At 46.1% G+C, this 72089-nt stretch overlaps 1 protein-coding gene across 1 annotated transcript; it reads left to right on the top strand.

Moving 5' to 3' along the window:
• The first annotated feature begins 40356 nt into the window (after nt 1-40356).
• On the top strand, nt 40357-57249 carry DIRAS1 (DIRAS family GTPase 1). Its single transcript, XM_069646628.1, has 2 exons — nt 40357-40424; nt 50759-57249. Exon 2 carries the CDS (start codon nt 50781-50783, stop codon nt 51375-51377), a length of 597 nt encoding a protein of 198 aa, XP_069502729.1. The 5' UTR covers nt 40357-40424; nt 50759-50780; the 3' UTR covers nt 51378-57249.
• Nucleotides 57250-72089: the final 14840 nt, after the last annotated feature.

The following is a 72089-nucleotide window of genomic DNA, read 5'->3' as shown; positions in this document are numbered from 1 at the left end:
TAAAGTCAGACTTCAGTACTGGTTTGTAAATTTTTTCCTGCACTGGAATTTGACTTGAGGGAATCGAAGGTACCGTCGAGGACGTCGACGATTTCTTTGATACAGGAGTAACTGTCCCCTTTGACTTCCGCGTCGAAGAAATCATTGAGTGTTTCGAAGTCTTATGCTTCTTTGCCGGAATTGGGGACCGACTCGAATCTCGGGTCAAAACCTTCAACGCCTTAGAGTCAAGTCGCGAATGCCGATTCTCCGATTTATTACTTGCCGAAGTAGTTTTCGACCTTCCTGCGTCGTCCAGGGGAGTGACTGGGGTCTGACTCTTGAGAGGCTCTTTTGAGGGGGTTGAGGCCGCGTTCTCAATGATTCGCATAATTTCCACCCTAAAAGCATTCCACTTGCTTGGGGAATCCGACCTATTCGGGCATCGTAACCTCTGTGGAGGTGTCCGAGGATGAAGAGGGAGACCTGTGGCGTCTCTTCTTTGCCTTCTTAGTAGAAGACTGTCAGAAATTAAGACAATTGAGACTTGGAAACCAGTTCCCAGCATCCTTAGTGCTTTCCTGTAGTTCTGCACGTGCGCCCACTGCCAGCTGTCTTGAATTAAGAACAGATTAGCAGCAGGAAACGGCAGCGTGCAGGTGTGGCTTATTTTGATGCAGTGTTGGAGGCAGGCGGCCGCGTGCGGATAGGATCAATGTAAATCCAGGAACTCTGAACTTTCCGCGGTTCGGAAGGAGCAGGAAGGCTCGAGGTGACAGATTACTATCACGGCGGCATGTTCATCGTCTGGGAAGTCGCGTGGGGCTCCCCAGACCAAAGAGAAAACACAGTGTTGAATGGCATTTATGTGATGTTGTCGGGAGTGATTTACAGCGGGCCATATTTCGTCTGGGAAGTCCCGAGGGGCTCCCAGACCTAAGATAAGTAGCAGAGCACGTTCAGTTAATGCAGTGCTGTGTGTCAAGTTAAAAGCTACGTTACATGCCGTTATAAGAATGAACATGCTAATGTAGTATCTGGCTGGACATTCTGGTATTTGTATCCAAGTGTAAAGAAATATCCATGGACAAAAACTCTACATGACATGGGAATGACGTTAACCTTCACTAGTGCAGTGAACTAGTGGGGGGTACCATTTATGTCTGTTTGTTGCTTACGCTGCCCAAAGGGGCATGTGTCTTGTTTGATCATTATGGGAATGTCTTCCTTCTGTGTGTTTCCATCATGTTGCTTGCTTATGTGTTTGCTGTGCACCATTAGGGTGTAGTACATTTATCAAGGTGTGCTATTGAGGACTCAGCAGGGTTTAGTACATGTATCAAGGTGTGCTGCTTAGGAATTGGGCAATATCAGTAGCGCATATGGTATTGATGTTGGTTGTATGTTAGGCAGAGTAGGGTTCTTCCCTGGTGCTTCCCCTGTCCCATCCAAATTAGGAGTTCCTTACCCTCTCTCTGGTGTTCCTAATTCCCCCATCCTATCCACAACCTCTCCCTAACCCCTCTTCCCCCATTGGCTGCCACGTGGCGACCTGTTTTCTATATCAGGCGCCTGTGCCAACCACGGTGGGAGGGTCGAGTTCATTCGGCTTCCGCGGTTCAGGGGAGTGTCGATCTCTCTTCCTTTCCAGTCAAGTGTGATTGTGACAAAGACGACGAAGATTGTCCCAATCGACTCCTCGATCGAGACCTCTTTGAGTGTTTATGGCAAGTAGAGTCTTTGGACTCCCCAGATTTTTTATATATCTTCGAAGAGCCCTTCGAAGTTCCCGCCCCACCGCCAATTTACCTTTGTATTCCCGAAGAGCTTTTTCAGTCATAGATTGACAGGAGCCGCAGTCGTCGGTCTGATGGTCGGGGCCCAAACACCAAAGGCAGTCGTGGTGAGCGTCTGTGAATGACATTTTCACCCCACAGTTGTGGCATTTCTTAAACTCTGATTTAGGGGTAGAATGGGTCGAAGATGAAGACATTTTTTCTTGAGGAAAAAATGAAGCGCGCCGTTATCTCAAAGCAATCGGAAAAACAGAACTGAAGCCAACGGATGCGGCACAAGCTATTTGTACTACTGGTGATGTCGACACACCCCTGCGGCCCTTGAGGGACATCTATGCCACAACCTCGTGCACAGCGCCCTCTGCCATGAATTTTCTTTTTTTTTTACGAAGCAGCATAGCTGGCGAGATACGAATATCATAGATGAGGAATATGTGGGAGGAAACAATCCATTCGATGTTGGGGTTTCTGATCAAGTAGCAACTATGTTTAAATTACTTAAGTTGGTACAATAGGCATTTCTAGATTGCACTGATCAAATCAATTTTTTAATATGGGCATCAAGTAAGACAAATCAAAATTCACAATACATAGTATTAATAACAAAAGTAATTAGGAATAGTGAGCTCAACGCGTTTCGGGATGACAATCCCTTCATCAGGAGCAGTATTTGTTTATTGGTGTGATAGTGGTGCTTTAAGCATGTCTTTCTATAACTATAAATTTAGTAAATAACTCGAGGTAAGACACTCGTTCGACAAAACTACTACTGTATATCTAGACCATTTGTTTAACTCATGTAAAGCGCTGTATGGGAGGGAGATACATCACCTACTTCCATTTCGCTGGAATGTAGACTTCTAATGTTCCTTTTGCGGAAGAGGCATAGAAGGTTGCGGTCCCCTGTCACTTGATGGAAATATCCACCTATATTAGAAAATATATGATGGTCTTTAATCTATGAAACTGGTCAGTACGGATAAATGAAAGGTCACGAGATTAAGGTTTGCCTACCTAAAGTTGGTGGCCTTGCCTTGTCACAATGTAGTTGCTAATTAAAATTACGAAGTGTTGACTGAGAGAAATTTCTCATCATTAATGGTGTGCATCGGACTGGAGTGTCCTCCTATTTTGGACACTACTTTTTCATTTCCATTGTGTAATGGAGACTTTCTGTGCCAGAGTTGCTATCTTTCTCCCGTACACCCTGAATTTATACATTGACTGAAGCTTTTTGACCTAAGCCCATACTCTTTAATCAATACAAGAAGGTGTACATCGTAGCTTAGTACTATTTGAGTTTCTCATGAGTTGGCAGTAATATGAGACCACAGCAGCGAATGGAGTTCCTGTGGTTTATCATAGACTCAAAGCTGGGAACACTGAGTCTGCCGCTGAAGAAAGTGAACGATATAAAGGAGGAGATCAGATCAGTCTTGTCCAAAGATCAGGTCCCCTCAGAGTTAGCAAGAATAGTGGTGCGCTTGGTCTCCGCCATCCAAACTATCTTTCCTGAGCCCCTCGGTTACGTGCCCTCCAGAGCCTCAGGAATCAATACCTCTGACAGGGAATATATTACGAGCACACTGTCGACGTCGCACGAGGCGAGAATCTAGCCTGCCTGGTGGCTTTGACACATGGAAGTGTGGAAAGGAAGGTCCATTTTTGGCTCTGCTCTAGACCTGGCGATTAAGTAGGACGCCAGCTGCACCGTTTTGGGAGCCCGCTGCCGAGAGCTCACGACCAGAGGGCGATGGTCCTTAGAGGAATCCAGGCTTCACATCAACTGCCTAGAGCTGTTAGCAGGCTCCTTCGCAATCAAATGTTTAACCTGGGAAAGGCTGCAATGCTGCATATTACTGAAAATGGAGAATGTCTCAGCGGTATGATACATCAACTGTCTAGGAGGGACGAAATCCAAGTGATTAGCGTACTTAGTCAAGGATTTATGGCATTTATGTCTGGGGAAAGGCCTCAGTGTCACGGCAGAGTACATCAGCAACTAAGCGGTGCTCTGGAACTCCAGACACCTCAGGGATTCCAGCGACTGAAAGTTGAATAGCTCCGTTTTTCATGAGCTGATGAAGAGGACACGTCCTTGCAAGATGGACCTCTTCGTGACCAGGTTGAACAACCAACTGGAACGGTTCTTCAACTCGTGGCCGGATCTGGAGATGGCGGCCAGGGACACCTTCTTACAGCAATTACATCTGTGCAGGAACTATGCCTTTATCCCCTGGGCAATGATTGTGATGACACTGGTGTATGTAGGTCAACACCAAGTGAGATTACTTCTGATGATGCTAGCTTGGAGGAGTCAGGCTTGGTTCCCGGATCTGATGGAGCTCACCTGCGACACCAAGATCCTTCTACCGGACGAGACAGGCATTCTGGCAGAACAGCTAGGTCTCCAGTCTCTGTGGTTGTGCTGGGAAATCTACAGCTGGTAGCTTGGGTGATTTCAGGAATGCCTGGAGAAAGCCAGAACTATCAGGAGAGGCTGAGCGTGTCATTGGAGAATCCTGGGCACCCAAGACGGCCAAATCCTACAGGACAGCTTGGAATAAAATGCTCTGCTGGTATATAGCTAGAGACACGCATCCCGCTACAGTGGATGAGATCCACGTAGTAAACTTCCTGGCAAGCCTAGCTGCCCATGGTAAGGTCTTACACGTTCAGGTGTGCCATCTCAATGGGTTACAAGCACGTTGACAGACCTCCAATCGGCAAACACACCCTAGTTGTCACACTGCTCAAGGGTGTGAGAACGATCCAGCCACTGATTCCCAAATATTCAGGCCTGTGGGATGTAAACGATGTGCTCCCGCTTTTCCTGAGTTGGCTGGACAACAAAGATTTGATCAGGAAAGCTCTATCGGCTAAACTAGCAATGCTGCTGTGTTCAGTGGCCTGCAAAAGAGTATCGGAGGGGGAGCGCTGAAGATAGATAGCAAATCTTTTTCTCAAGAAGGTGCTATGTTCCACATGAAAAGGAGGACAGAAATCTGCATTAGAACGGCTATCTTCCCTGCTTTTCCAGAGCAACTAGTTATGTTTGGTCAAGTGTATGAAAGCATACTAAGACCGCGCATCCCAAACGCACAGGAGAAAGTAGTTTTCATCATGCTACGTGAGCCTTTCAAGGCAGTGTCAAATGCCACCCTAGCCAGGTGGGTGAAATGGGTCATGCAAAAAGCAGGTATAGACATGTGTTGCTTCAGAGTGCATTCTGCGCGAGAGGCTATGGCTTACTAAGACTTTTCCAGTGGAGCTCGGCTGCAGGACATCCACAAGGCCACAGACTGGTCCAGCGAGTCTAATAAGACCATTTCTTTTAAGCCAGTCGACCATGCTGCCTCATTTGTGGTAAGTAAGCTTTAAACAAGCATAATACGAGCCTCCGGTCTTGACATAGAATACAGATTTACTGACTTTCTGGAAGTGCATGATTCTATTAAAGACACAGAGGTGAAGTATTTTCCCACCCGTCGGGTGCAGTGAGGTATCCCACCAGTAGGGTGCACTGAGGTGTGGTGCAAGATTATTGCAAGAGCAAGAAGTGCGGCCAAGCAGTAGCACGGCACAGCAATAGGGGCGATTGGATGGGAAATCGCCAATACCTCTGTGCTGCGCTGCTGCCCGTTAATGCAGTTTATGTTAACATGGATGTTTTTTTCCCCTTTTTTCTTCTATCCGGGCAGGTGCAGACACTAAACCGTCTCTTAAAAGTCTCGAGGATGAACGCGGTCGACACGGATGGCGCCCTGCCGGATCTGGAGGCGGTAGTTCATTACGAGTTTTCTTCTTAGTTATGCCCTGTTCGAGGTGGAGTCGTTCATCAGGAAGCTGCAGCAAGACAGCGAAATAAAAAGGCAGTGGGTAAGAGGATTTGTGAGATGATGGGACCGTAACGCCATGATTCGTGATCTAGGACACGTCTTGCCTGAGGGCAATAGAGTTTCAAACTGCAATGACTACATTGTCACAGAAAATTGTCGTTTTTTTTTAGCTGTGTTGAATGTTTTTTTCTTCGTTAATGTTGCTGCTTGAGTTTTAATAAAGAAGAGTAAGCATAATATGAGCTTCCGTGTCTTTAATAGAAACATTACTTTCCTGAATGTTAGTATGGACCATCTGGACTCTACCACAGTACTAATTGCCCCAATGGAGTTTACCATCAGACAGCATTTCTTGCTAGTCCATTTTTTCTGTCAATGTATTCCATAACGTGTCATGGGGTGCCCAGTACATTTCTCTGTCAACAGAGCTGCCAAGTCTCCCTCAACTTCCAGAGACAGACACATGCACTCTTGTATCCGACTAGGATTTTCTTTCTACATCTTCAAGAGCTTCATCTGCGCCTCACACAGTCCCTTTGTTTGTGGCAACGCTGGTCAGAACGAAGTAACACGCTGCTGAAAAGAACCCCGGACAACACATGCTGGTCGGACAGGGGCTAAGCTGCGTCCTGCACGCCTCGGCTGCTGAATCTCGAGCTGGTCCCAGTGGCAACTTTGGATAAACTGGGATAAATGGGGGAGATAAGACAATCATGTGTGTTATTTCAACACAGGTGGTTTGCGAGAGGCTCCATTTGAAATCGCAGTCAGTGTGATGGTCTGACATGCATATTCTGGCACACAAATATGACTGTAGTGTCTTACGGACATACTTTTTTTCTTTTCTTCTAAATTTGATTAGAAACCACATCCTGCAGTCTCAGCCTAAGCACAGTTAGGGGTTTCTAAGATAGATTTTTCGCTTTTTAATGTTACATCAGGAAAGGAGAGGACCTTCCAGTTCTCTTAGTGATTTTGTGTACCAGTTCACCCCTACCAGGTCAGTGCTGTGGACTAGGTCAACATCTAAGGCTAGGCTTTACAGAGGGACTACTTCACCTCAATGCCTACTTCCCCCAAGCCTCAGCCTGGGGAAAATCCAGAGTTTTCCCAACAGACTGGTTCGTCTGAATGCTGGTGTGTCTCACACTCTACCCAACCTCTATTGTCCTTCAAGGGCATGCATGACATGGCCAACTGCCCTCAGGCCCACTGCTTTATGGAAGCAATGGCAGCAATTATATGGCTTTTCCCCAGTCCATGTTGGCAAAAGTGTAAAAATATTCTTATACTGCTGACCCATGTTATATATAGCTCTTAGCTCGGTCTTAAGACCTATGTATCGTATGTTTGTCCTTCTGTAGGCAGATTTCTTGGAGTCATAGATGTGTAGAATTTTGGTAAGCCTTTCATTTTGGGAGGCCTATTGCTTCTGAGTCACATTTTACATGTTACTGTGAGGGATCTTAGGAGTGGGTCAGAGAATAGAAGAAAATAATGACAGGGTTTAGTTAAAAAGAATATGTCCAGGAATACATAGGCTAGATGGAGACTGGGGTCCCCGGTACATTGAATGGGCCAGGCTTTCCAGGAGCTATAGAAAGAAATCCCTTTACCCTGGAATAGGGACTGCAGAGTGGAGGCTCGGAGCAAGGGAACCGAGTCCCAGAATACATTAGACAAGGGGCACAGGGTTGCAGGAGTCACCTTCACTATGATGGGAAGTACAGAGCGAGTGGCCTGCCGCAAGGGGCAATTGCACCCAAAGGGCAACAGGAAACTGAGGTGCCATAACTGGCAACACAAATACCTTTAAGGTTATGATTATTTCATGGTGGGTGGTTGTGGGATGCAAAACCTTCAGTAAAACCCAGTCTCGCCCTTGGCATCTCTGCATATCACCTTTAAATCAGCCTTCTGTTTGCTTCAACTAAATCTGCACACATCTCTCCTCTTGTCTTATATTACATAACTGCTTGTTTTTAATCACTTAAAACACATTCTCATAGAAAACCTGGACTCAGTTTTGATGGGATTTGCAAAGGTTATTTTCACTTCAAGGCTTGCAAAAAATACAAGTAAACTTGACATTCATTCTTGAATAGGATGCTTTTAAAGTCCATTTATATTAAACATTTTAAAAAGCTGCGTTAGCACCCTGCACGACAATAGTTCAATACTCTATAGCACTGTGCTATCAGTGCTAACAAGGCTCTCATGATTCTTCTCTCATGTTTTTTTCAACTAGTGTGTATTTTTGAATTTGTTGCTAGTCGGTTGCTATTATGCAAGTGTGTTTTTACTACCCTATCAGCAAGTGTTCCAGCGCTGCTTTATACAGGGCTGTCAGTCAATATGATACTCTCGGTCTAAATCCAGAGGCGAAAGCCGATACTAAAACTAGCAACACCCAGAATACGACTCTACACATATGTAGTCAAACAACCCCTACCACTGGAAGGAGGGTTCCAAATGCATGTCTACAACTACAGAGCCTCTATTTCCACCTTATTTTATACTACTAGTGCATAAAAAGACACCGTGTCCAGTTGAAACATGGCTAAGGATCTGTGACTGATCCACTTGGCATTTAATGAATATGAAACTGAGATTTATTTCAATTTTTAGAGGTTAGTTTCAAAACGTATTTTAAAGGGTAGCGTATCTGCAAGATCAATCATTGTGGCTGCACATGGCATTGCAGCATTGCCGTATTTCATTTAATCTTAGACAAAAGGTGAACAATTAACCTCAGACATTGGAAAGGGCTAGATATTATTGAAAGAGTTGAATGTCCCACACGTTGGCTTTCACTGCTATGGATTACGACAAACCCTAAACAACACAGTGAGGAATGGATCGCTGTGGACATGTGGTTACCAAGCCAGAACTGGATGGTATCATGGCTGATCTAAAAGATACGAAAACATATTCTACAATCGATTTGCTGCCTGCCTATTATAATTTGCCTTTACACAAAGACGCATGCCCGATTGTGAGTTTTTATTCCCATGTAAGTTTGTTTAGATACAAGCCACTCATTTTCTGGGTATCATTGGCTACTGAGGTTTTTCAACATACGTTGAAAGGATTGCTATCTTGCCTAAACACTGTCATTAAAGGATAGTTCCGGGACTTTTTTTTTATTGTCCCTACGGTTCGGCCATGTGTTTTTAAGCATAACTCGGTAGATCGTAGAAAACTTTCCTATGGACCTTACCCGACTTTTCGTCCATTAAGGCACTCGAAATCAGCCGCCATTTTCTGATAATCCTATCATTTCCCCCCATCGCCCTGGCGCACCTGCTTTTGCGGCACTAAATCAAATCCCCCGCCCCTGAAACAGACTTGATCAAAACATTCATATTCCCCGCCTCTATCCGTGACGTGACTGAGCTGCGTAGGCAAACGCGCCCAGGCGTCTTCTACGCGGCTCCACACAGAACCAGGAAATCAACACAGATGAGCTCACACAACACAGTGCGCCACAATTGGGAATATGAAACTGTACTTTTAAATTAAACCGCAAGATTGTAAATTTGGTAAAGTACATTTATTTGACATCAAATGTTTTGAGAATATTCAGCGATTTGCATTTTTATTTGCTCACGTTCCAAAAAGTTCGTTTTTGAGGCACACGATGTTCCTTTGCTGTACACAGGGTCTTAGATCATCTCACAATACAGCGCCACAATTCGGAATATGAAACTGTGGTTTAAAAGCAAACGGCAAGATTGTACATTTGGCAAAGTACATTTATTTGACATCAAATGTTTTGAGAATATTCAGCGATTTGAATATTCAGCGGTCGCACTGATAATCGCATGGCTGTTCCAACAACGAGGCACTAGGCCACCACAACGGTCTGTATGTTGCATCTAGCCGTTAGTACCGCGTAAGGGCATACTTGTACTTGGCGATCGTCCCATAAAATGGTCAGGGTGGTAACGTTGTTCACGCGGAGAAGCAACTGGCGGTTGAATAACCCATCCGCCGGTGTCTGGTACTCGTGACACAGACAATAATGGATGATGTACCAGTTTGACAAACATAAAAAATGAAATTAGTCTCACCATCAGATCTTTATTAAAATTATTCATTTTATATATTAGGTCGGGAAATTATTTCATAGCTAGGACAGTGCAACTGGGTATTATACGTCAAGGGGGGGCTGTAGGATACTGAGACAGTCCCCCAGTGCAGGGGTTGACAGGGAGGCAGTGCAGGTGGAGAGTGGAAGGGCCCAGGACCGAGGTCGCAGACAGTGGACCAGTTGTAGCAGGGGAGAGGGAGAGAGAAAGCAGAAGCAAAGAGGAAGGTTTTGAGGTGCTTCCGTAAAAGGAGATGGTTCTCCTCAAGATAGTGCGCGGTACAAAACAATGTGCCACATAGAACGAACAAGTACAACTTAACCCGTCTTTAAAGCTACTGTATAGTAATTAAATTGCGGTATAAAGTCATCTAAAGAGTTACTTACATTATATTTGCATTTTCCATTGTGTCTGTGCGTAGGGCAGCCCCGAAATACCACTCCTTCTATGCCGACGTTATTTCTTCTAATGAACGAACATTAAATGGCTTTCGTTTCTGAAATTATATTCATTATCGTTTCTTACGTTATTGCCCCACACCCCCAAAAAGAAGTCTTTCGGGATGGTCCCGGCCTGTCAAGGTCAAATAACAATAGAACCTTATACTGAGTCGTGGGCCATTCCGGCACCCGAGCAAAAAATCAAAGCAGCTGACCTTCACTTTGAAAGAGCACACATTCCTAGTTAGCTACATTCAGTGTAAGGCCATCTCACAGTACTTGAAATTTACACTCCATCTTTGCATTTTGTCTGCGTGCATTTGCAGCCCCAGAGAACCATAAATACGGAGACATTCTATATTTTTTGAAAAATGATTTATATTACTGTTTGGTTTAATTTAATGCGCAAATGAACAAGGTTGGATAGACACATTGCATGTACATTGAGCAATCACTTTTATTTACACATTACATAGCTACACATATTCAATGGGCCTGCGACATGAGGAGACTCGAGAGAACAGACAATCAAATTACAATCATTTAAACCGTGATGTGTATTTCTCAATGAGCTCTTCTTTAGGTGGACATGGAACAGAGGCAATGTTGGGTGGCAATGCAGTTGTCCCCTGCACAGGTTCGTTCACAACTCCATTTATGTGCCTATCTAGGACGTCAACAATAAGTCTCTTAATAAACTCATATTGCATATCCTCAAACACTGGTTTGATCACCCATTGTTTACTTCTTTTAGTGAAGGCCTTATTGTAGCGAAGCGTCCCTAAAGTTCCGGTCGTCCTACTTTGTTGACGGCCAACATTATGGTTATGTCCCAAGACCGCTAGAAGAGTCCGATTTATCATGCCCTCCATGCCAAAATGCAATCGTTTTGGCCTGTACTTTAGGCACATATTGTGGAACACCTCCAAATCTCCTGTGTGGCAGAATTCCGTGAGTCCCCTCAAATCTCTTGTTATAGTTTTATCAAATACAATCTTTTCAATGGCTTTGTGAGTGGGTGATGAAGGAATCAACCACTTCTTCTTCCGTGCCTCCTCTGTGGACAAATGGCCATGTTCACAATTGTGGAAATGTTGGTTTGTGTTCCAACGGTGAACGTTGGTACAGTGTAGCATTACTGACCGCCATTTTTCCAGTAGAATTTCCAACGACCCTCCACATGTTTGAGCTCCACCAAAGATGGTTGCTGATTGACTTGGACCACTGTGAAATACCTTGCATTTCTTTTTTTTTACCTGCAGCCGACATTTTTTTATTGATTGTTTTTGCAAGATGCCAAACGTCAAATTGGTGATTTATATTTTTGTACTCTTCTCTCATTGTCTTGGCAATTGAAACGTGTCTGTCCGTGGCTATCAGGTCGATCACCATTCCCCGCGATTGTAGTTCTTGCAATGATGCTACAAAGCCAACTTTCTCCATGGCCACTGAGGATGTACTTTGTGACACCTGCACGACCACCGAACTCACAATTTTCTTACTTTCCATGTCCTGAAAGTGGTAGGTGCAGTACTTGGCTGAAAATCCTGGGCTGTCGCACTGTCCATCACCGGGTAGCCTGAACCGTTTGCCCGCGAATGTACTATCAATAGACATTTGTTCCATTCTCCAAGCTTCGCTAATGGCTGGAAATAGATAATCGGTTTGGTATTTGTAGAACTGAGTTTTCACAATGAAATGGATTCCCACAAACTGAAAGAAAGACTCTAACTTTTTAAAACTTGAACCACTAAAAAGTGCAGCCGCTGCACAAAGTAGATTGCCTGCTGGCAGTTGCCCCAGCATGGGTTGTGCAGACCATGAGAAAGGATGATATTTTGTACAGGTGGCATGTATTTTAAGGTTAGTGCCTCGAATTGCACGAGTCACATTAATCAATGGCTCCCCACATACTTCCCCACCTACCGAATGCCCACATTTCAACCGAATAATAATATCAATCAAACAACTATCGAATACAATGAATTTGGCCTCTTTCCTTATACTGTCACTCTGCATCCCAGCTGGTTCGGCCTGTAACGTTGAGGACATGTCACTCACATGAAAGGTAGAATCTCTGATATCGTCTTCCGCTATGTTCAGTGATATTGATGGTGTTTCATTGTAGTCCACTTCATTCTCTTCCATTGCAACATCTGTTCCTTCTCCGGCGATGGGTGAATAAGACAATTTCTTCAACTTTCTAGCGGTCTTAGTTTTTGCGGGTGTGGATTCTGTGAATTGATCTCCGACTGCATCCGAACTACCAGGAGGACATTCACTATCAATGGCTGGATGTGGTATAGCTCCGTTGTCAATCACTTCATATTCTTCCCATTGGCACGATGCATCTCCAGTCTCAAGTCCCTGCCAAAAGGTTTGACAAGCAACATCTCTCGTTCGCTTCACTGTCTGTGTAGATCTAGTTTGTACACCCACTCGCAACTAGAGGACAGATTGGAAAAGGGATGTTCAGTTTAAACACAACTTACAGTATTGAACTATTAACAGTGAAAAACAACATAATATAGTGACCAGGACACTAACCTTCTTTTGCTTTCTTTTCTTTGAAACTTTCTTGCCTCGAACTTCAACATCAGGACGCTGTTGCTCCGACTCGTGTGTGCATGTCTCCACTTCCTCTTGCGCTGCAACGACTATATTTTCATGATAAGCACATCCATCACGCACTGACGCTCCATCGACTCCCTGAAACATAGAACTTTCATTAGTATGTATAATAATATCGAAAACACAAAATGTACTTGGGGACCAATACCCACGTACATCTCAATAGCAAAACACGAATGAACGCTTTGTGTAGAACATTCAAACGACAATTATTCACGCATTGTTGATCTAGTTAGATGGAACTGTCAAGATCCATACCTCGGGCTCCTCATAGACTTCCATTGATGATATTATTGAAGATGATGCTTCAGTAACTCCCTGAAACACAGTAATTACATTAGTATGGTTTTCTATTTTGTTAAAAAGAACATAAACTTTGTGCAGGCGTCAACGGCTCATCTAAATAGACCTGCACAAATGATCAGTTGTCTAAAATAAATAATGGATATGTAAATATGATTCGATTTGCTCGATCGTTGGAAGTGTCACCACCCAGAGATCTGCATCAACTACTAGGGGTGATGTTCTTGTAGAAGAAGCTCCGTCATCTCCCTGAAACATAGTACTTGCGTTAATAAAGAAGGAAGTATAGCGGATGTAATCAGGTCATATGATTTCGCTTGATCGAACTGTCAGTATCCATACCTCGAAATGCAAAAGAACATCAAGGGACGATGTAACTGCGGTGCACACTTCTGCAAGCTGTTGCACCGACCCGTAACTGCATGCTCCCCCTTCTTCTTGGACTAATGCTCCATCGACTCCCTGAAACATAGGACTTTCATTAGTAATGAACACAATATTGAAAAAAGAAGACACATAGGAGGGCGACGACAGAAGGACATATCAATGGCTAAAAACGAAAGAAACATTGTGTGTAACAATCACGCTACAAGAATGCAAGATCTGATGATCTCCATCGATGGAACTGTCCGGAAACGTACCTCGAGCATCTGAGTGACATCAACGGTTGTCGTCAATACGTTGGACTCCTCAGCATCTCCCTGAAAGACAGTACTTGCATTATTCTGGATAACAATAATTATAACTGAAAACAAAGACTAGAGGACGAGTACAAGGGTGTACCATTAGGTAAAATAATTACACGATCAATTAAAACTATTGATTTACATGCCTAAAAGAAGTCAGTGGCAGAATAGCCAAGTAAGATTACCCGATAGGCGCTTGAAGTGGCTGAAAACTGCAATAACGACACGGATGGAGAATCTTCCGCCTTCATATTGAGTGGATACATAAATGGGGAAATTATTGTTAGCTAATGCTACACACTACCGCAAGGCCGAGAGATAAATACGTAAACTTGACTCACCAGTGGAGGGATGTGGACGAATAGAGTGGGAATAGCGGTTGAGAGCAATTTTCGCCTCGCTCGCGGTGTGTTCTTCTTTATTAGCATTGATGTGGAGTACTGAGCTAAAGTGCCTGCTGCAGATGCGGTATCGATCACCCCTCTTGTCCGCAAAGACTTCTAGGACTCTACTTTCAAGCTCAGACGGTGGATATCCGCAATATCGGACCCATTCTCTTATCTGATCTATTGTCTTAGGGAAAACATGCATTATAGTACCTTCAGATTTATTATGGGTCTTCGAAGGGCAACCGCCAATGGAACAGGCAGGCATTGTGGAAAGTTCTGAAAAGTAAAGATCAACAATTCTCTATGAATACCAATGTGTTAAAAAATTAAATGACACATAAAAGGTTCAATGCAAGGTTCGTTTTGGTTCTTGTAACTATACACGTTATTCACATGCGGATAAGTATTTGAATAACTTTAAAAAAATAGAAAAATAATTTGACTAAACTCAGAACATGTGACTAGTTCCTTGCATGTACTGTCTTGAACGAAAAGAAATTGGACGCAAAATGATTATGGTACATGGCCTTACCTTGACGAACAAACAGTTAGATGCAGGGATCAGAGTAGTTTCTTGTCGTAGAACAGGGAGCAGTTCACAGGTTGCAAACTGACGAGTTTCCTCGAAGTGGTCACGGAAGTTCACAGAGACGAAGAGCAGATAACCAGCACCTTCACGGGTTGACTAGCAAAGCGCAAAGAAGTGCTCATTAGAAATATGAAGTGGGTTATAAAGGATTCGAAACAGGGGTGTGTTTGTGAATGAATGACGTGTATATGTCGTGGCATTATGCGGTTTGCAGGGGGGCGTCCAGCGTGAGGGGGATGCTTGGCAGGAGACACGGGGTCTGGAGGTAGACATGGGAAAAACAACCCATGCTCTATAGACCACTTTGAAGTGTACATGGTCTTTGGCACCTCTTGGCCTTTATCGCTCCCCGACAGCTCCACTTGCCAGCACAAGTACCCCGGTGCGAACTGCCTTTGATAGGGCGGGGGGGGTGTGGATTGGGGCGGTGGTCGTGCAGACAAGACTCGTTTGCCGCAGGGCCTCACCAAGGAGAGGCCATCTAACTGCATGTAAGAGGCAGGCTGCAGGATCTAGTACATGGAAGGCAGGGGGTGAGTTTATAAATACCTCACCCTCCCAGGAGAATATATGGGTGCAGTTCACCCTGGAGACCCTGGATGCCTAGGCAGTTAGTCAACGAGACATGTGGTGTGACAAGACAAGGCACAGGAAGACTATTCAATGGAGACACACTAGATTCATTTAAAAAATCAAAACAACCATTGTTAAAATATATGTTGGGTTTTATTTTAGATCTTAATTTCAATTGAACATAAATAATAAACATTACACATTGTAAAGTTCCGGTTGCAGCACATCCAGGGAAAATCCGCGGTATTGTCCACTGTCGCTGGGGAAATATTGTCTAATGGCAAGTACCGCACAGGCAGGTATTACTCTCCGAACGCGGTGTCCGAGCCTCCCGTGAAGCCACCAAGTGAAGCAACGATAGGCCACCAGCCTGTACCACCTGTGAAAATGAAAGATGCAAACTGTATTAAAATGACAAAACTTTCTTATCACTGTCGATTCAGGTAAAAAATGTCATTCTATTTTGAAAAAAATTCTATCTAGAAAATGCACAATATGGAACCAATTTACATGCATTCGAATGATATGTAGATGTAATTTTATATGTGGGAGACGACCATGACATAGTAGTGGCATCACTGACATCACAACCAGAGTATACTTACTCGTTACTCGGATTACGCGGACGAACAGTGCCGCGAAGTTCGTGCATAAGCACCATCATCATCCTCAACACGGTCCGTGAGAGGCAGGCTTCGCTGAACTCTGGCAGCTCGGTGATGCATTGCGGACTTGGCTAGCCTTCCGAAATGTAGGCCAAGCACCCGGAATTTTCACGGCAGCAGCAGTTCTCCTCCTCAGTTGGCATTAGCTTGCACCGATTGCACGTGCACCAGGTGGAGACGCCGTCCATGCGACATGGTCCAGGCTCTTCATCCGTTGACTGGTCCTCCCAACTGCCGTCCGAATCCCCATCGTTTCCGCGTGCTTGCCTTTCCAGTAGTTCCTCCTCGGTGTACTCGGGCTCGTACATATACGGCATTATTGTAGCCATTGTGTGGTAAAGAAAGTAAAATAATTTACAGAGATGGTACAGGCAAAGGTAGCTGACCAGAGCACAGAAACGAGTCACAGAATACTCAAAGTAACACAGAGAGAGGAATGGAATCGAAAATCTGCTGCTGTGTGTTGTGAAACGGTGTGTTTATACTTATTGAGGAAAGAGGCGTCCTGCCATTTCCATGGCGACACTTCATTAGCTGAGGCGCAGCGATTGTTGACACGAAACGTGCTTTGGCGTTGGGAAATGGGCGGTACGCGTCTGCTGATGTCAGGCTCAGGGGCGGGGGATTTGATTTAGTGCCGCAAAAGCAGGTGAGCCAGGGCGATGGGGGGAAATGATAGGATTATCAGAAAATGGCGGCTGATTTCGAGTGCGTTAATGGACGAAAAGTCGGGTAAGGTCCATAGGAAAGTTTTCTACGATCTACCGAGTTATGCTTAAAAACACATGGCCGAACCGTAGGGACAATAAAAAAAAAGTCCCGGAACTATCCTTTAATGTGAGTGATGATATCCATATATATTGAACAACTGAAAAAGAACATTGCAAGACACTTCTAATTATGTTCAGTCTGTTTCCCTGAACTGGAGAAGAAAGTGTATGCCCTGTTGACCAGCTGCCAGTGATGCAAGGAAGACTGACTGCTGAAATTCAGAGCCCCCACTCCAATTGAATCGCCTGTGCGCCTATCTGTGCCCTGCCAAGCCATAAGCATGGACTTCCGAACAAGCAGTTGTGGTAGCCATAGTTCTCCTGGTACCCTTCTGATGATAGGACATTTTTGTAGTTCAAAGGCTCCTATAGGCAGTGAGAACATATGATGGGCCCCCATTTCAAGGGGCAGATGTTGCAAGATTCCTGTCTTTCTATGACCTTCTGCGTCACCACATTATGCTGTGCTGGCTAAGAGCTAATGTTGACGTGGAGTGGTTCCTGAATTCGCAAGCAAACGGCTCACCAATGGAGATAGCACTGACCATGTTCTTGATGGCTGACAGGACAACTCCGCGCACAGCCACAAGCTCGTCGCCGGCCAAGGTGTTTTTGAAGAAGAAAGTCCGCTCGGTGGTGCCTTAGCAGGAGTACACAGTCACAGGAAATTGATCCGATGTTAGTTCACCATAAACAGGTTTTCAACAATCACAGGCAATCATCCTGGAGGAAAATGTTATTATCCCAGACACAATCTGGGTATGCTGCTCTTTCTTTTACAAAACAGTAAGCCCATTCAGAAATTGTTTATGCCACTTAAGTATTCCCCATGGGTAGTTATTAGCCGAAAAGGTTCCATGGTCATGGCAGCCAGACCCTGTGAAGGGTCGACACGGAATTGCAGTTGGTTCAAGCAATTCTCACCATGGAACAATGGCAACCCACTGGTAGATATAGATGCCAGATCAATGGCTGAGAGCTACCTTCCCTGGACCAACTATGGCATGGAGGTCAGGGGTCAGCCACAGTCCCTGATGGCATTGCCCATCCAAAATAAAGAAGGCCTGGGTTTGGAGCAGGGATACCCATCAAGGCCTGCTAGGTGATTGCCTGTGAAAATGAAAGACTACGTGACAGAAGAGGGAGATTGAAGCTATCAGAACAATGGGGTGTTTCAATATCATTTTACATTGATGGCTTGTGGGGGTGCTACTCGGACCGTGTTGATGTTTGTATTTGTTGCATAAAGTTTATGATGGAGGAATGGTTTAACGTTAGTGCCCACTCTCACATGACGTGACGGAGTATGCGATATGAACTGAGAATAAAGAAGCACAACCTCTGCAAGGCGTTGCCAGTTGCAGGAGAATCCTATCAGAGCAAGGTGTGTCCTCTTTTTTGTTAGTCCACAACAAGCTACCTATTGATATCACACGGGGGTGGAAATTCAAGATTGCACCGGGTGACTGCAGAGATCCATCTTATGTGAAATATACCACAAGATGGACAAAGGTTTGGCTTACAAAAAAATATACTTCATTTTATTTTTCATACATAAAAAGGACACAGAGGGTCCGTCTTCTAAAAAGACACATGTGACAACATAAAACACAGTGTGGTAAAGAACAGAAATGTGGTTCTTATAACACGAAAAAGCTGATTGGCAAATGTATATCTCAATCAAGCACATCAACGACTCAAGTGATGTTAGTAATTAAAATGGGTGACTTCAACTCATATTCAATACAGTTCCTTTTCAAGAGGCCCCCACATTTGTTGCCAGTTGCAGCCAGCACCTCCACCATCTGAGTCCTAAGGCCATGCCGCATACATCTAACACTAGTCTCTACCATTATGCCATTAATCACAGCAGAGGTTTGTCAGATATTTCTTTTATAACTTCTGCCAGAAGCTTCTTTCATTAGCAGCAAGTATGTATGCACCACAACATGTACACCCTGAAATAGCTCAGTCTGTGAGTGAAGATCCTTGATGGCATCGCTTCTTTACAATCCAGAAATCGTTGGCTGGCCGGCTTAAAGATGACTTGTGATCATTGTGCCGGCAGTTTATGTGACTCCAATTCGCCCTGGCAAATTAAATATTTTCAGGTAGATCCTCCAAACACACTAGCTAGGAATACAGTTATCACTTTCAGTAATTCTCTATGTAGTTTATTATCAGTGTGGTGAGAGGGATGCCTCGACCTTCAGATGCACATACCTGTGTTAAAGAAGCAGGTCTGCAGTGGCTCCAATCCAAGCTACCAAGGGGTCATTTTTGTATTACATCAGTAGCACATACAGTAGAATGCTTAGGATGTGGTGACATATTATTTCAGCCTCACTCCTAGGACAGATCAGGGGCAACACACTTACCTTAGAAGCAAGACGACGCAGAACAAAATAGGTTTGATCCCTGGTTCTGCGCCAAACTCCAGCAGTAGTGATGCAGGGTTAGGTGTATATTCTTGTTATAAGTGCATGGCAGTTGCCCACCATGTACCCACTATCTATCCTACTGTTTTTAGCACTGAAAAGCCAATCTTGCTTGTTCTTCAGCTACCCAATTCTTTATCTTCAGTGTATCCATGATTATCCAACCTTTGAGTCCATGCAACCTTCTCTCCCTATCCTCATACCTCTCATATTATCCTTCGTTCACCTCTGCGAGTTTCTTTTATTCCCTTTGTCACTTAATGAACTTCCCTTGTGTTGGATATTTGTAACAGTCTGTTTATTCCCTTTGTAAACTCACTTATCTTTTTGCTGTTAAGCCCGAACCCCAAAGCTGCCTTCCTACAGACCCTCACCAATCACTCATTTGAGCGCCTCAGATTCTGTTTGCCCTCATCCCACTTCGGATCGCTGCAGTTTAAACTCACTTTCACCATCTTTAGGTCCCTTGAATGAACCGGATCAGCAATTAGGCACTCTCAAGCCCCACCTTAGTTAATATAGGATGTGAATCATCCCAATATTGCCCATATATGTCATCACTGATTAACATATTCAAAAATGACATTTTGAACAAAAGCTTTCATGACTTTACTCAGTTTTAATACAAACTTATTTTTTCTATTTCCCTTTCTTAAAGACTTTTAATCTCACAAGTAGTGACTAAATCAGACATATTTTGTATGCATTCACTTTTTTAGTTATATGTACAACATAGTGTTAAGTAAACACTCTTACTGTCCTTGGAGGAGAGCTAAGCGTCAATCCGCTTGCCTTGGAAACCAGACGAAATGAAGCAGCACAGGTTCGATCCCCGTGTCTGCGCTTAGAAACCTTGGTATTAAGCGCATTATAAATACTCAACTAAGAGACAAATTCCTGTAACAGCGCCTCGATGCCCCTGGGCTGTGTGAGCGCTTTAAAAAGGGAAAATAAACAAATAAATTAGTTCTTGTCTCCTACTTGGATGGAACCCCCTACTGTGTCTTGGTTGCTGCCAGTAAAGGGAAGGCCTCATTTCTTGATGGCGAGTCAGCCAAGATCTAGCCTGGACCTCCACAAATAGCAGCAGCTATCTCTTAGTTAAAAGATATACATCCTTCTCCTTTTCTGGTAAAGGGAAGGCTTTACTCTCAAGAGGGGTGCGAATGTGATTCAGTATCACTACAAACGGCAAAAAATAACAAATGAAAGGGAATGCCCAATCAACGTTGTATGAAAAACAGATAAACTCTAAGGAAACACACCATCTACAAAATAACTAAATAGACAAACACTACACAAAGCCCATCCCTGATGAAAGAATATAGAATAAGGAAATATAGAACAATGCAGCAGTCTGGCACCCCAACCTCATGTAACACCGGCCCAAATGGGGCCCTGTTAGGGGTTAATAATAAAATATAGAGAGACCACAAGAAGGAGTATTAAAGTTTTTATTTAATGTGTGTGCTTACTAATGGACTTACTTGACTGTACCATGTTCCCCACCATGGGGGACACATGGATCCTGGTGGCTGAAGTACAATAGCAGGTCTCCGCTGCCAACCAACAGAGACATGGACTGAATTTATCTGGGAGAAGAAGAGAACCGTTATGACACTTGAAAGGAGAGCCAGGGGGAAAGCAAGGCAGTGAGAGAAAAGTAGAGTGTAAAAAGACAGAAATAAAAAGAAAGAGCTGTGTTCCCTGTTGGGTCGCAACCTCAAGCACCCCCCTCCCCCAGAGGCCCTCTGATTGGGTTGAGCCAGGCTGTGTCTGCCAGCTTCAGCCCGGTGCAAAGACATATGCCCATGCATGCGCGTGCAGAGTGAGAACAAGGCCTGAGAGGCATTGACCCGCCAGTGGCCAACCCGGGCCGTCCAGAGGATGGGAAAAGTCCTAGGCCGCATGCACGGTGCGGCCTGGGTGACGATAAAACCCTGGCCCAGGGCAACGTGGCCTGGTGCCTACTGGCCGCCCGGGTGCCAGTCTGGGTGGGCCAGAGGTAGGAGAAGTCCTGGGCTGCGTGCGTGGCCAGGCGGTGAAGAAAAGATCCCCGGCGGGGAGCCCGTGAGACCACTAGCACAGCCGGGGAGCCTGCAGGCAATCCGCTCTACCTGGGGCCAGACGGGGAGAGCAGAGAAAGAAGAGCTTACCCGGAGCCCCAGCCACAACGTCCTATGCGGCCGGGGCTCAGCGCGATGTGCACCGACTCTGCCCAGGTGGGCAGGCCTGGGCGGAGTTCAAGAAGGACTTGACCCATCTGGTAAATATCACCGCAGAGGAATACATTTAATTTTTGAACTTTTGTTATTCTGCATTCTCACCGCCATGGTGGAAATATGGGCGTGCAAGCCCCAGCATAGACTCAAAGGCACCTAAACCCCAGTATGGACTCAAGGGCTCGCAAAACCCGGAAAGAGGAATTTGCATGTGTTCCCCACCACAGAGGAAATTGGGGCTTCAACAGGGCTCTCAAAGCCCATCCAGGACACAGGGCTGTCAAACGCACCAATATGCCCTGTGACAGCCACCAGCGGCAGCACGGGGGGTTGAGTGCATGTGTGCAAAAGGACAGTGATGGCACCAACAGAAGGTACCGTCATTTACTGACTTTTTTTTATGACTGATCAATAAAGACTGTGGTTTAGTTAACCAGTGTAGACTGCAGCTGTCAAGGTTGTTCAAAAGGTATATGTGGAATGTGGGGAGGATGTAATAGAAGTTTAGCCTAGAGTGAGGTAATTCATAACCTGCTTAAGGTTAATATACATAGGGGTTTCAGCAATGGGTATCCCTTACCGATATTAATGCATCATCAAACATGGAATGGGAATATGGTTTGGTGCAGGGGTTGGCTTGAAGGAATCAGTTATACTTAACTGTTGCGTTTTATTTTAGATAAAAGCCTGTGAGGGCACTAAAACTCCTTCCCAGTTTACTGCGCCTTAGTGGAACTCAGGATTGAGGCCCATCTCCTGGTTTAACATAGTTTATTTTGCAGGTTACCTAGCACCCCACCAGAGCAGCTGGTTTGGTATGATGGGATGGTGCCAGTGAAATCCGTCCCTGGCTCAGAGTATTTCTTATAATACTGAGCATTCCCGGGCCAGGGAGGAAAAAGAAAACAGGGGCTACACTGACAATACCAATTGCCATGTATGACCAGGTTATCACAAGAACCACCATGGGGAAGACATTTTGGGTGCAATGGCCATGTCTCAGCCCAGAAGGCCAAGTGAGGGAAGGCAATGGAGAGCTAATCTGGAATCGCATTGAAAGGACTTGAGGGAGGGTCAGGTATCGCACCTGGATGAACTGTAAGGTTGGCGTCACATGACAAAGGTAACAATTGTGAAGATTTAATACGCCAGGCCACCAAAAGCTGTCTGCAAACAACTCCAGGTAGGAAAGGACTATTTTGATTGCATAGCAAGTGCTGTATTTTTTACTCTGGACACTGTCTTGTATCTACCCAAACTATTGTATTACCACATTCGTTTCCTTAACCGCTGCTGTGCTTTTGTTTTTGCCATTGTGTCAAATTTAGCTTAATATTTTAGTATACCGTTTTGAATTTAGCCACATCTTGGTCATAGCCACTGTGCTGAATTTAGCTACTTTTTTTTAGTATAAATATCCACTGTATTTGAGTATAGCCACTGAATTTAGCTGCATCTCGAATAAAGTGTGAAGAATCCCTCGATGATATCACTTCTCCCCGGGAGGGGGACCCTTCTCATGGGGCCAAAGGGTGAGGCTGTTACACAATAGTCTGCCCACTGGCAGAGATCCCCTCTCTGGGAGAAGTGAAGAGGGTCGAGAGAGAACGCGATATACACACCATCATGCTGTTAGACATGAGGCATCTAGCCCTATATGTAGTACTCCGATACCCCCATCCTCTCTCCTCTTCCACTCATTTCCTTATACATAGTAATTATGTTTATCAGGCAAATAACACTACGAAGAGGAAGAATGAGGGCAGAGTGACTATGGATAACTTGAAAAGTACGGTTAGGAGGATGAGCAGAACGATGCAGAGCCCTACGCAGAACTGATACAAGCATGCTAGCTTTTGGGACATAAAAACTGACAAGGTCTCCCCTCTGCGCCTGGCCTGCTCCAGAGCTCCCGCGGCAGACCCAGCCGCCTGGAACAGAGAGGCGGAGAACAGCAAGACGGGGAAGCTCCACGTTTACCTGGTTGTGGGATCCACCATCCAGTGGCAGAAGCAAATCCGCCCTAGTTGTCCAGGCGAGACCCGGCGCACGGAGATAAAACAGCGTGTTACAGCCACCAAACAAAGACCGCAAAAGCCCAGGGGAAGCCGCAGAAGCTGTCCAGTGTTGCCGAGGACCCGAACCCTCACAGACCAAGTACCAAGGTACGCAGAGGGGGACCAGGAAGGCACAGGAATACCACAGAGGATGTGGGTGGGAGGAAGTACAGAGCCATCTTCCTCGTCCCAGTGGGACCGGAGAGAGACAAGTTGAGAAAGGATGGGGCGAAAGAGCACCCAAAGAGACTGAAAGAGAGGCTTGGCAGGTTAGTCAATTGGGCCTAGTTAAGAGACATTACAAAGTTGAAAAAGGGATCTGGTACCCACAGAACGAGACAAGAAGTCCAATGAGAACAGAACCTTTGGCACAACCCAGGGGAAGAAAACCTTTGGCATACGCTACAAGAAGTCCAAGGGAAGACACCCTTTGGCACAAGTCACAGAAAGCCCAAGGGGGAAAGAAAGACCCTTTTGGCACAAATCACAAGACCACCAGAGGAACGGTGTTCAATCCTTTAGCAGAAGACAGAACTGTAATAAAGAGACTATTGATAAAGAGAACCAGAGGAATACTTGGGGAAGGGAGATGCCTTCCCAATATTGTTTTGGAACTTGGAACTTTGAACTGCCTAACGCTTCCTGAAGAAGGAGGGTGCCCCGGTTGAAGAAGGGTACAGTTTAGTTATAGATTTTCTGTTGAAGTGTACGGGACGGAAAAAGATTTAGGACACAGTACAGTGGACCGTATACTTTTGAAGGATGTTCTGACATCCTTAGTTTTGGATGAGGCAGGGGAAACCCCTCTTAATGCTAGGGACTTTTGATTTGATTTTTGATTTTATTTATAAAGCACAGAAACCAGGCCCAGGGGCAACCGGGTGCATACTCTTAAACATGTTACAAAAAGCAGTAGTTACCGTAAGTTACAAAATATACAGCATATATACATGTACCGAGGGGTACCATTAACCAAGTATAATACAAGAGCAGAGAGAAATGTATATATAAGTCCTGTACCCCACATGGAGACTGGACTGTGTCAAGGTCTCATAAGTCTTGGGAGAGCAGCCATGTTTTAGCATTGTTCTTGAAGGAGTGGAATGATGGTTCAATTCTGATAGGCGTGGGCAGGGTGTTCCAGAGTTTGGAGGCAAGGACAGGGAAGCTCACACCGCCAGCTTTTTGGAGTTTGCATCTAGGCACGATGAGACTGTGAGTTTGGGCTGCTCTGATAGGTCGAGTGGATGTGTGGCATGAGAAGCGAGCGGACAGGTAAGGTGGGGCGTTGTTGCTCAGACATTTGTGAGTCAAAGCTAGGGTTTTCAGGGCGATTCTTTGTTTTACCGAGAGACAACGTAAGTCCGATCTGACGGAGGAGATTTGGGAGCATCTCGGGATGTTTAAGGCTGCCCTTAAGGCATTATTTTGTACAGTTTGCAATTTATTGAGGTTAGACTGACTGGTCCCTAGGTAGAGAGCACTGCAGTAGTCGATTTTGGCCATGACGAGTTCTGGCGAGTGTGATGCAGTTGGTGGAGTTTAGGAAGGGTCTACAGGAAGTGATAAGTTTGCAAGTATAGGCCGAGGCTGACCTAACTGCATTTGTTTGTCTGTTCAAGGAAAGCGAGGAGTCAAGATAGACCCCTAGCGTCTTAGTGTCTTTGGAGACTTTAATGTCATTGCCGTCAATAATGAAGGACTTGTAAGTTTGATCTAATTTGTTGAGCCGATGATTTGATCCCAGAATTAAGAGCTCAGTCTTATCATCGTTAAGGCAAAGTTTGTGATGTGCCATCCAGTAAACATCATTAAGGGCTTTGGTGTCAGCTGTGTAGTCTCCTGTGATGGGGATGAGTTTCTGGGTGTCGTCCGCGTAGTTAGTGTAGGAGACACCCAGATAGTCAAGCACATCGAAGAGGGGCTTGGTGAATACGTTATACAACGTAGGGGATACACACAAGCTTTGAGGAACGCCACAATGAATAGGGGAGGGATCCGCTGAGGCCAAAGGTGAGAAGACCCTCATGTATCTATTGCTCAGGAATGAATGGATCCAGGCATTGGCAGAGTAGGAGAAGTGGGCTGCAGATTTGAGATGCTGGCAGAGTATTTGGTGGTTGACCAAATCAAAAGCCGCAGAGAGGTAGAGGAGAAGGAGAAGAGCTAGCTTCCCCTTGTCCTTTAGTGACTCCATCTGAGTTTTCAAGTCAATCGGAGCTGACTCTGTGCCATGTTTAGGGCGGAACCCTGATTGTCTTAAGCCCAGGAGATTGTTTAGTTTGAGGTAATCCTGAATCTGCAGGTAGGCTGCGCAGTCCAGGATCTTGAGCAGGAATGGGACTGTAGTGATAGGTCTGAAGTTAGTTGGGATATTAGGGTCGAGGGAGGATTTTCTGAGGAGTGGGATAACCCAAGCATCCTTTAGGTTGTTGGGGACAGTACCCGTCTTGAAAGAAGCATTATGAATGCTGTAATGAACGGGGCTAGCTCATGAGATGCTTCCTTGATAATATGTGCTGGGCAAGGGTCGCTTTGGCAATTGGATGGTTTTAAATTGTTTATGATGTTTTCTACTTCGAGAGTAGTGAGTGGGGAGAAGGAGAAAGGTTTATGAGAAGGATTGGCTAAATGTGTATTAAGTGTAGGTGTGGTCGGTGGTTGGTCAAGCTGTAGGGATTTCTGTTTGTCCCTGATTTTAGATTGGAGGGTGGCAATTTTACCCAGGATTGCTGACTGAATATTGGTGCACCAAGTGTTGTCTTTGGAGCAAGAGTCAGGGGGGGGCTGCAGGTGTCTCAAGTTCCTTAAGGATACGAGTTAAGGTGTGCTCGTTGTTTGGGTTGCCTCAGTTTGAGCGGGGCAATGGAGTTGAAGGCTGCAAGCAGTGACTGGTTGTACATGTCGGCTAGGATGGTGGGGTCTGAACAAGTGTCAGGAGCATTATTTAGTGTGGGAAGGATAAGGGGGAGTAGTTTTTCTGTCGTAATGTTCTAGGCCTGGGTGGTGGGGCTGCTTCGATGCTGAAAGTGATGACCTGGTGGTCAGACCACATGCAAGGGGCATTGGAGATTACGCGTATATTGCAATTGGTGTCAAGTCAAGGGACCGCCCTTTAATGTGGGTAGGTTCCTGTATGTGAAACCTAAATCTGTTAAGGTATTAGCGAGGTCGAGGGCGGCAGGATCATTAGGGTCTTGGTGTCCTAGATTGAGATCGCCAAGAATGATGGTTTGGGAGTTGGAGTTAGCATTGTTTAGTGCTAACGTAGAGATGTCATCCACAAAGGATGTGGGTGGACCAGGGGGTCTGTATATTAGGTGGATGGTAATCGTTTGGTTAGCTGAGAGTCCGAGCTTGACAGAGAGTAACTGCGGATTCCACCTTAGTGCTTGGGATGGTTCTAAGTCCTAATGAATTTCTAGAGATGAAAGCAATTCCTCCACCTCTCGAGGTGCAATCACATCTGATGATGGAGTAATCAGTGGGGATAGCCAATGAGAGTGCCGGGCCAGATGCCGCGTGCAAACAGGTCTCGGAGATGGCGATGAAGTCGAGTTCCTGAGTTTTGATAAGATCAGCAATGTCCAGAGCGTGCGCCGCTAGGGATCTTGCGTTAATCAGGGCAGCTTTAATTAAACCAATGTTGCTTGTTGAAGCTGTGATGGTTTGAGGGTGATGGGGTGTGGGTGAGGTGGCCGTTTGTGGAGGCGGGCTAAGCGTATGTGTTTTGAGGTATGGGCTCAGATACATGGGGTGTCCCTTCTTACCCATAAGTCTAGATCCTAATCTTAGGTTTCTAAGAGTGATAGGACGTGGTTGGTTAGGTGAGGGTTTTTTGGCGAAATGGTCGAGCCATAAGGCCGGATCGTTGAGGTAGATGTTGTGGTTTTGCGGTGCAGTGCTTGGGTGGGTATCAGCAGGTCTGTAAATGGTGGCCATGGATGAGGTGTACAAGGAGCTTGGTGCAACTACTTTGGGAGGTGGTAGGTGTGACGTCCTGGTAATTGACCACACTGAGAGTAGTACTTGTAATGAGGAGAGCAGTGACCTTAGGGAGGACCAGCGTGGTAGCATGTTAACGAAGTTAGAGAGGAAACGGTCACAGGTTTTGTGAGGCAATTATAGGTAAGAGTTGCAGGCACTATTTAGCTAAGCAGTGCATGCTCTGTGCGAGCAGTGCAGGCTCACGAGTTTAATACAGGTTTAGGCTACTTATTCAGAGTCTAAGCAGTAGGGGTGCATCAGATCAGAGTACACGGGCAAAGCAAATACCAAAGCTTACATATACATTAGCATGTTAGGCAGGGAGCAATGCAGAATGCAAGAGGCGTGATTTAATTGTAATGGTGCAACAATTCAGGTAGGGAAGACATGCTAGTGTTAGCAGCAGGTATTGGCAAATCAGGTAGATGTCAAGTTGAAAAGGCACGGCAGAATAAGGCAGGTACCCTGGAGTTAGCTTAAATCATGTGGACATGTTTTATGCGGAGCAGTGCAGCATATGCAGGCATAGATCAAGGTGTGGCGCAAGTTAGGAAATACACAATGAACATAACAGGCAAGGCAGAGTAGCATATATCATGGAGCTAGCAGGTGGGTCCACGTTGCGGTTCTGAGCAGGAGCTCAATCATTTCAAATGCGAGCATAGGGCTGGCAGCATAGTAGTTTAAAGGCAAGCACAGGCGAACATAACCGCAAATGAAGGCGGTGCCGAGGTCATACAATGGGAAGGTATGGGCCGGGTGGCAATGCGTAACAGACATAGGCAATGCAAGCAAATAGGGCAATGAAATGGTGCGATCACTTGGTGGTAAGCAACCACCAAGGGGTAGCAACTAGTGGCTCAAACATGCAGTCGGCTCAGTTGTTATTAAAGTCAGGATGCTAGTAATAGATGCGCAGACTTAGTACAAAGGTGTGCATGCGGCATGTTGCCACAGCTCGGCAAGTGGCGTATGCGATTATATTAGCATAGGATGGCGGCATTACTGACATCAGGATGGATAGTATGTCAGCTGGTTCAGCAGGCAAGATGCGTGTAGGGCAAAAGGCACAGAGCGGACAATTTACGCAGCTATACTAGGTAGCAAGCTCGTGGGAACAAGCATAGCAGTCGGGAGCGCTGAAATAGTTGATAACGTTGCTAGTCTTACTTTCAAGATGATGAGAGCGCTAGTCCAAAAGTTCACGAGAAGAGTCAGCTGCGTAACCACAAGCATGGATTAATGCGAGGTGAAAATGGGCCTGGTGTCCAGGCGAACGGCGAGTAAGGCTGAGGACAGGCTAGGACAGGAGTCAGCCTTGTTTCACTGGGCCTTAGTGAGAGTGGGCCGGCTTCCGGCTTTGCCTGCCGGCTGTCACGCTTTCTCCCGCACACCCTCTCCCTGCTCCCTCCACACGCCCGGTCTCTGCCAAAATCCATCAGGGGATCCCGTTTATGCACTCTGGCAGTCGGAGACTGCATCATCTTACCCGCCATACCAAGACACTGTTTGGACCAGGGGTTTACCGACCATCCCAGCGCTGGAAAGCACAATGGAGACTCCCACTGGCAGCCCGTAACAATCCACATCGTTTGCAACGATCCTCGCGTCACGTGAGAGGGCCAACACGATCACGCATCACGTGAGGGGGCGAGCACCGCCAGGAGTCACGTGGCGCCAACGCTTCCGCATCACGTGACACGCATCACGTGATTTCTCTCAAGGATTCAAAAGCGGCCAGGAACACTGAAGCGTTGCTTCACAGCTGAACTCTTTCAGTACTGTACGGCTCTTGTTCCTTGATTTGAACCTTGCTCCTACGATCTGTGTACGATCTTGTCTACTGGATTGCTTTTGTCTAACCCTTGCATTTGTGAACTTTGGCTTGAACTCTGTCACGACCTCGGATTTGTCTACTGGATTGATTTGTCTACTCCTCTGGCACCTTTGAACCTTGGCTTTGCATTTTTTACGACCTCGGACTTGGATTTGGATTGCCTCACGGATTTCGTTGTGTTTTGGTATTCTTGGCCACCGGCCTCTGCAAGGCGTTCGCCTGGCTGCATAACCTGGATTGCCTCAAACCTCGGTGTGCGCCCATCCACAGAGTCTCGCACACCAAGCCCCGTCCAGGGCCCCATTATCCATCAGGGTGTCATTTTCTATACACTAGGTAAGCGGTGCTCTTTTTCCTTGCTGGGTATTTATTGTACAACACGCACATTGTTTTGATAATCACTTATTGCCTTGCAGTGCTCCAGGGGTCCTTCTGGCTGTTCCCGGTTCCAGACCTGACGGCTCACAAAAAACCTGTGGCCTCAAAGACTGCACAGACACTGAATATCTCGTTGTCTGTGTGGTACTTGGGGACGGAGGCTTACTAATCTACACGACCATCAAGATCAAGTCCGTAACAGACTGTGAAGCCTGCTTGGTCGTGCTGATTATGGATGCCTCCGCCGGGGACCCTGTGACCGCTCTAATGCAGGCTGTCGCGGCCCTTAGGACCGACATGGCCGCCGCAACCACTGCCATTCACCATCGTCGCGACGCCTTACAAAGCGCACGCCAACCTTTGCCTGTTGACGCTGAGTTCGGGGATCCCGACCCTCCACTCCAGCCTGCCCCTACTCTGCCTCCTACTCCCATGCCTGTTCTACTCCCAACTCCTCTTCCCCTGGCGGCTCCAGAACGCTACCAAGGCGATCCCCGGAAATATTGCACATTCATCAACCAATGCAAACTACATTTTTTGTGCAGACCCCAGGCCTTCCCCGACTCCGTTACCAAGGCCGCTTTTCTTCTGTCCCACTTATCCGGTGTAGCCGCTACTTGGGCGAATCCATTACTAGAGAACGACCATCTAGCTTTGTATGATTTCGAACTACTAGTGTCCGAGATGGCGAAGGTGTTCGATACCCGTTATAAGGCCCAATCACGAGACCTGGAACTCCTTGAACTATCACAGGGCAAGCTTTCTCTGATTGAGTACATCACTCGTTTCAACCAGCTTGCAGCCGAAACGTCCTGGCCAGAGCAGAAAAAGGCGATTGTCTATTATCGAGGGTTATGCAACCCCATGAAAGACGCCCTCGCGGTGGTTCCATCCCTTCCTTCTGTTTTCTCTGATCTTGTTGATCTCACTCTCCAGGTGGACGCTCGCAGAACCGAGCGTAAAGCAGAGACGTTTATTTCTGGCCAGCTCTCTCCCGTTTCAACTGCCACTGGTGGTGAACCTATGCAAATTGGTGGCATCCGTAGTCCTATAACCTCAGTTGAGCGGGAACGCAGGAGAACCAGTAATGCCTGTTTTTACTGTGGGACTAGTGGGCATTATGTAAGAGAATGTCCCCGTCGGCCAAAAAACAAAACTCTGGGTTTTCCGAAGGCTCGCCCTTGAGATCGGGGGTACCGGCGAGCCCTTCATTGACCCCCACTAGACCCGTATTTGGCCCTATCAGACCCATAGTAGTACAGGCACTGCTGAAACCCTCTAGGGAGGTCATGCATGCCGTACGCATCGTGATTGACTCAGGGGCCACTGGCTGTTTTCTTGACATCACTTTAGCCCAGCATCTCAATCTGCCCCTAGTTCAGAAAGAACATCCTGAGCCTGTACAAGCGGTTGACGGCACCTCCCTTTCGTCTGGTCCAATCAAACAGCAGACTGCCCCTCTAGAAGTGGTGATTCAGGACACCCATAAAGAAACCATGTCTTTCGACCTTATCACCACGCCCCAGTTTGGTATCATACTGGGCATACCCTGGTTAAGACAACACAACCCCTTGATCAATTGGGGCACTGGGCAGGTAACGTTTGAATCAGATGTATGTCAGCATTTCTGCTTAACAGAACCCGAGAGACTCACCTCTCCCGCCGCTATTCTTGGCGCCATGGCCTCTTCTCGAATTGAGGATGTTGATCCACCCACACCTACACATACCGTGGGGGCTGTTACAGCTGGTATTCCTGCTGATTACCACAAATATCTGCAGGTTTTTGATAAAGCCACGGCAGAGGGTCTCCCTCCGCATAGGCCTTATGACTGCCCCATTGACTTGATTCCCGATGCACCAATACCAAAGGGTAGGATTTACTCATTATCCCATTCCGAAGAAACCGTTTTGAAGGACTATATACAACAAGCCCTACGGTTAGGCCACATTCGTCCCTCTTGTTCCCCAGCCGCCAGCCCTATCTTTTTTGTGCCCAAAAAGGAGTGTGACCTACGACCATGCATAGACTATAGACGGTTGAATGCCATCACTGTAAAGAACAGGTATCCCATCCCGCTTATCTCCACCTTGCTTGATAGACTGACACTTGCGTCCATCTTCACTAAGCTGGATCTAAGGGGGGCATACAACTTGATCCGAATGCGCCATGGAGACGAATGGAAGACGGCGTTCTGCTCCCGACAAGGGTTATATGAGTATACAGTAATGCCTTTCGGGCTGTGTAACGCCCCTGTCACCTTCCAGCGTTTCGTCAACGAAGTCTTCTCTGACATTCTTGATGTCTATGTTGTTGTCTATCTGGATGACATACTGATATTTTCGTCCTCCTTGGAAGAACATGTCATGCATGTGAGAGAAGTCCTATCCCGTCTCAAGAACAATGCTTTATTTGCTAAACCAGAGAAGTGCTTGTTTCACTCGAAGGAGGTGGATTTCCTGGGTTTTCACATCACCCCCGGGGGTCTCTCCATGAATTTGTCGAAAGTTCGAGCCATCATGGAATGGCCTGCCCCGGTCAATGTTAAACAGCTCCGGTCTTTCCTTGGCTTCGCCAATTTTTACTGACGCTTTATCGCCGGTTTCTCGGCCATTGTTTCTCCCCTCACAGCCTTGACCAGCCCTCTTGTTCCGTTTAATTGGACTCCCGAACACCAAAAGGCATTTGAGGCACTTAAATCTAGGTTTGCCTCGGCTCCGGTCTTACAACACCCAGACCCAGAACTCCCGTTCATCCTAGAAGCAGACGCCTCCTCTTTCGCATTAGGGGCAGTTCTTTCCCAGTCTTGTCCAACTACAGGCCGTCTCCATCCGGTAGCCTATCATTCCCGGAAATTCACTCCAGCCGAATCCCACTATACAGTTACCGAAAAGGAACTGTTAGCCATCAAGGACGCCCTCCAGACATGGCGACACCACCTCATCGGGGCAAAACACCAGACGGTGATATATTCTGATCATAAGAACCTGCAAGATCTTGCAACGCTGAAGTGTACAAACAGCAGGCATGTCCGCTGGCATCTCTTTCTTGCAGCATTTGATTTTGTGGTGAAACATAGGCCGGGTCTCTCCCACGGCAAGGCGGATGCACTTTCCCGGTCTCCTGGGGGGGAATCGTTACCTCTATTTCCCAACACATTGTTAGAAAAGGGCCATGTCATCTGTGTGTGTACACCATCCCCTCCTATGCTTACCACCATCAGACACTGGGTTTCCCAACACCCACATGCCTTAAATGAGTGGGATGTTCAACTACAGGAGGGGTTGCCTTTTATTCAAGGAAAACTATTTCTCCCAACCAGCGATGCACGCAATCAGGCACTCGCTTGGTCTCATGATGCTGCAGTCAACGGGCACCCGGGGCAAAAACGCACTCTAGAACTCCTACAGCGGTGGTGCTGGTGGCCTTCAATGAGGAGAGACATAGAGAACTACGTCAACACTTGTTCAATATGCGCTCAGTGCAAGTCGTCTAGGGGACGGCCTCTGGGGCTGCTCCAACCACTACCAGTCCCGCCCAGGCCCTGGCACACGGTCTCTATGGACCTTATCACTGACCTACCCCGCAGACGAGGCTACGACACGATCTGGGTTATCGTTGACTCCTACACAAAAATGGCCCGCTTTATACCTTGTACGGGAATACCCTCAGCACCCACATTGGCCCGTTTGTTCTTTCAGTCCGTTTTCTGTCTGTTTGGTCTCCCGCAGGTCATTGTTTCGGACCGAGGGTCCCAGTTCACGTCTTGTTTCTGGCGTGCTCTCACTGGCCTTTTGGGTATCGATTCCCGCTTCTCCTCTGCCTATCATCCAGAAAGTGACGGGCAGACCGAGAGAGTGAACCAGGCCCTGGAACAGTATCTGCGCTGTCTTACCCTCCAGTACCAGGATTCTTGGTTTAACCTGCTCCACCTAGCTGAGTTTGCCTATAACAATTCCTGGCACTCGTCTACTGGTTTCTCCCCTTTCTATTCCTTGTACGGCCAGCATCCTCGTGCCCTTCCTCTTCCTGATTTTCCCTCCGCCACTCCTGCTGCTGACGCCTGCGCTCGTGACCTGGTCGCGATCCATGCCCAAACACTTACCCACCTGCGCGAGGCCCAGGTGGTGATGAAAACCAAGGCAGATAGGAGGCGGCTGGCGGCTCCTAAATATTGTGTGGGTGACCGGGTTTGGCTCTCGACCCGCCATTTGCATATACCTGGCTGTCGCAAGCTGCTGCCCCGCTTTGTTGGTCCCTACAAAATTGCTAAGGTCCTGAATCCTGTGGCCTTGCGCCTTTCAGTTCCACCTACCTGGCGGATTCACCCTGTTTTCCACACCTCCCTCCTCAAACCCTGTCTTGCTCCTACCCGACTTAGTGCCCCTCCTGCTCCTGTTTCTGTGTCCTCTCCTGACGAGTACGAGGTCAGTGCCATTTTGGGTTCTCGTTTCCTCAGGGGTCGTCTTCAGTATCTTGTGGATTGGGTGGGTTATGGCCCTGAGGACCGCTCCTGGGTCCCTTCCCGAGATGTGCACGCCCCGACCCTGGTTGCCCGTTTTCATAGGGACTACCCATCTAGCCCACGGGGTCGTGGGCCTTTGAGGGGGGCTCTGTCACGCTTTCTCCCGCACACCCTCTCCCTGCTCCCTCCGCACGCCCGGTCTCTGCCAAAATCCATCAGGGGATCCCGTTTATGCACTCTGGCAGTCGGAGACTGCATCATCTTACCCGCCATACCAAGACACTGTTTGGACCAGGGGTTTACCGACCATCCCAGCGCTGGAAAGCACAATGGAGACTCCCACTGGCAGCCCGTAACAATCCACATTGTTTGCAACGATCCTCGCGTCACGTGAGAGGGCCAACACGATCACGCATCACGTGAGGGGGCGAGCACCGCCAGGAGTCACGTGGCGACAACGCTTCCGCATCACGTGACACGCATCACGTGATTTCTCTCAAGGATTCAAAAGCGGCCAGGAACACTGAAGCGTTGCTTCACAGCTGAACTCTTTCAGTACTGTACGGCTCTTGTTCCTTGTTTTGAACCTTGCTCCTACGATCTGTGTACGATCTTGTCTACTGGATTGCTTTTGTCTAACCCTTGGCATTTGTGAACTTTGGCTTGAACTCTGTCACGACCTCGGATTTGTCTACTGGATTGATTTGTCTACTCCTCTGGCACCTTTGAACCTTGGCTTTGCATTTTTTACGACCTCGGACTTGGATCTGGATTGCCTCACGGATTTCGTTGTGTTTTGGTATTCTTGGCCACCGGCCTCTGCAAGGCGTTCGCCTGATTAGGCTTGAACTCTGTCACGACCTCGGATTTGTCTACTGGATTGATTTGTCTACTCCTCTGGCACCTTTGAACCTTGGCTTTGCATTTTTTACGACCTCGGACTTGGATCTGGATTGCCTCACGGATTTCGTTGTGTTTTGGTATTCTTGGCCACCGGCCTCTGCAAGGCGTTCGCCTGGCTGCATAACCTGATTGCCTCAAACCTCGGTGTGCGCCCATCCACAGAGTCTCGCACACCAAGCGCCGTCCAGGGCCCCACTATCCATCAGGGTGTCATTTTCTATACACTAGGTAAGCGGTGCTCTTTTCCTTGCTGGGTATTTATTGTACAACACGCACATTGTTTTGATAATCACTTATTGCCTTGCAGTGCTCCAGGGGTCCTTCTGGCTGTTCCCGGTTCCAGAACTGACGGCTCACAAAAAACCTGTGGCCTCAAAGACTGCACAGACACTGAATATCTCGTTGTCTGTGTGGTACTTGGGGACGGAGGCTTACTAATCTACACGACCATCAAGATCAAGTCCGTAACACCGGCTCTGGATAGGTAGCTGAAGAAGGGCCACCAGCCAATCCGAACTCAGCAGCGTCTGCTGGGTGGATTAGGCAGTGGATGCCTCAAATGGGTAGCAGTCGGCCATCTTTAAATGTGCTTGGCTCCTCATGGTGAACAATGGTGGAAGCATGCACACGGTCGCAATTTCGGCCGAAAACACAGCGCCAAAGCTGATTTCAATTACAGGAACTGCAAGGGCAACTGGGCATCGTAGCTGGAATATTATGATGCAGAGAATCCGTTTCGCGCACTTTGAAGGTGCGCTTACCGAAAAAGGTACAAAATTCGGGGTGCCTTCCCTTCGGTGGACCACTGCTCCTGCAGGGTCACGGGAGCTCCTGCTCCACTGTAGAGGAAGTGGGGGAATGGTGTAGCGGCTGGGACAGGCTAGGACAGGAGACGTAGACAAGTAGGGTTCTTCCTTATTTTCAGTTCAATAAGTGTATACCAACAAGCATGACACCTTTGTGTCCGGAGTCTACTTCTGCATCCTTACATTAGCCACACTATACAAAAAGTACTGCTTTTTTTTGTTTAGCCACTGCCTTGAACTTAGCTGCATTGAATTCAGCTGCACTTTGAATCTGCCACTGCATTATTTCTAGTTGTCTTAGAGTATAGCCCCAGCAATGAAGCTAACTGTAATTTGCAGGTAGCCTCTGCTTTATTTTCTCGCAGCGCTTAAACCCAGACACTGTGTTGAACCCAATTGCCTCCCAGCTGCGTTTCTGGATGCAGTCACTGTTCAACCCTAACTGTGCTTGAACTTCTCCAGCGCTCCCAAACTAACAGCACTTTGTAGTTTTCCACTATGTTAAACTTTTGTTGCATTCTGAGAATAGCCTTTGAATAGAATCCCACTGTATCCATGAATTTGATAATAGCGGCACCTCAAGCTTTGCCTCCTTGGAGTACACTGATGGTGGGGCAGGCCCCCCGCCCAGATTCACCTTTCTAGCCACCAGAGCAGATGCAAGATACTATCCACCATGAAAACCAACTCCCAGATCAGAGGGGCACTTTGGCACACCAAACATATGGCCAACCGCTCTGCGTACCCCCTGCGCCCTCCACATATCCAGCCATTGGGCGAGAACTACCTCACTCGCACACCTCCCTCTGCCTCCTAACAATCCTTAGCCGATGCCTTCCCACACTGCCCTCCAACAACATTGCGACCACCAACCCCTTTACGCCCAAGTCTTCGCATCCCTTAACAACACCCCTTCCTCGAGCTACCCCGCTGACCTGCACCCAAACGCCACAGGTACCCAAGGACCCCCTCAAACACAGAATTTGCAACACCCAGTCCCTCATCTCGGCACACCTCTCCCTATCCCACCCCCAGTTCCCTGCGTGCACCCCTCACCTGCACGATGACGACACCCACCATCTCTCCCAACCCATATTCAACACTTTCTTCCACTCCCTCAGCACTAACCCCCTTCAGCCCTCTCGACATTCCCCTGGAAATCAGCAACCAAGCTTCATGCCAGACCTTACAACCTTCCTTTCTTCCAAACCCCCTTCATCTACAACCCCCCTCAGTGACCCCATCCACCGCCCTGCACCTTCTCCTGCCTCCACCCCAGCAATCTCCTTTCACACACGCTTTTACCCTCCTCCCCACTCCAGTCCTCCTCCCTAGGGACCTTATATCATGAGCACTCTTTTCTCACACAAAAAGCTCAGAAGCCCCATCCCACCTTAACATCAGAGACACCTAACCCTCCCTCTAACTACTCTCCCCTTCTACCTCTGCCCTCTCCCCCCCTCCACGCACTCCCTACTCTCTCCCTTATTCATACTGCACCGCCCCATGGGGGCCCCACCAGGGAATCCCTTTCCTGCCCTCTACCACGACCCCAAAGGCCCTCTGTTGCCCACCCTCATTAACGCCAGATCGGTCGCCAAAAAGTGACAACATATATGTCCTAATTTCCTTGGACAGCCCAGACATCCTTTTCATCACAGAAACCTGGTTCTCTAATGACTTCCGACCCATCGCACACAAGGCATTCGCGCCAGGCTACCCACTTATAGACCATAACAGAACCTGCAGAGCAGGCAGGATTGTCATCCTCCAAAAAGCACACCCCTCCATCTCACTCCGAGGAACAACCCTGCAAAATAGAATGCAAATTCCTCCAGATTTTGTTAGCAAAAATTTTATTTACTGCCTCCCTCCTAAAATAATTCTAACCCCATTGCATTCGAATGGGGAAATTTCAACTGTTCCGATTGCTCGGAGAGAATCTCCCTCCCAGCTGCTGCAAAATGTTGGCATGTATGTCTTCCCCACAGCTTTTTACTCCTTTACAGACCTTCCAGCACCTACCTCCTCCTCAACCCAGGAAAAACATCTGTGGGGCGATGGCTCTCTTCCCCCAAACCACCCCTTGGCCATCCTCCCTAGGTCCTCCCCCTGCCGCATCCAATGCAGTAAAGAACCTGGTATGCACCATGGACACTGATCTGACACTCACCACATTACCTCTCTGCCCAAATCTTGCTATCTACACCTCTGCATTCTCAGACATGTCTTGCCTTACCTCTCATACCCTCACAGAGTCACTGCATTCATGGCCACCGTCCTCTCCCGCTTTGACTACGCCAATTCCAGTTACCTGGGCGCCCCCGCATATCAACTTGGAAAAATCCAACGGGTCCGAAACACTGCAGCTAGGCTCTTCCTGGACCTTGGCTCCAGAGAGAACATAACTCCTACCCATCCGGTCCTCCAATGGCTCCCTCTCGGGCGACAGGCCACTTTCAAAGCCATGTGCATTACCCACTGTGCCCGCCACAAAACAGGCCCAGAATACCTCAAAAGAAAACTATTCCATTACCAACCTAAACGAAACCTGCGATCAGGTACCAAACCCATGGGTTATTCAACCACCTGTCAGACAGGCCGGGGCAGCAATTAACCTGCAAATAAAATAGACTGGATAAACTCCAGCAGACAACAGGATAGAATGCATGCCACATCTACAAAGCCAAGCAACAAGCCAGAACACACGGGTACGTATCACACTCCACACTCATGGAAAACAAACGGCCTTCCACCGACACGTATCTGCCGCCACAAACCACTGTTAAGAAACATCGCACACCACATCTGCCATAAGAATGCAGCTATCCCCAATGACAAAAATGTGGTCTAGCTGGACACATGCTGAGGCTCCTGCATACTCATACTATCCAGACCATCTTATGGTTTGGGTCTACTTAGTTGAAAATATTTTACCTTTTCACATTTGACCACATTTTATTTGCTCTTTTCTTGGTTGAAAATGCAGGGTAAGCCACTCCCCGCCCCCCATCGCTAACCCTTCCCAATTCCCTTAGCCCACCCCATATATAATACTATTTGACCGAATTTCGACCAAAAATCCAGTCAAAAGTCAAATGTGTTTCGACCAAGTAGGCTAATACCAATATTGTTACCATTCGGGTTTGTAAAACAAACAATAATAACATTTTAGGCATTACACAGTAACAGATTTTGTATGAAACTTATTTAAACGAAGTATCATATAAACAAATCTTAACATGCAAATACTTAAAGTAAAATGTTTCTTTCATGTAAAATTTCCCATTCTTACTGCAGTTTGTTTTAAGATTTGACTTAAAACAGAAAAAAGACTAATGTTGAAACACATGACAGTGCACAAAAGAAGTTGGTTTTAAGGAAGTTGAAGGATACTGCTACAATCGCGTGATGGCCAAGTGGCTAAGGAGATGGGCACGAGACCCAAAAGTCTTCGGATACAATGAATCATCAGTGAGGTATTTCATGTGCATTTTTATTTCATATGCATTTTAAAACGACACTAGTTTGTTTTTTCCTTTCAGGGCATCGTTTGGTATATAGTGATAGGCACATCTGCCTTTTCTTTTTTCATTCTGAGGCGTTTTCTTCTAATTAGATCATTGTTAGGCATGGCATGTGAAACCTGCCAGCGGCACGTCACTGTAGTGACATGCAGCGGCACGTATCACATGCTATGGTCGGTTCCAACCCCTACTTTAAAGCTAGGCACATGCGCATCTCCCTGCTTGGTCAAGGCAGAACCCACACCTCGTAAAGGCAGTAAGTTACAGAAATCGTGGCTAGGGAACTAAATGCATTAGCCATAATCCCCCTCTCCCCCCTTTTGTGGCCGCTGATGTTCACAGAGCCCCGGGCTGCAGCTACACTCGTCCCCGGCTCCGGTGGCGGCATCCAAGCCCGTGAGTGCCTGTGCAGCAGTGCAGAAAAAGAAGCATGGATGCGGCTGTGGTAAAAATGGGATCCACATGGGGCTTAATTTCCAACTGGGTGAGTCAATTGCTGTTAAAACGGTGAAAGCCATGTTCCAGAGATAAGAGTGAAGAAAGATGGTGCAGACTCTACAGTTTTGTAGAAAGTCCGCGTATACAGCAAAAAAAAAAAACACTGCCACTTGGAGGTGGAAAACATGCAATAAATCCAACTTGCTGGCAGCCGAATTTGCAAAAAAAACATCTGCCTTGACATTCCACGCCCATAAATCACTCCTGTTGTGGGGAGGGGGATACTATTTACCAGCCAAGAAGACACTCGAATACCTGCTGTTTCTGCATCCTAAATCAAAAAATGAAGAACAAAGCCACCGGCAGCTAAATACACCTGCCCATGCATCGCATAGCGTCCTCCTCCCTTCATGATGCTCTACCCCACGTAGAAGAAAAACGTCAGAACGTCATGACGCTCTAAAGGCATTTCAGAAAGTGTCGGCACATTTGTAAACTAACACACCATGCTATCGGGTCCCATAGGGACTTTAAATGTGTGTTTCAATTGATAATTAAAGCAACATAAGGCCTCCCTTTACCAAAAGCTCCTATTCAGATTCCAGGCAGCATCGGGTGAGTGCGTGCGATCTAGCGCTTGTGACTCATTTTACATGCATTTCTTTTAGCGTCCATGAACTCAGTTCATTCTCACCCTTTGTTATATTGGTAAGAGGAGCCCTTTTGCAACCTCTGGAAATTCACGTTGATGGAAGAGGCTGAAGCTGTAATTCGTTGTATTGTACTCATCACATTTTGAAATTAAAAATTGTAAGTACGTGATTTTATAAACATTTGGTTTTGAAATTGCATAGGGCAGCCGGTTGTTGTTGATATTGTAGACTCAGCCGCTGCACCGAAGCTCATTTACGGTACAGTTCAGGCTCTGCGATGCTCGCTGTACAGCTACTACACAGACCGGTGTAAGTGACTATATCTATATATAATACCCGCGGCGCCGGCTAATGATTGCAGACTTGCTACTGACTCCAGTTCCAGTACCTACTCTGAAAGTAACGATTCCCCGGGGATAAAGGCTGCAGATCCGGTACTTTCTCTGGGTCTAATGACCCTTCTGTGGAGAATAACTGCAGGCACAGTGCCTGTTGTAGGTCTAATGACTGCAGACACAGAAACAACACCCCGAGGAATAGCAGCAGACACTACCTTCTCTAGCACTAATGGTAAAGGCACATCACATCCTCAGGCTGGAGCGAATGAGTGCAGACACAATACCTACTCTGGAGCTAATGACTTCCAATACAGTACGGACCTGCTCATCAGCTATATCGGACAGTACCTGCCCTGAGTCAAATAATGATTGACACAGAACCGGATCTGGGATACCGATTCCAGACACAGTACCTGCCCTGGAACTAATGACCTTTGACACAGTACCTGCTAACCCATTACATATTACGCAATAACTGCCCTGGGCCTTATAGCTACAGACACAATACCTGCTCTGTGAGAATGATGGCATGCACAGTACGCACTCTGGGGCTAACGATTCCAGTCACATGGTCTGCACTGGAGCTAATGGGTTTTAACAAACCACCTGCTCATAAGAACTTCTGAAGTTAATGACTGCAGAACAAGTTAAAAAAAACATGCACCCTTTCCTTCCCCTGCGTCCTTTGCCATTTCTAATTCTGCCTGACGCTTCGAACCACACTCTGAAATGAACGTACAGCGTAAAGAAGTAGCTATAAACCATCAGGCCGCGATTTTCAAAACGTGTTTGGTGCAACTGATGGGATGCTCATTCACTTCACTTGCCCCAAAAAGGTGGTCAACCGTGCACAAATGACATTTAAATGTGTGCTTCATAGTTGTGCACATCGAGGGGCTCTTTTCTCACCAAATGCAAAACTGTGCAATGCAGAGGGTGGAAAGGGGTTTGTGGACATTTTCAGTAAATCTCGATTTTCAAAAGAGGTGCACAGGGGAAAAACGTTGCCTATTTGGAACAGGTGCAGGTGGATATAAAATGCGAAGGGCACTTCTGATCCTCTCATGCAATGGGTGAATGAATGCTCTGTGTGAATAAGCGAGCGAATGTTGAGTCAAATAATGTGAGTGTGCGCGAGTGTTTGCTCCATTCTCAGCTTTCTTTGTTCTACTATGGGGAGGAACAAATAGTTCTGCCCGCTGGATCTGAGAGCTCTCCCATTGACTTTCTCAATAATATGCGCCTGCAGGTAGGAATGCATCAGTCCTAGCCTGCACTTAAAGGTTATAACCAATAACCTAAACGTGACCCGTGCTTCTACTGGAATCCTATGCAAAGAGCGCCTAGCCTCTGAAACATGATTTCGACTGGACAGACCCACCACAACTCTAACCCCAGCCCAGTTTTGTACTATCTGGAGTCTGCAAACGTCCCGCTTACAAAGACCTACCAAGAGACTACTACAATAGTCGATCTAGCAGTCGTTTCCGAATTCGCCTGAGTAATAAGGGGTCTGAGGTGTGATAGCAATTTAACATAGTAAACCGGGGCTGAAACCACACCGGTTACGAGATCGACCACACCCAAGATTTTTATTTTGGAAAGGGGGTTGATGTTGTCATCCCCTAACCTAAAGGATCTGCAGGTCGGGTCCAACTTGAGTAAGGAGACTGAATTGCCCACAGTCATCAATTCCGTCTTCCCTTTATTCAGTGCAAGGTTGTTATCTAGCATCCACTTTTCTATAAAATTGAAGGCTGTTAAGTTCCTGTTCGTCCCGTCGATGACAGTCTGAAAGAGGGACAGCACATTCTCAAACTATGCGGACGACAGCACATTGAGTGTCGTCCACATAGTTTGAGAACATGACCCCTTCCAGCTCTAAAAACAAGAAGAACGGGGCCATGTAGATTTTGTAAAGGCATGGGGATGTGCTAGCCCATTGCGGAACCCCAAAGAGGACTGGGATATGGTGCCATCTGCATTGTTGGAGCATACTCTACTAGGGCTATTCTTCAGGAAAGAAGCGATCCAGGATACCGCTGTATCTGCTCTTGAAGTAATCGGCAGGTCATCCCAGAATCATCCCCAAATCATTAGGGACAAACACGTTGATGCTCTTGAAGTGGTCAGCAAGTCATCCTAAAATCATCAGGAACCTAAAATCATCAGGAACAAAGAGTTTTCGAAAATAGGGATTATGTTAGCATAATCATTAGGTCGTCCTAAGCTCATCCCCAAATCCTCACCCACCATTCTGAGACATTTGCTGATGACTTTAACAGCGTGATGACGTCTGATGTCGAAATGACTTCTAGAGTAGTTCGATGATCATTTGATGACTCCAGGATGGTCTCTAGAGTCATCCTTTAAGACCAGGATTGACACAGACTCAAACTCAAGGCCTGCCACCAAAATCTAATACACGTTCCTCCTCTGTCTGACTTCCCTGTCAAGGCCTCCTATGCCACTGTATCATCACAAGAAGGGGGAGGGCTCACGCTCTGATGGTTGATCTAAAAGTGCACCACTGTCCGCTTAGAGTTGGGCGCAGCTCTACCACTCAAAGTGCCATTTTTTGAAATGAGTGGTGTGACACAGAAACACTGTTTTTTGTGTAGAAAGGGTGCATTTAATGAAGGGTGAGTCGCACTCTCGGAATCCACTTCCTCATCCCCATTTACTTGCATACTATCTGTAAAAAGCGTCCTAATTTATCTCCTCTATACCACGCCCTCTACCCCCAAAACAGCAAGCCTCCATCATTGAACATGGCGGCCCCTTCCACAGCCTTCTGCTATCCTGCCAGTTCTTCCGGACCTCTTGCTTCCATTTTGACTATCTTTCCTTGAGCCACCCCAATGGGCCACTTTCTCTTAACTCCACTAGAGTCCACAGTCCAAATCCATAATGTCATGCCTCACCTTCCACTTTAACCTATCATTCGTCGTTTCACTCTGTTAACCTGAGGTCAGGTTGACTTTTTACTGCTCTGATGATTTGCCTTAAAAAGAACTCAAATTCCAAGTGAGGTAACTCTGCATCTGGCAGAATTTTCGGCATCCAGAAAACGCCCTCCCAAGATGATATCTTGGCATTTGTTCTGGGCCAGAACAAAGTAGCCGGTCCAAAGTCTGGCAGGGGTGGCCAGGAAACTTGCGGCCAGCAACAGGGTACAGATGGAGGTCAATAAGGAGCTCAAAAGGCGATGCTTCCAGCTGGGCGTGAAGTGGCATGGCATGCCCACCATCCACAGCTTCCCTGGCATCTGCTCCAGCCATTTCTCTTCATCTGGACCTTATCCACGGAAACTTGACACTGAGCGAGACAACACATCAGCAACATTGTCAAGGCGAGCTATGCGAAACGCCCAAAACTAAATGTGCCATATATTAAACATGGCAAAACTCAATGGCTGCAATACTTATTTGTCACAGGTCGCCTGCTTGTTATCGATCACCACCACTACGCGCCCATCTATATAAAATATCACTAGGCCAAAAGGCGAACTAATGTCACACTTTGCCATTTCTGCCCCATCACGCATCCTGAAGCAGCAGCTTCAAGACCGCCATGGTTAGCCCTTCCGATTTATTGTTCTACCTTGCCATCGGGTGCAATCTTCATTTATCCTATGAAGAGCTCTGTTTCCCACATCCAATACCTCACTGGTCTATATATTAATTTGCATATTCACTCCTGTATTTGCATCTTGGCTCACCCTTTGTTCCCTTTGCCCAACTCACCTACAACTAGACAGACTGTCAGCTCTACCCGTGGCCCATTCCCTATACGCTGTATACCCCCTGGAAGGTTACATGTCTTTATGAGGAATTCTTTTAAAACAAATTACTATATAACGAAAAAACAGAACACATTTTTTTTTCTTTTTGGCTGGGAGGGGTCCACCCCAATCCCCCGTTTCTCACAGCTAAAAACCCACCCCAACCGTTTCCCCACAAGATTTAACCCTTTACCTGACCCCCACATACCTTTTTGTTATTTATCTCGTTATAAAGTCATTCTTTATTACAGTTTCGTTTTAAAGACTGTATACCCTCCCTTGCCAAGCACTCTGTCCTCTTGACCTATGTTGCTCTCATTCCAAATGTAGGGCGTTCTCCTGCTCATCGGTGGCATTATAGGAACCCTCGCAGTAGTCGAGCCTTCTGCTCGGGTCAGCTTCTCTCCTCCAGAGCTACATGCTCCCATTCCCACTTGCCCTGAAACTTCATTTGCTTGCCATCCTCAGTGACCCCCGTCAATCCCCAGGAGACTGGCCTGGCTTTTTCCTCTAGCCGGAAACCACACTGATCCCTGTGCTACCGCCCCTTTTCCCACTGCTACACCCAAGTCCGATGTGCTGAGAACCATTGGCAACACATTCCTATCAGCCCCTCCTGAATCAACCTAATACCAGCTCTTCAAATCCTTTGCACAGTTCTCTGTACTTCTACTACTACCTCAGTTCACAAGGATTTCATTGTGGCGTTACTTGCAATCACATGAAGACTCCCACATGCTCAACATCCCTTTTCTGCCAAGGGGTGGCTATGCCAAGCCACAACCTCTGTATGTTGCTCCTCCATTGTCTTGCCAGTTGTCACCTGCCAAGCTACAACGCTACCCAGTGCCCAGAGTGCCATGCTTCCTATTCCTGTGCCTTCTGTATCCACAGTTGGCCCATTGCCTCACCGTGGACACATTTTCTTTCTCTTGTCCTCTTTCTCTCTCTTCCCAGGGCAACTCCACTGCCCCCCACAGTAGGCAAGGCCCTTTGCACATATACAGCTCACCATCTGGGCGAGGACCCATATGATAAACCAATAGCCAAAACCTACCATTGACCAGGCCAGGCTGTCCTCCTCCGTAGCCTGGTCCGCCTCTCAAGTACTGTCCGTTTGTCCTCGTCCCCTGTTGGAGCCACCAACTACTGGCTGGACTCTATTTATTTATTTTTTGTCTGTGTTCCTCCAGCCCTAGCCTTGATCTTGTCCTCCACACTTTGGCCCCCATGCAGGGATTACCCCTGTGCTGTGGCCCCCATAAATGAGCCACCTGCTGCCTTTTGCTTGGTGACCCTTGCTGCAGTGTGAGCTGTATCTGTTACCCTGGAAAACACACCCTGTGTTCTTCCACACCTCTGTGGCTACCCCGTGGAGCCATCAGCAAGCCAATACTCCGACACCCACCTCATCTTATCAGGTCCAATGGTGCCTCCAAATCTGCTCTTAGATCGCCATTGAGCGCAACTCCAAGAAAACGCGTCTCATGGTCAGTCTTAAAGTGTGCCCATCAGTGAGCTCGGAACTAGGCATAGCTCTCTGGTGCACAAACCTGGGCACATGTCCTACCTGTCAGCCAGTCATGGGGATGTATGCCTGTGCTGTGTCATGTGCCATGCCTCCCAACGGAATTCCATTCATCCTTTGCCCCTTTCGGCCAACTTTTATCATTGATGGGGCTGAATAGGCCTTGTCGGCTAAAAAGCTACACATATATAGTGCCACCTAGTAGCCATCACTGGAGGTTCATGTCAAGATCAGAGCCACACAGCAATGTATTTGTTTTCCGCTCCATATGAAAAGTACATCGTCTCATATGGCAGTGCTATTTCATACATCGCTTTATCAACCCAAGGCTGACAGCTCTTAAGGCTGGAACAAGCGACCACATACTCAATTCACCCTTATTGGAGATCATCATTGTGACGTAGGTTGACATCCTTGAGGTTGGAGCGTTGGGCCATGTTTACCATTCGCTATCCATATTGTTGTGGGTTAAAAAATGTAAGAAACAAACCATTCTACCTGTAATGTGTGAACAGAATAGGCAGATTTTGCTAAAAAGCCACACACAGCACCAATTTAGTAGTGTGATGAATCTGAGGATATCTATCATACCTTCTCCTTTAGGGAGAGACCTTTCCCATGGGGCCAGGGTGGTGTGTCCACAGTACAATAATCCCCCTGGGGGCGGTGCAGAGCAGGAGGATCACAGGGGAAACCCATTATTGGACTAGTGCCGATCATCTTGAGGAGACGCAGTATAAGTCCACTGAAAGTCCGTTTATCCCTTTTCAGGAGTTAAATTTCCCTCGCACCTACACTGATGCAATTGAGGTGTGTTATTATAGAGCCACTCCATCGTTCATGCAAAACAAAGAGCAAACCAGTGTTGACTTATTATTTTTAAAACAATATAATGACACGAGGAAGAGGACTGCGAGCATGAAGATCACTCTGGCAAACTAAAGTGAGCAGTCTAGTTCTACAGTGAATCTGATTGGTCCAGAAGGATTCCCTTTTCCAACATGGTAATTTAAATCCACTGCAGCTGTGATGCCGGGGAACACCCCCTCCAGGTAGCTGTGACCGGAGAAACAAAGCTGTCAGCTGGAGAGCCGAGCTGCAGAGATTCCAACCCAGCAAACTGCGATACTCTGTGCACGGAGCAGGACGGAAGCAAGACGGCAGTCCACGGAAGGAGGACTACCTATTCCACTGTCCAGCAACCTTCCAGGCGATGCAAGGTCTCAGGAGCTGCAGATCACGGAAACTGCAGCCTGAGAGGCACTGTGTTGTTGGCGGAGACGCAGCTGAGAGCCAGTGCCAGCAAAACCCAAAGCAAGAAGAAGTCATTGGTAGTGCTGCTACCGAACAAGGAAAACAGTTCAATAGCACCAGAGAAACGATAGTTGGAAGACGCGGACCAGATGGTCAGGTACGTAGGTGGCTCAATGGGTGCTGGAGGCCCAGGATGAGCTAGAAAGTCTAACTTAAGTACAAGATAAAAGAGTCTGGGAACTATACAAATAAAAGGTGGTCCATTTGGCAGAGAAGTGAACCTAATGATCAAGGGACATTACTACGAGTCAGGGACCCGCACCCAAACAAAAGACAAGTGCCTAAAGTAATCAAGAATAAGAGGGCATAGGACCCTGTGAAACAAAGAAAGACAACCTGTAAAGGGCCCATTGCTTGGCAGGAGAGTAAACCAAACGATTCAGCATACTGTGAGTCTAGGACCTGCACCCACATGAGAGTTTGGAAATAAATGGTTTGCGAACCGTGAAACTGGAAAATAACTGTAAATCTGTGAAACGTGTTGTAATAGTTCTGGGAGATATTTTTGTGTTTTCTGAGAAGACTGAATAGACATTCATTCCTTTTTGAAGTCTAGGAGAAAGGAGCAACGTCCTTTTGGAACATTATTCCTTGACCTTTGCTTTTGGAAACCTGACTGGACGCCAACAGTTACGTTGGCTTGATGAACATTGTTTTCTTTAGAGTGAGCTCGCCCTCGCACCATTTTGTTAGTTTATAGAGTGAGGGACAGACAGGTTTTTAGGGACGTGACTTGGACAGACTTTTACTTTTGGACATCCTGACTATTTTCATTATTTCTTTTGAGGCAGGGAAAACCCCTCTTAGATTTAGGGCTAGCAAGGTATTTTTCCCTAACTTTCTTGATCAATAAAGGTCTATACCTGAAAACATGCCACCCTTGTGTCTGAGCCTTACTTCTGAAACCTCACTGTAGCCATCAATGGAAGTTCACCTCCAGATCAGAGCTGCAAGTCTATGCTCTATGGTTAGCTGAAATGTTTGCGTTTTTGCTCCATAGGGAATTGACTTCATCTTACAGGCCAGTGATATATAATACATAGATTTATCAATCTAAGACTGACAGATCTCAAGGATACAATGACCAACCACATGCACGTTTCACACTTATTGGGTAGTCTGTCCTCTGACATCCGTCTTCTCACAAGAAGAGCCCTTTATACCTGGTCCTGCTAACCAGAAATCAGAGTCAATCTCCCTCCAAACCAAGAACATCACATTCACACTGATAACCGATCCAGAGTAGAGATCTCACACTGTCCAATGTCAGATATGCGTAGCTTGTCCAGTCCTGGCTTTATCCTTTCTGTGTGGTAGTACTAGTTGTGTTTCTCCTTTTATGAATCAGGGCCAAATAAAAGGGGAAAACCAAGAACGGATGAGCTATTTACACCGACATGGGTAATTTGAGACCTATTGATTTATTTCATTTATAAAGTGCACAAACAACCCAGAGGCAACAAGACGCTGTTACAGATACAGGTTATTTACATTTGGTTTTAACATACAGTACGTTTGTAAATGCTAAAAGGAGCAAGGCACAGAGTGGTTCAATATAGGCAAATGGCTGTGTTTTTAGTGCCTTTTGGACTACCCAGTAAGATTTTTCTGCTCTCAGTGAAGGGGGAAGGGAGGTCCACTGTTTGACTGCGATGTATGGGAAGCTGGAGCCACCTGCTTTAGTCGTTTAACTTTGGGTAGGAGTAAGTGGTCAACCTACAGTGTCCTGGTAGGTTTTGTAGAGTGAGCTTTAGCTATTTTCTAGGAGTGGGGGGTGGGGGAGCTGTGTTGGACAGGCCCTTGTGGGCGACGGACAAGGTTTTGAAGATGTGTTCTCGGATGGGCAGCCAGTGGGCCTCTCTTCTAGCTGCTGAGATGTTCTCTTTTCGGAATGTTCAGGGCTGCTTGGAGGGCATTATTTTGTGTTACTTGTCATTTTTGGATTTTTCTAGACGAGGTGCCTGCGAAGAGGACATTGCATTAGTCAATCCTTCAAGCCGATGATTGCTTGGGCAATTGTTAAGCAACTGTTTTTAGAGAGCCTACCTTTGCGTTCTGCTAGGTTCAAGTACTCTCGGTCTTGGAACCTTTTTATCAGATAATTGGAAATAATACGTAAAGCAGTCTCAATTCATAACCAGGTACATGTTCCTCCTCCAGATGGCATTTAATAAATGGCACTGAAGGGTAGGTGTTGGCTCTGAAAACATTTATCTACGAATACAGAACACACCTGCATGTACAATCGTAAGTTAATCAGGAGAAGAAAAGGGTGAACGGGCCCTTACTGTGCCAGTCATAGGAGGCAGAATGTTATCTCCTCTTTTGATAAACCCGGAGTTACAGCATAGATGGTTAAATCCACGGTTGAAGAGAAATGCAATTTATATATGGGAATTTCAGTGTTATAGACCTCTTTAACATACTCCTAAAACCAGAGTGAACCCCGTAAATCCAGTTTAACCTTCATAAAGCACATCTCCTGAGCATGTGCCTCTTCACGTTCCAGATATCGGACACCTAAAATAATGGTGTGGTGTTTCCAAACAAACGTTTGTCTGGGTTTACTGTGATCAATATACAGCAAGAAGCGTAATGGCCATAAATCTGCAAACCTCATCTGTTTCCTGTATCTTTGCTTTCCCTGTGATGTGTCCAGGTTGGTTGTGCCTTGATTTCCCCGCAGGCTGATTTAATCGAAACTCGGTTGCCTGGGTCTTTGCCCGGGTGCGATGTCGGCGCTGCAGGGAATAATTTGTTCCTTTTGTGCTGCCCTCTAGTTCCCTAATGCGGGGGACAACCCTGTTCCTTCCCCACCCCCCATACCCAAACGTGTATCAGGTGGGGGACAACCCCTCAACCTCCATCCCCTGCAGTCCTATTCCTCCCACTCACCCCCCATTCCTAACATACACAGACACATCACGCGACCACATACACACGCCCCTACCCCTTCCCAAATCCCCTCCTTACCTCTCACTCCGCTGTCGCTTCCTGATTGTGCTGTACGCAGTAAACGCATGTACAGTTCCCCAACAGGCCGCCGTTCCATGAAAGCGGCCTGTCGGAATTTTTTTCAATTAACTTAGCAAGTTCGGTTCAGGTCTACAGATGCCAGAATAATGAGCTGCTCACCTGGCATAGGTTACCTTAATATCTGTGCTGCCAAACAATGGCAGCAATTGCCTCCAGGCTGTTATTGCAACACCTTATAGTTCACTGACTGTCCCGCTCTTACAGTGTATCGCATGGGATTTGTAGCCACTGTGATTTGATCTGTGTCAATTAATTTACTATTAAGCATTCTGTTTGTTCACTCTTGTTTGTTTCAGGGTGAGCAACACGACCCTTGAGATGCCGGAGCAGAGCAATGACTATCGGGTGGTGGTGTTCGGTGCTGGTGGCGTGGGGAAGAGCTCCTTGGTCCTGCGATTCGTGAAAGGGACCTTCCGAGACACTTACATCCCAACCGTTGAGGACACGTACCGGCAGGTGATTAGCTGTGACAAGAGTGTTTGCACCCTGCAGATCACGGATACCACGGGGAGCCACCAGTTCCCAGCCATGCAGAGGCTCTCAATCTCCAAGGGCCACGCCTTTGTCTTGGTCTTCTCTGTCACCAGCAGGCAGTCCATGGAGGAGCTGAGGCCCATCTACCAGCAGGTCTTGCAGATAAAGGGCAGCATTGAGAGCATCCCTGTCATGCTGGTGGGCAACAAGTGCGATGAGACTCAACGAGAGGTAGGTGCCCAGGAAGGAGAGGCCCTAGCCAAGGAGTGGAAGTGCGCCTTCATGGAGACTTCAGCAAAGATGAACTACAATGTGAAGGAACTCTTCCAGGAGCTTCTGAACCTTGAGAAGAAACGAACCATGAGCCTCAACATAGATGGCAAGAGGTCTGGAAAGCAGAAGAGGGCGGACCGGATTAGGGGCAAGTGCAGCGTCATGTAATGCCCCCAAGTCGGCTGGAGCCAACTCCATCGCACATGCTCCTCTTCTGCCTTTGGAATGTATTTGCTCCCTACCTTTGGCATCAGAGAGGCTTGAAAGTTGGTTGTGTGGCTGCATCGTATCACTGTGTCTCACTGTCTATCACTGTGACAGCATGGCCTGATGGCCTGGCTTCTCCATTCTGCAGCACCTTTGTGTTTGATGCATTGCGGCTCTGCACCATCCAAGTCCCAGGGTTAGGTGGTGGAGGGATAAATGGATGTGCAACCCAAGACGGCGGCTTTGGACACAGGAAGAAAGAATCTTCTCATCTGTGAGTTTGATGCTATTTGCTCTCTATGGGCTGGTATCTGTGATTATCTAGGCAAACACGAGTTGTGTCCCAGCCCTGCAGCCTAGCTTGAAGACATCTGGAGAAGGCCTCAAAGCCTCAGCACTGTAAGGGCCCGTCGAACATGCCCTGAGCATTTCACATTCAGTTCATGTTGACTTTTTTCTTGGATTCTTGAAAATCTAGGGAAAGGGACAAGTCACCCATAGCCAAAGTAAGACTTGGTGGAAGGCAAGATGGTGTTCTCCAGCACATTTTTCTACATTCCACAGAGCACAAGATCCCATTTTGCCTTTGCCAAATGACCATTTAATGCAACTAAGAGGATTCCCCCTTTCCCGGGCCACCCGTGTGCCGTGTATATCAGTAGTCTGGTCCAAAGAGATCCAAATCTCTGCCCTGCATGTGGCCTAGATGGAGCTGGACCAGACCATGGGCTCGTGGGGCATGGACACCTGGAAAAGACACGTTGATGCACAAGATCCCATTATATTCGTGTCCGATCATTTCAGAAAGCACCAAAAGTGAAGAGGTTACTCTGAGGAACTTCAATCACATATTCCCTGCAATACATTCTATGACAAAATAATCTTATATAGATGATGTGTTGATATATATTTGCCTTCTGTATATAGGTGTCATTGAAACCATATTTTATAAAGTAGTTAGTGTAAACTTACGAACAAAACAACTGCACTTATATTCACTCCTCGGGTGGACACATTAAGCACAGCCATGGGTAGATATAGCATGCTCCTTCCGCTGGAGAAGTCATGTTTGCCGCCAAATATATTGGCAGATTCAGGTAATAGCCATGTGTTGTTCTAGTAGTGCCCTGTTGTAGTCATTCTTGAGACCCACAGCACTGACCGCTGTTCTCTTGGGGTCCTCTTCCACGGTGGGATTACATACAATAATACTCCTGTGTGTTGTCTGTGGGCCCAAGTGCGTTTGTATAAGCATGCCTTACTGCAACAGTATTATCCAGGATCAGAATTGGGGGAAGCTATCTTTGGCAAAAGGACCCTTTCATGGATTGGATGGAACCTCTGACCCATCCCCAGATTTCATTACTCATGGTGGCATTGAAGACTCCGCCAGCAGTTCAGACTGTACAGCCTATGGCTTATGATGGTATCAGGGCTGCTCTCATCCCATCACCGAACCCATGGCTCCTTTTGATCCAGAGGCATCCTCGCTGCATTCGCCACTAAAAGCCCACAAGTTACTGCAGTAATGCGAGCCCCTCTGGGAATCCCATCTCCAGATCCAATGCAGAGAGGAATCCTTTCATCCCATCTTCATAGCGCATGGCCCATGCAAGTATAGAGGCCTCCTCTGGGCAGCTCCAGTGTACATGGTTCATTGTGGTCTGATGGGTTATAGCAGTGGGGCTCTGCTTAAAATGTTCAAAGCCAATGGGTCAATGCGGTACAGAGGGCTTCTCAGTGGATCGCTACAGGCAGACTCCTCTTGTGATGCCGTTTTCAGAGCCATGGATCCCATGGTTTCTAGGCAATCCCGGGGACTCCCATTTCCAGCCTCAATGGCTCTTTGAGGTACAGGACTCCCTTCTCATTCCTATTCTGAAACCCAGGGCTCAGAGTGTTGGCAAGGAGTTTTCTCTAGATCACATTATTGGAGCCTATGGCCTGTTGTTCAATGGCAAGCTTCCCAGGGCATCATCTCTGGACACTGACTCGCTGAGGTTTAAAGAATGGCTCAGTGTGTTATGGGGTTTCCTATATGTGTCCCAGGACTCATTGTGGTGCAGATGACTCTTTCCATCCCATGTCCTATTAATGTATTGAATGCCTCGGTAGGGACCCAGCTCAGAACTATATAGCCTATCTGGGTACAGAGAGCTTTTCTAGGCACCCCTCGTCCTAGTCTGTGGCTCTTTGTGTTACTTTTTGTGTTTCTCTTTGTGAGAGCTTTCCCGGGAATTCCATCTCCATTGCCCATGATTCATTGCTGTACAGAGGGTTTTCCTTCATCCACTTTCAGGAGTCCATGGATCGTCAAGTTATTCCAGGAAACGCTAACTTCTAAGCCTGCTGTTCATTGGGTGGAAAGAGCACTGCTGGGTATCCCTTGCCAGTGGTACATAGGCCTTCTCTGGGCATCCATTTTCTAGCGCTCCTGAGCCACCATTGTACAGGCGGCCCATTTGGACATCACATCTCCATGTTCCATGGCAGAACATGGATAACGAGGCCCCAGGCCCAAGAAATCATGCACGGTGTATGGCAGAAACTGATGGGATCGTGGTTTTGAAAATTAGCCACGTAGCAAATTTATGAGCGTTTACAATTATATATTTCATTTGTTAAGCAATCAAAGGATTCCTTCCCTGATGTCATTGTTTTCACTGTTTCATGATCATTTGCTATTTTTCAATGTAGAAAATGAAAAGCAAAAAAGGGTACCGAGAAAGCGCCTCATTATTACAGACATCCAGAAGTGTACTGAGTCTGCTTCATTTGCCCACTAAGCCTTACCTTCATCTCATTAATTGGGAGCAGAAAAAAGTTAAGTCGCGAGTAGATAAAGAAGCATGATTCTCTCGTGCATGGCTGTTTTATCAAACAGGCACATCTGTTTGTAACCTGTCATTTTGACAGAGAAATATCATTTATTTTAAATGTATTTATACGGCAATAATGTCGGTTACAAGAGCATATGACCATCTGTGATGATATGTATGTATTTATTTATTTATTTATTTATTATTCATTGTGCATTTGTAAGGCGCTTAAACATCAAGTAAATTGTGTTTCAAAGCGCCCATAGGGCAACGGGGTGGGAACATGGGAATGACAGTCAAATGGAACAATAAAAGAGAGGCAGTCCTACTAGGCCTTGTGAGCATTCAGAACGTGCAGGGAAAGTTACATTTTTAACAATAAGTGAGGTTTTTGCAAAATCCAATTGAAATAACATAACCAGTGAAACGAATGTTTTTAAAGTAAACACCTTATAATATATCTTCATTTATACATGTTAGTTATAAACTAATAAAAATACCGGCTTCGGAAGGATTGAAATGCGAGTCAAATTTGAGAATAAATTAATACATCCAAACATAAGAATACATGTGAAATGATAATTAAATGGATTTCTTGACAATACATCATAATTGGATAAATCATATTTATGTCTGTCATCATATTCCCGGTTCAAGCCCCATCTATACCCTATTTAATAAGATTATCTATAAAGAAAAATCATATTTATTTGTACACAATAATAATGCAATTATTTAAATAGTTTAATATATCAAAGCGTAAGATGTACTCCTGATTCCTTCCCAGTTGTGGATTATGGTTTAACTTTTAGTATCCATTTTCCTCACGTATATACTAAAGCAATTCTCTATCGTCTGCCAAAATGGTTGGTTTAACAGGACTGTTCCCAAAATCATTCACTTCACATGGGGTTACTACCATGTGCTAGGAAAAAAAGCTTTGGCAAAAGGAGAAACTTGTTTTTTTTAAATTGCAATTTTGGATTCAATATTTAAGTGTCTGCCACTATTAGCGGCATCTCTGTGCATGACTCTGCAAGAATAAAGGGGGATTGGTTTATTAGTGGAACAGTGGGAGAGACGGATGTGAAACCTGGGGTGTTGATGGGTACAGGTTGGAATTACCTGGTTCCTGAGTGCCAATATGCTTTCTTTGGGTCTGGCGGAGAAACCTGGGAGTATGTCATCCATAGAGAAGAGTCCAAGATCATATAGACTCCAGCGCTTTGGGTCTGGTGAGCCACTGATGTGGGCAAGTGCAATAGGGCTAAAGAGGAGAGATTAGTTGTGGCTTTGTTAGTGTTGTGCTAATGGCTGTCGGTGGGGGAGTTGTGTGTGTGTGTGTAATGTTAGGTGTTAGATCTTAGAATGACGTGGGTTAGTCAGGAAAGGGGGAGTTGGCCTTACAAGGCAAAGCAACTTGCAACTGTGCCCTCCTATGCCTGGCCAGTAGCTGTCCCACCTATCTAACTCCCAATGCCACCTCTCACTATCCCTGGTATCGCTCTATTACTGCGCAGACCATTACTACGCATCCCAAAATGTTGCATTTCGGAAGCCACATTTCACTGCATGTATATGTCAGGGCGGTGTGGGGGGAGGGTTAAGTTCATAATAAATGTGGCGGTTATGGGAGCTGCGGGATGTCTCGCCGCATATATATGCAGTGAAATGGGGTAAAACAAAAGAAAATGCGACATGTTGGGATGCGCAGTAAAAAATGCACATTGATCACTTAGATCCTCTATTGCTCTCTTTGTCTCAAATAGATACATTGTACCCCACGAAGAACAAAACGTGCATCCGCGAGTTGGCAGATGAGGGAAAGGGGTGGTGTGAAAACTCAGACATTGGCATGAGCTACCTGCTAAGGATTATGGGAAGCAATTACTAATGCCCCATTAGAAGGGAAGTTTGAAATTTGAGGATAACAGTTGCCCATTTCACCTTCTATAGTATTTTGGTTAGCAGGCTGAGAGACACCTCAAATCCCTCACTCTAGCATGCTGAGGTGGCTTGCTGGGACTTTTGCCAGTCGGGGTTAGGGTCTGTCGAGGCAGGGCAAAGCATTAATCGGGCATTGGTCTGGTCAAGGAACAGAATCTCTGCTCGTTTCTCCCAGAGGTCTAACCTGCCGTCATTGATTTGGCAGGTATTTAGAGAATGAACCATACCACTTATGTAAAGCGGTGACAGGTGCATATCATTAAACTGTTAGGATTGTTAGACAATTAAAAAGTTATTAACATGCTTTAGGGCTCTGAGCTCCTTTTAACATGAAGGATTTAAAAATTGTTCTATTGACTAAATAATCCATAGATGTATATTTGATTTAGGATAAATAAGTATAGATTTATCCAATTATGATATTTTAATAAGAACATTGTTTACAATTTGATGTAATTGTGTAGTTCTCCTATTTCCATAATTTCATTTTAATAATTTTGTTCTTGATAATTTAACTGTTGGCCATATGGAACACTTGAAATGTCAGCCTCCCCACTCTGAATATCTTACTTTTAGTGTATTTTTTATTACCATTTTGTAACACATGGATTTATTATAATTAAATGTTTGGTTTGTATGTATATGCATTGAATTTTACAAATTACTACTTATCGAAACCTAATTCATGTTCAATGTCTTACCCTTTTTGTCATTTAGATAACTTACAATTACATTTCAATATTGGCATAAGATGCTAGGTTTCTAATGTGTATGGCTGTTTTGATTTTAAAACCATGCAGGAGGCAGCCACTCATTCTAGTAAGTTTCATTACCGACTACTGAATATTAATTTTCCTCAAATGGGATACACTTTATATTTTGTGGGAAAATCAAAAACCCTTTAAAATTTCTGTTCTAAGTCTGTTGCTTCTGGATGCATAGATCTGATGTTTCCTGTTGTGCCATCACGTTGCCCTTGTGAATTTAAAGCATTTGAGAGGGGGTATCTTGGAAGGAATCTTCTATTTATTTACCAAATTGAATAAATAATTCTAACCTCTGGAAAAGATGTTGTGGAGTATGTTTTCTGACTTCTTCTATGTGTCTTCCTGTGGAACGGGGCTGTTGCCTGGGAATTGTGATCCTGTGGTTGGAGGATTCTCTGGTGGTTGTGCTGCAGTGTGAGAATAGGTCTTTGGAAGGAGAGAGCCTGGTCCTGCCGTTGTGGGGAGGACTGCAGTGCATCTGGTCCACACTAACCACCCTTGTCTCGTGCATACCACACAGTGAGCAACTACCGAATATGAAAACCTCAATATGTCGATATGCACCAGAGCATGCTGGGACACTGAAGCACAAGGAAAGTTGCCTAGCCAAACTCAGACTCAATTCTTTAGTTGCTAATTTACGTGACGATGATGCACATATTGTTAAATGATTCTGCATTAAAAATATTCTCTTAGGAAAAAGGGAACTTGGCTCTTCCTGATACCTTAGCATGTACAGCCCTGATGAAGGGGGCATTTGCCCTACAAAAAGGATGGTAAGATAGCTATGTGGTTAAGGGAAAGGGCAGATGAAAGGATGATTCTCTGAGTGAGGGGGGGGAGGTACACAAGTGGAATGACTGGCCAGGAAGAGATTATTCTGCTATAAAATGAGTCTAAATAAGGGCTATCATAATTCAGTAGTGTAATCTCGGCACATATTTGCACTGTTTAAATTCTGCACAACAGTGGTCTCGAAGCTCGGGCATCAAGCTCGAAGTCTGCTCCAGGTTTTCAGGATAACCATGGAAATCACATTTAAATATAGTGGATCTAAATTAGTTATTTACTTTTTAAAAATGTTTATTATAGTGGTTTAACCAACAAAATTGTTTTTTTCCTCAACACATTTCATAGAAAAAAGAATAACAAAACGCAAAAAGAAAAAAACAGCATAATCTTACAAGCCATCAATATTTCAGAATCTATATATACTGAAATTAAAAGAGACGTTATACTTCTAAATATAACTACAGTAAATAAAACTTTACAACTCTAAAATAAAAAAGGAGGGAGAAGGGAAGAGAGGGGAGACAAAAAAAGAATTAGTTATTTCCATCGGCCGTGGTTTTCCTGAAAACCTGGGGTGTATTCTCAAAAAGTGGTGCATCTAAAATATAGCAAAGGTATGCATTGTGGTTGCCCCATTTTTGGAAAGGCCGGGTCACCGTATTCTCAAAGATGGTCTGTGCGTAGCACAAATGATGCGCTAACCAGCCCCCTTGCTTGCATTAGTGTTTGGGGTGCACTCTTGACACTAATGTATTACAGGTGCCAAGCGCAGGGAGCGTATTTCACAGTTACGGGCCCTTAAGAGGCCTGTCATTGTGAAATGTCAACAAAAAGAAAAAAACATTTCTATCCTGTAGGAGGGATAGTAATGCAAGTGGGACAGTAGAGGATCATACTGCTGCTGTTACATTTCCCCAAAAAATGCATGACCCTATTTCCTTCATGGCGCGCATCCCAGACTCTGTTCCAAACAAGTGTAGTGGAATGCGTTTGATTTCTGCACATTTTTTCATCCAACTTCTGAATTTGAGATGTGCATGGAAATGTGCAGAAACGCCCCCTTATTTGCACAAATGTGCAAACGAGGCGGGAAGGGGCACCTGAATGTGGGTTGTGGACATGATGGGCCTCATTACGACCTCAGCAGTAGCCATGCCGCTATGGCAGCTTGGCTGCCACCGAAATCGCGACCGGGTTACCAGAATGAGGATTTACCGGGCCATTCTGAGTTCGGAGGGCACGGTAATTCCTCCTTCTAGGAACCCGGACCTTCCCCATTCCCATTTCAGCCCCCATAGGGCTGAATGGGAAGGGGCGAGGGAGCAAACAACGGGCCGATTACGAGCGGCCCGTTGTTTGCTCCCTCCTCGCGGGAGCTTCCTGTATACCTTTGCATATTAAAATACTGCACTATGATAGTCTGTGCCTTTGAGGAACGTCATCTCAGGTTTCATTAGACCACACCTCCATTAATGTTCATTAATTATTTAATTGAATCTTTTATATTGCTGCTTAATATAAGGGACCAGTCTCTGCTCTGCGTTGTCTTGCTTCCAAGGCAATCGCGTTGCCCCTGATCTATCCTCCCGACTATCATCACATTTCTCTTGTATTTTTATTTATGTATTTATTTTTATTAATTTGTATTGATCTAGCGCGCAAGGCGGCCCAGGGGCATTGCGGCGCTGTTACAGCAAGCTTACTTAGTTACATGAGAGCAGTAATATCGAATCTACGTGATCTGACCGCGGCTGATTTTTCCCGCAGCCGGAAAGTTTGCATGTGAAATGTACAAACCACAAAAGGTTTGTACATTTCCCATGCGAACACACGTCCAATACCCACACCCACGACACACCCTCAGCACCCCCACACCCCCAACATAAACAAACCCTACTTACCTTCTCTTTAGGCTGTGTCCCTGCGGTGGCAGTTCCCTTTCACTTCCGTGATCGGTAACCGGCGCCGCAGGGTCCTTTTTTTTTTTTTTTTTTTTTTTTTTTTAAACATGTATTATTTTTTTTTCTTCTTTTTTTTCGGGAGCTGCAGGGGTTTCCCCCGCAACCCCCGCTCATTATACTCGAAAGTATAGTGAGTGGGGTGTTGCGGGGGACGCCCCCGCAGCACACACACAAAAAAAATATATATATATTTTTTTTAAACTGGGCTGCCCCCTGCAACACCCCGCTCACTATACCACACAGTATAGTGAGCGGGGTGTTGCGGGAGACACCCTCGCAGCACACACACAAAAAAAATATATATATATTTTTTTTAAACTGGGCTGCCCCCTGCAACACCCCGCTCACTATACCACACAGTATAGTGAGCGGGGTGTTGCGGGAGACACCCTCGCAGTCTTTTTAAAAAACATTTTTTAATTCTACCACCAAAGGTTTGAACTTTTGGTTTTCAAACCTTTTGGTGGTACCATTTGTCTGACTTTTTGTACGGTCGGACTTTTTTTACGGTTCGATCGTACAATTCCGTAATGTCTGTGGCTCTTGGTTGCAGTGAGCCAGATAGATGACAATTGATGGTAAATTTGGGTTTTACATAAGGATACTTGGCATTTGGTGGTTATATTGACATTGCAGTTGTAAGCAAGTCTAAGAGGGACGGAAGGGGGTTGGGGGAGCACTGAGGTTAGCACGGTTCCGTGGTTGCAGAGGAAACCCCCAGTATCTCTTGATTCCTGGAGCTGCTGTTAGTGTAGGCTTAGTGGGTGGGGTGAGCTAGTTGAAGAGCTTGGTTTTAAGTGCTTTACGGAAGGAGAAGTGAGAGGTCTTATTCTTTATGGCAGTAGGGAGGGCATTCCAATATTTGGGAGCTAGAACAGGGAAGCTGGATCCTCCTGTGTTTGGTCCTTTTGAAAGTCGGGATCTTAAGCTAATTGGTGTGGTGCGAGCGTTTGGGTCTGGAGGAAGTGGCTTGGACCACAGCAATCCGCTTAACATCTGACTTTGAAAAGGAGCAAAGCGGGAGGATCCAGCTTCCCTGTTGTATAATCAAGCCTTTTTCGTAATGGTATATGGTTATATAAAATGGAAGGATGCGTTAGAGCCCCGTCCACACTTTCGTCCCCCCCCCCTCCCACTTTGGTACCATTGCTACCCCGACCCCAAGGTCTACGGTGCGTTTTCAGCCTTACCAAGGACTGTGCATCCACTATAGGCCGGTTATCCATGTGGAATATTGCAACATGGAGCGCATGGAATGGATGCTGTTCTTGACACAGATTAAGACAATGGGGTAGACCTATTCATTAAGAGTTAATGTTTGATTGTTGGACACAGTAATTGGAGAGGATTCTCGGTATGCAGACCTTAACAGATAGGAATTGAAGATCACAGCGTGTTATAGTGATGTTCTTGTACCACAGAAAGTAGATCAGGTGAGCAGATGTTTTCCCACCTCTGTTGCATCCTCACCATGTGCAGTGGAACCTCTGAATGCATGGCTCACGTAGGACGGTGCCACTGCATTCATGATATTCCCAACTTGGATCTCTACGTACATGGCATGCCCAAGTGAAAGCTTTGCATCCAAGGTGTTCAGACTAGGATCTCTGCATGGCGTACACAAGTGATAGCTTTGCACACATGTTCACTACTGAGTCTCAGCTTGGCATTCCCAAGTGAAATATTTGCACCCACGGTGTTCCAGACTAAGATCTCTGCTGGACATACCCAAGTGAAAGATGTGCACACATGGTGGTCCCAACTGGGATCTCTGCGAGCATGGAATACCCAAGTGCAGAGGCGTTGCTAGGGTGGGCAGAGGGGGCTATAGCCCCAGGTCTTTTGGTTGTAGCCCCGGATAGAAGCTTGGGTGCTACAACCAAAATGCTATCTAGCCCTGAGTACCGCCAGTCATTAGCTTAGCCCCTGATCTTTTCCAGACCTAGTAACACCCCTGCCCAAGTGAAATCTGTGCTTATATGGTGTTCAGTATTGGGATCTATGCGTGCATGCCATACCCAAGTGAAAGCTGTGCAAACATGGTGTTCACGACTGGGTCTCAGCATGGCATATCGAAGTGATAGCTTTGCACACATCGTGTTCACTATTGGGATCTCTGCTTGGTGTACACAAGTGAAAGCAGTGCATACATGGTGTTCACGATAGGGTCTCACCATGGCGTACCCAAGTGATAGCAGTCCAGTTCATAAAGGCTTGATTCAACACAATAGTCTTTATTACTCAGCAAAATTATACATGTCAATAAAAGGATACACATACGTTACAGCTGGAATCACTAAACGCCATACAATTCATCAATCACAACATCTGTGTGTGAGCGCGATATAAATAAAATATCATACCATATCATAATATAGATCTAAGTATGGATAAAATACAGTAACAAAAGCATCCTAAAAAGGAGAAAATAAACTCAATTAACATAAAGTAAAATTCAAATCTAATAGTTCCTATGGGCCCAGGCCCGTTGAATGTACTTTGCCACAAAAAATACATTGTTCAAGTTGGTGGTCACCTTGCATAACAATAGTGCTTCCGCTGCTCTAGGAATCCCTGCCTTCTTGAACAGCAATAGCAAGTACTGAAGCCTCAAGTCCTTGAGTGAATCACAAAAGATCATGAAATGTAACATACCCATTTCCTCCCAAGGTTGGGGGGAGGCCTTCACCACCTCATGTCCACAGACCGCTAGACAGTAACAGAGGAAAGTCACCACCACGCACAGAACTGTCATACAAGATCTGAACCAGCGAATTAACCACTACAAAACGTCTAACACAAAGCAAGACGGACACTGAGTACAGTCCTCCGAAGCAACAAGGTAAGGAAAATCCCCACTAACCCAACCCTAAAACCTCAAGCTCTGCATACACCTCTTAAACACTAAACAAACGCAACCTCCCATCTGCACAGCAATTGGCATGCACTTCACCACACTGCAAAATGAAACAAACCACACATAGACCCGCACAGCAACACATGGGAGTCTACTGAGCCGTAAATCACACCCAAGCTCAGTGAACGGTGCAAGCCAAACTGAAGCTGACAACAGAACATCACTAATCTCTAGCTCTTCCCGCTATGCCCTACTAACCCACCCCACACTCATTGCTTTCAGATCCGCCAGAAAGCCACGGGACGATTCTGGTGGTGATAGTGCGCGGTATAAATGCTCTTTTAACATTAATACACAATGGCCAGGTATCGCTGTTTGTAGCCTTCCAGTTGCTTGTGAATTTAGCAACCGTCTGTGTGTCTGTTCTAAATTCCCTGTAAAGTGCTCGTGCACAAGCAGAACATTAAAATCAAGGTATTCTTCAAATCTGAATTCATTTTTCACAGTCAAATAATACACCACCGTTAACTGTAAACAAGAATGCTCCAATTGTTCGTGCATAGCGCTCTGAGCTGCATGTTTCACTGTGTGCTTACTACATATAGTTATCATTTCAGGGTTCGACCACAAGTTACCTAGATTGATTACACAGATTGAGCTAATGTGATGTACCCAAGCGAGTGAGCGTCCTTTCGGATCGCCCCAGTATGTAAATCAGGGCCTCTATACTTTTGTAATTCTGGGGTTGCCCAAAGCCCCACTCCATATGTAACCGACTTTAGAGATGTCACTCTAGAGATTGGCATTATCCCACACTCTAAATGTAACGGACCAGTTGGGAAACTCCTCGGAAGGGATTGACAATATCCTACAAAGACCAGGGGCATATTGGAACTGGGAAGTGGGGGATACCATGTTTCACCAAAGGGTGTCTCATCCCCACTCCCCATGTCTCCCCCACCCAGGTGATCCTTCCGCGCATATCCACTCCGAGGGTCAAGATCCTAAAGCAATGGTTTTCCCTGGGCACCTAGCTGGCAGGAGGATATGTTGGGGAAAGAAGTGCGGACCCCCTCAGATTCCTCACATTACCCAGGATTCCTCCTGCCATAATTCAGAATTAGACCCATTAGCAATTACCCCCTCTCTGGGCAGGGGAGTGAGGAATGTTGGGCTGGGATTAGAAAGAGAAGGACTCGGAGTAATGGGATTACACAAATCCTGCAGAAGGGATGGAGGAGGCTTTCCCCGGGGGATGAGATGTCCGGCACGCAGTCTCCAGCAATCAGGAAGTCAACTAAACTAGAGAGGTCGTTATCTCAAGTGAAGGCACTTGAAGGAACATCAAACTGCGCTAAATAAAGTAAAAAATAGTATTCGTGGATATTTCTGTGTAGAGCCTAGCTACGTATGCCCTTTTGGGGGATGGGGGGGTGGGGGGCGGGGGGGTCAGGGGGAGCAGGCAGTGCCCTATCATCCTCAGAGGATTTAGAAACCAAATTATCTATGGGGCCTTATGGCATTGACGCACCGGTCTTTTCAACTTTGTACTGAACACAAATTGATATTAAGCAATTGGCGCATGTAGAGCCACAGCCGACACATGTTTCGACCCCTGAGCCCATGTGTTGGTACATGTGGCTGATTTTTAGATGTGAAATGCTGTATTTAGCAAGATAGAGAGGCATTTGAATCTATTGTGCTTTTCCCATGAGTATGGAATAATACAGGGGTTCTCCCTGTGGCATCTAACCTTTTTTTTCGTTTGTTGTAAATGGAATATTTATATATATATACATACATATATATATATATATATATATATATATATGTGTGTATATATGTGTTTTTGCCTGTTTTAAAAAAAGAAATGGGTATATTGTTTGAAAAATGTTGCTCCTGTGCTCCACATGTAAAGTGATATGTGTTCCTGTCCATATTCTATAAATGGATGTAATAATCATACTAAAATAAATGCGAATTAATAATTTGCTAAGTGCAAGGTAGAACATTTCACAAATGCGTAGATGTGTACGTCTTTACTTTGTCTGGGTATACCATCCTGGAGGACAAGCTATGCGTTTTGGATCACTTACCAGTAGCCTACATTATCGCACATATAGAAAAGTCTCTCCTTCTAGAAATTCCTTTCCTGTCGGGACACTTTCCCGTTGTGCATCGACCCTACGGGTATCCTTCAAGGCAGTATACACATTAAACAGCTCAGAAGTAGCTCCATGTTGGCCAATTGTTAAATTGTTGGTTCTGGATTTACTTTTACATCAAATGTCCACAAATATCAATTTGTGTTCAGTAATACGTTCAACAGACCTGTGCGTCAATGCCATAGTCACCCGGCTCCAATAAAGCTGGAGAGGGGTTAGATTTAGGCTTGAGACGCTTATACCCTACTCATGGAAGATGTCCCATATGGAGCTGCTGGGAGCCTAAAAGGACTGCCTGGACAGATATCTAAAGGGACCTTAGGCTGGGCTCTTTTAGATATGGATTTCACGGTTATGGCAATGCCCTATTTAGCCTACTTAAAGGCATGGTCTAGTAAAATTTTTTATTGTCCGTACGGGTCGGCCATGTTTTTTTAAGCCTAAGTGGCTCGATTTTAGAAAACTTTCCTATGGACCTTACCCGAGTTTTCGTCCATTAAACGCAAGCGTATACAGGCACCAGGGAGCCGCCATTTTGTGATAATCCTATCACTTGCCGCATCGCTCTGGCTGACCTGCTTCTGCGGCACTAAATCAAATCCCCCGCCCCTGAGCCTGTCATCAGCAGACTCGTACCGCCCATTTCCCACCGCCAAAGCACGTCTCGTGTCAACAATCGCTGCGCCTCAGCTAATGACGTGTCGCCATGGAAATGGCAGGACGCCTCTTTCCTCAATAAGTATGAACAGACCGTTTCCCAACACACAGCAGCAGATTTTCGATTCCATTCGTCTCTATGTGTTACTTTGAGTATTCTGTGACTCGTTTCTGTGCTCTGGTCCGCTGCCTTCGCCGCTTGTAGCCCGTGTGAACACCTGTACCATCTCTGTAAATTATTTTAGTTTGTTTACCACACAATGGCTACAATAATGCCCTACATGTACGAGCCCGAGTATACCAAGGAGGAACTACTGGAAAGGGAAGCACGCGAAAACGATGGGGATTCGGACGGCAGTTGGGAGGACGATTCAACAGATCAAGAGCCTGGGCCTAGTCGCATGGACGGCGTCTCCACCTGGTGCACATGCAATCGGTGCGAGCTAATGCCAACCGAGGACGAGAACTGCTGCTGCCGAGAAAACTCGGGATGCCTGGCCTACATTTCGGAAGGCGAGCCACGACCGCAATGCATCACCGAGCTGCCAGACTTCAGGGCAGCCTGCCTCACACGGGCCGTGTTGAGAATAATGATGGTGCTTCTGCACGAACGTCGCACAACTGTTGGTCCTCGTAATCCGAGTAACGAGTAAGTATACTCTGCTTGTCATGCCACTCCTATTTCCTGTTCTTCTACTATATCCAAAATTATATATTCATATCATAGTAACGCATGAAAGTCATTCAATAGTGTGCATTGTCTAGATAGCATTTGTCCATGCAGAATGCCATTAGTTACAAGAATTGTCATTGACAACAAACATTTATTAAACTTATCTTGGTCATTTAAAAACTGTTTGTTTAATTCCTTTTCACAGGTGGTACAGGCTGGTGGCCTATCGTTCCTTTACATGGTGGCTCCACGGGAGGCTTGGACACCGCATTCGAAGAGTGATACCCGCCTGTGCCGTTCGTGCCATAAGAGAAATGTTCCCGAGTGACAGCGGTCAGTACAGGGGATTTTCTCTCGCTGTGCTGCAACCTGACCTGTATAATCTTTAAAGTCTTGTATTTTTGTGTCATGAAAATAAGATACAAAATAAAACACCACATATATTTTAACAATGGTTGTTTCAATTTTTTAAATGAATCAAGTGTGTCTCCATTCAAGGATGGACTTCAGACATCTGTGCTCCGAATGGGTGAAGGTCTGGTCGCTGTGAAGCAGGGTGGTCACTATCTATCTAAGCTAACATAACATATTCTCGATAATGCATGCACTAAATAACACTTGTTCAAAGTCTTTCAGTAGGTTATGTCTCTATAAAAGTCACACATATATCTATACTAACAATTACCATTGGATTATACAGGCCTTAGGTTAAGGGTCTTGACCACTATAATACACCGGTTGAAGTGTGGGTCTGTGCTCACAAGAATCTCTGGTATGTGGCATTTGTTATTGATAAGCAACAATATACTATCAAAGGCAGTTCGCACCCGTGGATGAGCGTTGGCATGTGGGGCTGTCTGGGGCACGAACGGCCAAGGTGCCAAACAACATGTACACTTCAAAAGGTATCCCACGCCAAGGGGCCATCGGTCACATGGCCTCCTCAGACCCCGTGTCTCCAGCCAGGCCTCCCCTTGAAGCAGGGCGCCCCCCTGCAATCCACATAAGTGTGTCTCCATTCAGCAGTCTTCCTGTGCCTTATCTGCACGCCCCAGGCCCCTCCATCCCACACACCCTCTATCAAAGGCGGTTCGCGCCAGTGGATGCGCGCTGACAGGGGCACGGAAGGCCAAGGTGCCAAACTACATGTACAGTTCAAAAGGTATCCTACGCAAAGGGTTCATCGGTCACATGGCCTCCTCAGATCCCGTGTCTCCAGCCAGGCCTCCCCTTGAAGCAGGCCGCCCCCCTGCAATCCACATAAGTGTGTCTCCATTCAGCAGTCTTCCTGTGCCTTATCTGCACGCCCCAGGCCCATCCATCCCACCCCCTCTATCAAAGGCGGTTTGCACCCGGGGATGAGCGCTGGCATGGGGGGCTGTCACGGGCGCAAACGGCCAAGGTGCCAAACAGCATGTACACTTCAAAAGGTATCCCACGCCCAGGGGCCATCGCTCACGTGGCCTCCTCAGACCCCGTGTCTCCAGACAGGTCTCCCCTTGAAGCAGGCCGCCCCCCTAAGACCACGACATACATACGTCATTCATTCACAAACACACCCCTGTTTCTAATACGTTATAAACCACTTGATATGTCTCATGAGAACATCTTTGTGCTTTGCAAGTCAACTCCTGAACGTGCTACCTGGCAACCACTGAGATCTACGCTAATCTGCTCGTCGTCGTGCTATCCGTGAACTTCTATGACCGCTTAGAGCAAACCCATCAGTATGCTACCTGTGGCCACCCACCTATTCTCCTGTAACATACTGCTCTGCTTGCTGAAAGGTAAGGCCATGTATCCTAGTCATATTTCGCAGATTTTTAAATTTCTATCTATTTGCGAGTAGAGTACACAATAGTGCTATGTTCATTGGTCTCATTGCTATTGACTTGAGTTTCCATTGCTATGCTATCAATAGATCTATTTATTTTCATCTTTGTCTATTGTCATCGGATTGCATCCTTCGGGGGTCCAGTCTATAATGTAAGCATGTTTCCTTCTCGTGCAAGACAGAACATCCAAGGGACGAGTCACATGTTCAGATTTTAGTCACATCCTTTATACATTTCTGCAACTTATGCAAATACTAAGCCGCACATAATGAACTGGTATAGTTCCTGCGACCAAAACAAACCTTGCAGTGATCATTGTATGATTCATTTACTTTTGTATCAAGTCTTTATTCATGAAGATTGTATAATAATGTCGATATTTACTTTTCAGATTTATCAACAATGCCTGCCTGTTCGATTAGCGGTTGCCCTTCGAAGACCCATGCGAAATCTGAAGGCACTACAATGCATGTATTTCCGAAAACTGTTGATCGAATAAGAGAATGGGTCAGACATTGTGGATATCTCACTGGATGAGCTGGAAAGTAGAGTCCGACAAGTCTTACAGGACAAGAGGGGTGATCGATACCGCATCTGCAGCCGGCACTTTTCCTTGGACATGTACACAACATCTTGGGTAACAAAGAAGAATAAACGGCGAACGACACGGAAATTGCTCAAACGCTATTCCCACTCTATTCGTCCACATTCCGCCACCGGTGAGTCAAGTGTCCGGATTTAGCTTTAGGCCTTGCGGTAGTGTGTAGGTAGCCGAATGGATTAATTGATATTGTAGGTGTTCTATCCCTTGTAATAATTTCGATATTGATATGAGTGTATAGCTTTTTGAATAATGACATTTATCAGTATATTCTTTTTCGATTTCATAACCCACAAACGAAATGTGTATATATATATCGGAACAGGGAACTGTGCTGTATTGAGCATTTTTCAAGTATTCTGTCGCCTTACATGGCTATTTTTAATATTGGCATTTCATTATCAATCATTAATTTACCTTTACAACTTCTTGACTATCCCTTGAATCTGAAGCAAGAACATTCTACATCCTTGACGTGGTCGCAGTTATCAACCACTTCTATTATGCATGTCAAGTAATAGTTTTATTCAATCGTGTAATTATTTTACCGAATGTTTGGTTAGTGCTTTCCAATTGATATACACCTTAGTTATCGTCCACTGGTGTTTGTTTTCAGTTATAATTAGTGTTATCTATACTAATACAAGTACTGTCTTTCAGGGAGATGCTGAAGCGTCTGCCACATCTACAACATTTCTAGATGTTCTTCACCAGCTGGAGGTATGGATACTGACGGCTCCATTGAGCGTCATCATCAGAGCTGGAATTCTTGTCGTTTGATTGTTCTACACAATGTTTCATTCGTGGTTAGCCGTTGATATGTACCTGTGCTGTCGACCCCAGGTGTGTGTTATGTTTTCACTATTGTAATCCTCACTAATGCAAGTACTATGTTTCAGGCAGTTGATGGAGCGTCAACCCCTGCACTTGATGCGGCGCCTGACATTCAAGTAATTCCAGGGGAAGTGGAAGCGGGACCATGCGCATACGAATCGGCGCAACAGCTTTTGGAAGTGCGCACTATATTTGCAACATCCATAGATATTCTTCAGCAGCACGAGGTATGGATACTGACAGCTCCATTATGCGTGATCATAGAACGTGATTCCATTTGCTATACTTTCTTCCCTATTAACGCAAGTGCTGTGTTTCAGGGAGACGACGGAGCTTCCACTACAATCACAACATCCCATTTAGATGATGCAGATGTAAATAAATCGGAGAAATAACTCGAAATGTGATCATATTTAGAATTTCCTTGATTCTTTTAGACAATGCATCATTTGTGGTTATCTTTATATGTACCTGTGCCGTCGACCCCAAGTGTGTGTTATGTTTCCAATATTGAAAACCATACTAATGCAAGTACTGTGTTTCAGGGGGACGACGGAGCTTCCACTACAATCACAACATCCCATTTTGATGATGCAGATGTAAAGGAATCGGAGAAATAAGTCGATGAAATCTGCATATTTATTTTTTATTTGATTGTTTTAGACAATGCATCATTTGTGGTTATCTCTTTATATGTACCTGTGCCGTCGACCCCCTAGTGTGTGTTATGTTTCCAATATTGAAAACCATACTAATGCAAGTGCTGTGTTTCAGGGAGATGCTGATGCCTCCTCTCCAATACAACCATTCATGGCAGTCCATGCAGAGGCAGAGGTATGGATACTGACAGTTCCATCGAAATAGATCATCACAGGTCGAATACTTGTCGTTTGATTGTTGCACACAATGTTTAAATCGTGTTTGGCTATTGAGATGTACCTGTGTGTTCGTCCTCACGTGTGTTTTATGCTAACAATATTTTGATACATAGTAATGAAAGTGCTATGTTTCAGGGAGACGATGCAGCCTCATTCCGTGCTGTCTATGCGGATACAGAAAATTGTCAGGAATGTACCAAAGTATCAACTGAAAAGGATACAATACTCAAAAGGATACAGGAGGTAGGGTCTTCCGGATCCCTGTTCACCCGACTTGATAGTCGTGAAGTCAACAAAGACCTTCCAAATGATACAACCCTCTGGCTGATAAAACAGGCAGAGCGATGGATCACTGGAAAGGGCGTGGGTAAGGTATAGTAATCCAGCCTAGGACAAATTAAAGTATCATGAATAACTGCTCCAATCTGAGTATGATGAATTAGATAATGACAGGAATGATCACACTGACCTGTATCTCTGGGTAGAACAATCCAGAAGTCTCTTGATGGATTTGAAATGAAGAACAAAACGACAGGGAAGGGAAAATTAGTAAGGGAGACTTATCCCGAACGGAACGAGGCTCACGCTAGATACGGGTTGAATTCACCACAGGATAGCGTCCAAAGTTCAGTTCAAAGTCACTTCCAATGATCCTTGAAAGGCTTCCTTCCCACTTTAGGGATCAATCCTTCTGTTAATTCCACAGATGCAGGAGTTAGAAGAAAATAGCGTTTGAAGACAACGTGAGCGTGTGGATTTACACGCGGGCAGGATTCGCGCAGCCTGGGCCAGCCGCGTGTGAAGACAACGTGCGCGTGTGGATTTACACGCGGGCAGGATTCGCGCAGCCTTGGCCAGCCGCACTTGAAGACGAAGAGCGCGTGTGGATTCTACACGCGGGCAGGATTCGCGCAGCCTTGGCCAGCCGCACTTGAAGACGAAGAGCGCGTGTGGATTCTACACGCGGGCCGGATTCACGCAGCCTTGGCCAGCCGCAATTGAAGACAGAGAACGCGTGTGCATTATCACGCGAAGGGATAGTTCCAGGAAACAGCGTGTGGCGGAACACACGCTATCGAAGGCCCAAAAGTAGCTGTAGGATTATGCCAGGATGTAGATCAGAGGTTCAGCTACACAACGCCAATAGAGACGATCAGAAGCAGCGAGTGAAGTTTCTACGCTGCTTAAATACGTAATACCGTAGTTCACGTGACGAAGCAAAAGTCACGTGAAGTTAGCGACGTGAAAAGTGTAAACGTCGTTTTCCCGGTAACGTATCGAATAGCCTCCATTTGGAGTAGAACGGTCTCGCTGTCCTACGAGCGTAGCGTCCAGCATGCATGACAGTGCCATCCCCCAAAGGGACAACCTCTCCCCTTCTTGTGTGAAAGCGCTTCAATAAAGCAGGAGCATGTATGTTGGAAAGAGGTTCCCAGGACCTATCTTCGGGACCATAGCCCTTCCAGTCCACCAGATAATATGGTCTACCAGAACGGAGTTTCATATCCAGTATGTCCTGTACCTCGTATTCATCAGACCCCCGCACAGAAATAGCAACAGGCCGTACAGGCAGTCTAGTAGTGTCAGAGAACGGCTTAATGAGCGAGACGTGGAATACAGGATGCACCCGCCATCTTTGTGGCAAAGCCAGACGTACAGCAGCAGGATTAAGAACATGGAGCACTTCATACTGACCGATGTATCTAGGCAACAATTTCTTTTTGCCTGGAATCCTTAAGTTCTTAGTGGATAGCCAGACTTTCATCCCAGCCTTATAGACAGGTGCGGATACCCTATGAGCATCGGCATAGAACTTGTCACGTCGTTTAGCCTGCTCCAATTGCTGCTTCACCTTTCTTTGTAATCTCTTCAGATCACGAAGAGTAC

The sequence above is a fragment of the Ambystoma mexicanum genome, chromosome 1p (genome assembly GCF_040938575.1).
Source record: "Ambystoma mexicanum isolate Mex_15411 chromosome 1p, UKY_AmexF1_1, whole genome shotgun sequence".
NCBI classification, from domain to species: Eukaryota; Metazoa; Chordata; class Amphibia; order Caudata; family Ambystomatidae; genus Ambystoma; species Ambystoma mexicanum.
The sequence above is the reverse complement of the archived record's forward strand: the minus strand, read 5'-3'. Positions and strand labels throughout refer to the sequence as shown.

Excerpts from the sequence above, each read along its gene's own strand:
- DIRAS1 (XM_069646628.1), top strand. The coding sequence starts at position 50,781 with ATGCCGGAGCAGAGCAATGACTATCGGGTGGTGGTGTTCGGTGCTGGT.